General features: G+C 35.0%; 1 protein-coding gene and 1 long non-coding RNA gene across 2 annotated transcripts; one reads left to right on the top strand and one right to left on the bottom strand.

Moving 5' to 3' along the window:
* The first annotated feature begins 17,848 nt into the window (after positions 1-17,848).
* LOC127849795 (uncharacterized) lies at positions 17,849-18,349 on the top strand. Its single transcript, XM_052382547.1, has one exon. The coding sequence runs from the start codon at positions 17,849-17,851 to the stop codon at positions 18,347-18,349; it is 501 nt and encodes a 166-aa protein (XP_052238507.1).
* Positions 18,350-23,779: 5,430 nt separating this feature from the next.
* Positions 23,780-55,611, bottom strand: LOC127850792 (uncharacterized). The gene is made up of 4 exons (XR_008035453.1): positions 55,444-55,611; positions 51,077-51,268; positions 27,547-27,581; positions 23,780-25,256 (listed from the first exon to the last, which is right to left on the bottom strand). It is a non-coding gene; the product is annotated as an uncharacterized LOC127850792 (long non-coding RNA).
* Positions 55,612-55,874: the final 263 nt, after the last annotated feature.

The following is a 55,874-nucleotide window of genomic DNA, read 5'->3' as shown; positions in this document are numbered from 1 at the left end:
ATATAACTAGGGTTAAGACAATAATTATAATGATATTATGAGCAAAGTTTTGGCAACATAAGGATACTGTTTTTCATTAACTGAAAGGATACGTGAAAGGATAATTCTGCACTCTGGCTGTCGGATCCCACAGCTACCGGTCGCCTGTCACCCTTACGAACACTTATTTTGGGTTTTAACCGTATTTGAACTATTGTGACTACAAGTCACAAATAGACTGACCAAGTGTAACTACAAGACACAACTTGAAGGTTAAAATTTCAGTGTGACTATAAGACACAATTAGAGGGGCTAAGCGTGACTAAAAGACCGCTGGATGATGTCATTCAATAATTGAGCAAAGAAGCCCTAATGATTTTGGTTACCGGTCACTTGTACAATAAATATCTTTTTCGAGCAAAGAAGCCCGCAAAATTCTTTAAATTCTTAGTCCTCTGAGTCATGGCTGTTGGACAAATAAGCCCATACAACTGAGCCTCGATTTTTTTTTTGAAATCTCAGGTATTCAAATTAAAATAGGTTGTAAAAGTCTCTGAAGAGAAATGTTTTCAACTTCCTTTTAAAATTGTCTATTGAGACAGAAGTCCGAATGCTTGATGGTAGGTCATTGCACAGTTTTGGACCAACAACTCCGAAACTTTTTCCATGAAAGTTTTTCTCTTTGTGCGTTTCACATCATAACATCCGTCATACGAGACGGTAGATCGTAGGTAACGTGCTGGTACTTTTTCTTATAAAAGTTCTGTAAGGTATTTTGGCGCGTGACCAACAGAACAATTATACATGAAGTTCAGTAATTTGAATGGTATCCTAGCCTTTACTGGTAGCCAGTGTAGTTCATACTAGGCATCTTTTGAAATGTCATATTTCATTTCGGCCGAGTACCAATTTGGCACACATGTTTTGGATACGTTGCATTTTGTTTATTTCGCATTGAGCTGTTCCATACAAGATGAGATTACAATAATTCAGATGGGATATTACCAAAGACAAAACGAGTATTTCTGTTGCTTCTTTTGTTAAGTATTTCCTTATGTTTTTGATTTTAAGGTAGTTGTACATGGCTCTACGGCACTTAATTTTGATGTGTTCTTTAAAATTTAGTGTTTCGTCTGAATATGCACCCAAATACCGTATGCATTTTTCTGCTTTAACAGTGTCACCAGCAATATCTGTTTCTTTAGATTGACATTTATTTAATTGGGGTCTACTACCGAACATGATAAATTCCGTTTTTGATGCGTACGTCAGGTAGAGCCATGGACCAAGACAACTACCCTAGGGGGACACTACACTCCAAAGAACGTGCGACAGCGTCTTGGACGAAGATACGAGTCTATCCAGTTTAGTGCCGTGCCACATGCTCCGTATTGTTTTTGCAACACGTCTAGTAGAATGTCATGATCGACTGTATCGAAGGCAGCACTAAAATCAATGGCGATAAGTGCTGTAACCTCTTGTTCCTCCATACCTTCGAGTATATCATTGACTATTCTAAGTAAAGCAGATTCACAAGAATGGAATTGTCTGTAGGCTGGATGATTTGTTGGAAGGAGATTGTTTTCATTTACGTGTATATTGAGTCTAAACAGAGCAGCCTTTTCAATCACTTTCGATAGAAATGATAAGTTGCTCACTGGTCTATAGTTGGAATAACTCAGGTCTAGTCCAATTTTCTCAAGAAGTGGTCTTACTATTGCCTGTTTAAATTTTGAAGGAAAAACGCCTTGACTCAGAGAGAGATTAACCAATTTTGTCCACGAACGGTAGTAACTCGTTTGAAAATGATTTTAGTACTCTTGTTGGCAATGCATCTAGTTCGCATGATTTTGTTTGAAGATGATTGATGATCTTTTTCACTTCATCTTGGGTTAGCTCCTCGAACATACCGAAACAAGGTACTTCCCTGTGATCGGGTGTGAATTTTTCGAAACTTGCAAGGGCATCTCGAATTTTGTTAATTTTATCCAGGAAGTGATCGGCAAAATTTTCAGCTATCGCGGTGTCGCTTTCACCTTCCGGCATACGGTTATCAGTATTCTTACCTATTAATTCTGATACAAACTTGTAGAGTTTTTTAGAATCTCCGTGAAAATCAATTACTTTTTGACTAAGCGATCGTTGCTTCTCTGCATTCAACTCGAAAGTGTATTTATTTCTGGCATTTTTGAAAAGTTCATATTGGTCTGGTTGTTTGTATTTTCTCCACATGCGTTCCAGTTTGTGTGTTTTTCGTTTTAGTTCAAGAATGTTTTCATTAAACTATTGTTTTGGATGCACGACAATATTTTTTTTCTCAATGTATGGAGCGTGTTTATCAACAATTATACAGATTTCATCTTCAAATTGCTCTACATAATTGACATTTCATTGAGGTCGTTAGTAAATGCTGAGTGGTCTATGTTTTTAAAATTTCGAAATTTTATTGTTTGACTCTTGATATTTTCTTTTTGTACTTTGGTTACGACTTTAACTACACAATGGTCCGAAAAGAAAGGGCCTGATTCACACGAATTGATTTCAATACCATTTGTAGCCTCAGAGATTACTAGGTCGAGTGTATTTCCCTCTGTGTGTGTGCTGAAATTAACATGATGTTCCAAACCCTACAAGAGAATTCTTAAATTCAGTCACAACACTATTAGTTTTGTTGACATGCAAGGTGAAATCTCCAAGAATCATAAGATTTTAATAGTTGGGAATAATTTTCTCCATGAAATCGAAAAATTCTGTTAAAAATTGATGTTCAGTCCCTAATGATTGTGGTCTGTAAACGCCAATAACATTAATTGTAATGTTTTTGAGAATCAGTTGCCATATACCATGTTTCAATGTCCGGGTTATACTACTCGACACTTTTCGTACAGTAACCCCAGTCCGACAAGTTAAAGCCACTCCGCCGCCTGTTTTATTTGAACGATTTACAGTACTCATTGTGTAACCATTTTGATTTAAGTCTGATGTATCTATTTGGTGTTGCTTTTCATCTGAGAACCAGGTTTCTGTGAATACGGCAAAGTCGATTTTTTTTTCTTCTCTCAGAGATTGACCAATCAAAACATCTTTGTTTCTTACAACATAATGACAGTTCAATGTAAGGCAAGATATTTTTTCGTTTAGACCATTCACTGTTTTTATCATTATTTTAATCAAGTATGTGAAAACGCAGGACATTTTTACTGTACAGGTCTAAGTGGATGTGAAAGTTGTAACAATTTAGTGATCTTTTAACACGTGATAGTTGTGACAATTTTAATAATTTTTTAATTCGTGAACTTAATCAACAGTCGGTCTTCTCTACGGTCTCAAAACCAGGGATTCACCTGTGGAGTACTCAAGCTAAGTACAACCTATCATACTTTCATAGACGTAGAATAGTTTCTAATATCAACATTTGTTGTTGCTGGCTGGTGACATTGAGAGCAACCCTGGTCCGCGTTCAGGATGTGGTATGTGCAGCAAGTTTGTCAGAAGTCAGGATAAGGCGGTGCAATGTGACGATTGTGATCACTGGAATCACATAGACTGTGTCAATATTGACGTTGATCACTATAAACGATTAAAAGATGATGCTCCACGACAAAATCAAACTGGTTTTATTATAGGACATTGCAAATTTTAATCTAGACTTGCAGGCAAAATTATGCAACTCAAACCAAATTTTCCAGTCTGTCGGTGTAAATTCAGCATATACAAGCTTTAGCAAAACATTTATTGAGGTCGCAGACAAATATGCTCCTTTAAAGCGCAAACAGTCTTTAGATCAGCCAGTCCCATACATAAATAAAACTCTGAAACAAGCAATCTATAAGAAACGCATGTTACAAAATACATATAATAAGAATAAAACTTTGAAAAAAATGGGAAAATTTTCGCAAACAAAGGAATTTGGTTATAAGCTTAAAAAGAAAATCAGCAAATAAATATTTTATAGAAAGATGTGTTGGAGGATGTAAAAGTAAATCTTTTCGGCCTACAGTTAAAGCATTTTTAACAAACAAAGGAACAATTGTAAAAAAGGATACTATATTATGTGAAAAGGATAATCTTATAAGTGATCAGTCCGAGGTTTGTGATATTTTCAATGACTTTTTTGTACATGTCGCAAAGGACATGGGGCAGGTTCTATTTCAATTAACGAAAACCATCCTAGTTTGAACTCCATACGTAAGAATTTAAAGTATGACAAAAAGCTAAACTTTACACCTGTAGATCAGTCCTTCATTTGTAAACAAATTGATAAATTATCATCCAAAAAGGCAACAGGTCATGACGGAATATCTGCTATGCTCTTTAAATTGTCTTAACCCTCAGAAATAGAACATATCACAGATATGGTAACTTTTAGTTTTCAGTCGTCAACTTTCCCTGATAGCTTAAAAATAGCCCAGGTAGTCCCGGTCCACAAGAAAAACAGTACTCTTGATAAGGGTAATTATAGACCCGTTAATATATTGCCAATTGTGTCAAAAAATTTTGAAAGATCAATTAATACTCAGCTTACTGACTTCTTCAATAATCACTTGAATACTTTTATATCAGCCTTTAGGCCAGGTTACGGCTGTCAAAGCACTCTTCTTAAGATAACTGAGGACTGGCAAAAAATCTCTAGACGAAAATAAATATGTGGCAGCTATTCTTATGGATTTATCGAAAGCGTTCGACTGCCTCCCCCATGACCTTCTTATCATGAAACTTGGATGTTATGGGGTCTCAGACCAAGCCCTAGATCTACTCTCTAATTACTTGTCAAATAGAAAACAGTGTGTCAAACTTGGATCCAACATGAGTTCTTTCAAAGATATTTATAAAGGGGTGCTCCATTTTAGGCCCGGTTATGTTCAACATTTTTGTTAATGATATTTTTGATTATGTACATAAATGTGACCTTTATAACTATGCAGACGACAACACTTTATCCTGCAGTGATGCAAATATATATAATGTTATTGAATCTTTGGAGTCTGATAGTCAATCGCTTATAAACTGGTTCTCGGACAATCACATGCAAGCCAATCCTGACACATTTCAGGCAATTGCCATTGGTAAAAAGACAAAAGATCAAAATATTAAATTTAATTTGCAATGGCAGTACAATCCCATGTGATGAATCTGTGAAACTTTTGGGGGTCACTTTTGACTTTAAACTTAAATTTGATAAACACATATCCAGTATCTGTAAGAAGGCATCAAGGCAGCTTAACGTACTTAAAAGAATAGGAAAAAATCTATGTAAACTAGGAAAATTAAATATATATTACTCTTTCATTCTTTCAAATTTCAACTACTGCTCACTTACTTGGCATTTCTGCGGGGAAGTATTTACTAACAAACTTGAGAAAATTCAGGAAAGTGCATTAAGGTTTATATATGATGACTACAATTCAGATTATGAAACTCTCTTAACTAAATCTAAACTACCTTATTTAAAACTAAGAAGAATTAGAACAATGACAGCTAGAAATTCATAAAATTATTCATAAACAAGGACCATCTTGTTTACATGACTTAGTTACTCTTAAATCCCATTCTTTCAATTTAAGGTATAAAAATGTAGCTACCATCATCATCTGAGAGAGGAGGTTAACTACGACCGCTTTAAAAGTCTGATTGGGTAATGGGACGGGGAGAGTTGCTCATGTACTTTTTGCCAATAAATCTCTGTTGTCTCATTCTAGTCCTGAACTTCTTGTGATGCATGTCGTGCATGTATATTGTATTTATTATGTATTTATTTTGCATTCACTCCTGCAGTTGCTAGTCATAGCATGAGTTATGTCATTAGTTCAAAATCCTTTTGTTTTTGCATGGCATTATTCCTTTTTTCGTATAATTTGCTATATGTGTCAAACTATGTTGCCTCTTTGTGACATGTAAGATGTGATGTTGTTTCTTTAAGGTGTGAAATCTGCTTTTGTTTTGCATGATATTATCCTTATTGCGTATAATTTGCTGTATGTTTTCAAACTATGTTGCCTCTTTGGGACATGTATGATGTGATGTTGTTCTTTATGGTGTGAAGGCTGCTGATCAGTTCCCTTCAAATCTGATTTGAGGTGATTAGTTCTTTAAACTTATTTTAAGTGTCGCACTTTTTTGTTCTTTTTTTCTATGTCAGTTTTTTACCCTCTCTCCTTTTATGGCAGTTTTTAGACCCTGGGTCAAGGGTCAAGATCAGCAGCTTTAACACAGCTTTTAAATAAACTATTTTTTACCCCCTTTAAGGATTTTTAGAATATTCTTTTATGTATGTTTCTCACTGTGATTCTACAACGTGTTTTTATAAATTAACTTATAATTTGCATGTCCATGTAATTTCTTAACTTTGTGTTGTTATGTTTGTAATCTGTCGGTCAAAAGCTAATCATAGCTTATGTTATAATGTTTGTATATAATACCGACAATAAATAAATATTGATTTTTTTTTATTTATAAACTTTTGCAAAACTCAGATGAAAATGGTTCTATCCAAATTGTGTTTCACCGTGCGGTATTTGCACAAAAGTCGTCACAAAGACAGATCGAGCTATTGAAGGTGACTCGTGCACGCTTTGGATACATACCTTTTGCGCAGTAGTATCGCCCAAGGAATATATAATCGTGCAAGCCACAGACTGCTCTTGGTCGTGCCCAAAGTGTGACTCAGATAACATTTCATCATCTTTTTCTAGTGTATTGTCAGATTATGAAACCAGAAACCAATTTGAAGTTCTATCTGATACTTATTAAAGTATTAAAAAGCAATTACGTTCAATAAATAGGCGTAAACTCGTTATTATGTCAATAAATATCAACAGTGTTAGGGGTAAAAAACTGGAACTACAAACCTTCTTAGCAACGGAAAATCCGAATGTGGTCGCAATACAGGAAACCAAGTTGGATAATAGTACTAAATCAAATGAAATTATACCAGACAGTTTAGAATATGACATATATAGAAAGGACAGAAATTTAAACGGTGGTGGTACGATGTTACTCATCAAATCTAATTTACTTTTTTCTCCGTTAAACTCAGTTGAAAATGAATCAGAATCAGTATGGGCCAAATTATCTTTAAAGGGGAAAGATCACTTCTTCGGCAGTTTGTATAGGCAGCCGGATGCCCTAGTAGATCATCTTGTCTTATTTAAAGATCAGTTATGTAAAATTAAATCTTATGTGAAAGAAAATGTCACACCATGTATACATGTATTGGGTGATTTTAACTTCAGAAAAATAAACTGGCAAAATAAACTAAATAAATGTACGTCATCATGCTTATCGGACTGTGAAGGCCAATCCCTTATTGATATCCTAGACGAACATAGTGCTGAACAACTCGTTAATTTTCTCACGAGGGACGAAAACATTCTGGATTTGTTAATTACAACACTACCCGGTCAATTTGAAAATATCTACTCGCCAGACAAGTTTAGTGATCATGATGTTATCGCTGGTACGTTAAAGTGTGACATCCCGCACAAGAAACAACCAAAACGTTCTTATTTCCAATATTCCAAAGGAGATTATGACGCACTGAGAAAGGAAACTTCGACTTTGCTCAGGACAAATATTTTAACGGTTATCAAAACTCCAGAACAGTGGAAGAAAATTGGCAATTAATCAAGAAATTCTTATTAAAATGTATAGACACTCATGTTCCAAGTAAAATATCTAAAAGTGTACAATCTTTACCTTGGATTACCCGAGAAATCAAAACATTAGTAAAACGTAGAAATAAAACTCACGCAAATTAAAAAAAAAACTGAAAATATCAGACTGAAGAATAAGTGGAAATTCTTAAGAAAACAAGTTAAAACTGAAGTTCAAGATGCTCATGACAATAATGTGAATAATTTAATTGGTGAAATTAAAAAAAGACTCTAAGCATATTTGGAAATACATAAACTGTCAAAAATCCGACAAACAGGGTATATCCCCGTTAAGAACAAAATGTGGCTCTACTGTAGAATCAGATTTAGATAAAGCTAAAGTCTGAAATGAACAATTCACCAGTGTCTTTACGCACACCGAATATACATCAGTTCCTTATGAAACACCTTTATATGAAAAAATGGACTTAATAAATATTACTGAAATGGGAGTAGAAAATTGCTTCAAGGCTTAAATACAACCAAGGCCTTGGGTCCTGAAAGTATATATCCAAAAGTATTAAAAGAACTTGCAACTAGTATATCAAGCGTCTTAGCGCATCTCTTTCAACAATCAGTAGACATTGGTACTATTCCGGAGGATTGGAAATCAGCAAATATTTGTCCGTTTTACAAGAAAGATGACAGATCAAAACCTAGTAATTATAGACTTGTGTCGTTGACTTGCATATGTTGCAAACTTCTAGAGCACATCATCTGTTCCAACTTAATGCAACATTTTGATAACAACTCTATTCTGAACAAAAATCAACATGCTTTTCGTAAAAATCACAGTTGTGAAACCCAACTTGTAACCGTCATTAATGACTGGGCAACATCTATAGATAAATCCAAACAAGTGGACATTTTTATACTAGACTTCGAAAAGGCGTTCGACACCATGCCTCATGAATTATTAAAAACTAAATTACACAAATATGAAGTTCCCGTAAACATTCTACAGTGGATAGACTCATTTTTAGTAAACCGTAAGCAATGCGTTGTAGTTAATCGCGCCAGATCAGAATCCTCAATTGTTAAATCCGGAGTACCGCAGGGAACTGTGTTAGGCCCTTTCCTATTTTGGTGCATATTAATGACATCTCTATGGACATAACTTCGAATATTAGACTTTTTGCCGACGATTGTGTTTGCTATAGGGAAATTAATAATTTTGAAGACTGCTTAGATCTACAATCGGACATTAATAAACTTGGTAATTGGGCCACTTCTTGGGGTATGAGATTCCAACCCAGTAAATGCAACATGATGACTCTTTCACGTAAAAAGAAGACAATTAATTTTGACTACATATTGAAAAATACTCGTCTAGACTTCTTATCTTGTATTAAATATCTTGGAGTGAATATCACATGTGAACTGAATTGGAGCAAACATATAAATGAAGTCTGCAACAAATCGTACAGAACGTTAGGTCTTCTCAAAAGACATTTATCCATGTGTCCTCAAGACGTAAAACTTCAGGCATACAAAGGCTTAATCCGCCTAGTACTAGAATATGCCAGCGCGGCTTGGGATCCGCATCAAATTTATTTACAAGAAAAACTTGAAAGCGTACAAAAGCGTTCAGCTAGATTCATCACTTCTAATTATCGGGACTATGAACCAGGATCCAAGACTAAAATTTTTAAAGAATTAGAACTCACACCTTTGAAAGAAAGAATAAAACAAAATAGACTAATATAACTATGTAAAGGACTTCATGTGCAAATTTACCATTGGATCAACTCCATCGACCTATTCGTTTTACCAAAAACATGCATAATGAACATTTTAACAGAATTTCGACAAGGACAAACGTACTAAAGTTCAGTTTCATCCATAACACAATATGTGACTGGAACTCTCTTCCTCCGGACTTGATTCGCAAATATCCATCAGCTACTAATGATCCTGTTTCTATGTTAATAAACCAAATTAGAGGGGGGCTCGAAAACTAAGTATGTTTTCACAGCTACTTGACGCACGCGCGGTGAGTAAACGTTTTTCAATGTTTCACCATAACACATCAAGATCAAGATCAAGTGTATTGCATTTCTTGGGGTATGAGAGGTTGTTTAAGTTGGCATCTGAAATGTTTTGTGTGCTGTGTCCTTTCAAAGATGTTACAGTATGAATTTGTGATGGTAAACGTTGTAGATTATTTAAATTTACTCCACTATTTGTGTCCCATACACGTAACTCTTGATCCCTACCGCCTCGGGTACCTCTATACTTCAAAAGAATGTATTATTTTAAAATGGTTACCGTTCCTTTGTTTGGTATTGTATGATTTCTCGATACTGCAGAAAAATCCAATAATTGGTCCCTATTATATCTAATCAGACACATTGTGATTGCAAGTATGTTAATCCGTTTAGAAAGTGATCACCACGGGTAAAATATTAATCCGTTGAGAAAGTGTTCTCCACAGGAAAAATATTTATCTGTTGATAAAATATTCCCAAAATATTTACACAGATCAAATTGTTTCTACTAATATTCTACTTTTAACATATCTTTTTCAAAAGATAAATTAAGTATTGCATCCGTCAAACATTAATGAATATCACTGACAAAAATCACATTTTTCTTGTCACTGGTATTTTCAAAATAAGTAGTAGTAATAGAAGAAGTAGTAGTAGTAGTAGTAGTAGTAGAAGTAGTAGTAGTAGTAGTAGTAGTAGTAGTAGTAGTAGTAGTAGAAGTAGTAGTAGTAGTAGAAGTAGTAGTAGTACTAGTAATAGTAGTAGTAGTAGTAGTATTAGTAGTTGTAGTAGTAGTAGTAGTAGTAGTAGTAGTAGTAGTAGTAGTAGTAGTAGTAGTAGTAGTAGTAGTAGTCGTAGTAGTAGTAGAAGTAGTAGTAGTAGTAGTAGTAGTAGTCGTAGTAGTTGTAGTAGTAGTAGTAGTAGTAGTAGTAGTAGTAGTAGTAGTAGTAGTAGTAGAAGTAGTAGAAGTAGTAGTAGTAGTAGTAGTAGTAGTAGTCGTAGTAGTAGTAGTAGTAGTAGTAGTCGTAGTAGTAGTAGTAGTCGTAGTAGTAGTAGTAGTCGTAGTAGTAGTAGTAGTAGAAGTAGTAGTAGTAATAGTCGTAGTAGTAGTAGTAGTAGTAGTAGTAGTAGTAGTAGTAGTAGTAGTAGTAGTAGTAGTAGTAGTAGTAGTAGTAGTAGCAGTAGCAGTAGTAGTAAAAGTAGTTTTAGAAGTAGTAGTAGTAGTAGTGGTAGTAGAAGTGGTAGTGGTAGTGGCAGTGGCAGTGGCGGTGGCGGTGGCGGTGGCGTTGGCGGTGGCGGCGGCAGCGGCAGCAGCAGCAGTAGCGGCAGTAGCAGCAGTAGCAGCAGTCGCCGCAGTAGTAGTAGTAGTAGTAGTAGTTGTAGTAGTAGTAGTAGAAGGTGGTAGTAGTAGAATTAGTAGTAGTAGTAGTAGAAAAATATTTTGTCGACATGATGTAAGTCGACAAATCAACATAATTTTTGGCGCCATGCTCTTATGGAAATGACTTGCCATAATAGTTTGAGTCGACACGATGAGTTTTTTTTTTACGCCATGACACCTTTTTAATATCATACCATATACGCTTACATATCATACAGTAAACAACAAAGAAATAGTTAAATATACATGACGGCTATAATAATATATCGTCATGCCGGATTAGTTTATATCGACTTACTGTGAAATAACATGGTAAGTCGTCATAATTTTGTAGGTTTTTCTATCTTAATTTTACTCGCCATATTGATTAGCCTGTGCGGACTGCACACTCTAATCTGGCACGACTCTTTACGCACATGCATTATGCCCAGTTTTCTCGAACGCGATTCAAATAATCTTGGTTTGAAATCTTTGTTATTACGGATTCACGTCATAAAATGTGTAAATCGCAAGTAAATGCAATAATGGAAGCTAGCACTCGTTTCAAATTTTAAAATATGTGTATACAAGTTATTTGCATTGTTTAACTCCGCCAATGCCGGTCCCAAGCCCGGATGAAAAAGGAGGAGGGATGTGCGTAGGGCCAGCACCCCGACCATGGAAAACAAACTACGCTACAGAAACCCGAACCACAGCAACACAACATGAGGATTTACGGTATCGACCCGGGGGAGAGCGTATGAAATAGAAATCTGCGGAAAAAAAACTCTCCTCCAAGAACGTCTCACGGATAGGATTTTGGAAAGTCCGAAAATTATATGAATCAGCACGGCAGCTCGATTGGTCAGAGAAATGGAGAAGTTCCGCCTAGACATCATGGGCTTAAGTGAAGTTAGATGGACAACAGCTGGAAAAGTCATGCTAGCCACTGGCCACACCCTCCTGTCCTCTGGACCACATAAATGAAGAAGACATTCACCACAACGCGGTTGGACTGCTTCTTACAAAAACTGCTCACAAGAGCCTTCTTGAATGGGAACCAATCAATGACAGGATCTTGAGAGCCAGGTTCAACTCTAAGTTCCAGGAAGTGACCATCATTCAGTGCTACGCCCCTCCAGAGCGTCCTAGATAAAGTTCCAAATCGCGACATCACTATAGTCATGGGAGACATGAACGCCAAGGTAGGTTTTAACAACACAGGAAACAGGGTGCCTGAACCACGTGACTTTTTCGGCTATGTGTGGGACAATCGGATGTAAACAAAACGTCGCTTCAGGTAACGTTTTTAATAATTTCTTCATTATTTCAAAACCATTTTCAAAAAAACAAAGACGAGTGCCCGGTCATTGTAAAAAGACACAACTTTGGTAAGTTTGCGCTAAATTTTTCCAAAAAGTGCAACCGCGTGCTTGAAAACACACGAAGTGAAATGCTATGTGTGGTATATTTTTTATTCGATCTACAATAACGTTGATTACAATGTTGTCGAGGGTTTAAAAAATAGGGCGGACATTGTAATTCTTCATAGAGAAGCTACATACATTGTATGTTTGCGCAAATACATCTGATTCGGAGTATGTGTATGAAAATGTAATGATGCTATGTGTGATACAATTTTTTGTAAATGCTATGTGTGGTATACAAACTAACTTAGAGAATCGAAAGATTGACATTAACGTCAATAATATTTAAAGTCTGTCTGAATAACAAAAGTTGGTCAATATACATTGTTGGTAGTGTTTTGCGCGCCTTAAATATGATAATCCTACGTGTATGTTACTCAAAATTACCATGATTGTCGATAACTTATATTCATATTTTGTTTTTACTTTTAGAATGCCATTTGTTTGCGAACAGTGTGGCAGAGAGGTCAAAACACGGTCGGGGATCTCATAACACAAAGCCACCCACGCACGGACAGGAAAATAGTTCCGTTGGGCAAACTTTTTCTTGTTTGTTTCTATAAAATTGATTGTTACAAAATGTTAAATTTTCAGTGAATTGATACTGCCAACTAATGCACTTGTTTAATACACAAAATCGTAAGGATTTGTGCAAGATGTCATGTGAATATTATTGCAACAAAACTACAAAAAGTGTTAGTTGTGTGTTTTTTAGCAGGAATGTGTAGGCATTTTTGACTGTAACGATAGTTTTTAAATAAGCATAAAGAGATCATACAGCATTTTGAAACAAATAGACACTAGGATCAATAACATTTTTTTCTGGAAAATCATGTATTTGTATCTAAATCCTATTGAGCTATCTGATATATCACGCATGCTATTTTTTTTTTAAGTTTAACAGTTTATTTCATTTGTATTTTGTTCTTTTCATGGAGATTAAAGTGTTTTTGAAGCACCTTCAAGAGACGTACTGATATCTTGATCAATGAAAAGTTGTCATATACAAACATGTATAGTAAATGTTCCAAAGTTTAAATGACTGTTTGTTTTATAACAGATGGTGCACGTATTGCAGGGAAAGAAAACAATCACAGTAAACATTACATAACAATTTGACATTTCAACAAATTGAACAACATTATATGATTTAATGTTAATTACTTGGTGCAGTGGTAACAAGATCTTGCAGCGCCCTTTCATGACCGGGGCGAATGAATATTTTCATTAAAGGGGCCTTTTCACAGATTTTGGCATTTTTTTAACTTATTCATTAAATGCTATATATTGATAAATGTAAACATTGGATCATAAAAGCTCCAGTAAAAAATCAAGAAAAAAATTAAAAAAGGGAAAAGAACATTGCCCGGAGCAGGTTTCGAACCAGTGACCCCTGGAGTCCTGCCAGAGTCCTGAAGTAAAAACGCTTTAGCCTACTGAGCTATTCCGCCGAGTACACATTCGTGACGTATTTTATACCTTATATAAGCAATCTTCGTAGTTTCACAAAATTTAACGACAAAAACAGAACTCTCCAAATTATTCAATCGTTTCGCGTTGCAACGCTTTATAATTTTTAGGTTTTAAAATCGTCAAAAGATGCATATAATGGCTATATTAGAGCATGGTTAATGTTCAGTATTACTGTTTCCTCACAAATATCATAACTAAAACGTATGTTTGTTGGTATAATAACCCCCACAAGTCAAGACGTTTTTGCGATGATCATTTGTTATGACTTAATTGGAGCATTCATATGTTTGAATAGCAAGATTTGCAAATTCATAAATTGACTGATTACAATTTCTTTGTGAATACTAATGTACTTCTTTATGTATTTGGTGCTTTAATTTCTATTGTTACATGTGCATGCTAGTTATAAAGTAATGTTATTATTAATGACGTGTATGTTTTGATATACTGAAGATATTCATAAGGAGATAATATTGGAATAGACCACAAACAAGCATTATTGGATTCGAATATGTTCATATGGAGATGATATTGGAATAGACCACAAACACGCATCATTGGATTTAAATTGTTATTTGTTATGAAACAATTGTTTTATTAACACACATAATCAGATTTTATATTCATCTAATCAATTTTAGTAATAACATAGATACAAAACCCATAAATATACACACATATCAATATACACACTTGGTTTTGCTTGTGCAAAAATACATGTTAAATGGTATGTTTGCATAGTTAGTTGAATTAGCTTTCCATAAACATCACAGAATGAAGCGGGGTCCCTGTCTCTGTCACTGTGGTTTTGATAATTAACTTGTCACATATCACTTTCCGTGTGGTTTGATGGTGTTCATGTAGTTCTTACACAGCTTCGAACCTTAAAAGCGATACAGATCTTTCGACTAATCCTTTTCAAGTCTGAAAAACAGTAGAAGTAATACCCATTTTAAAGCATGTGCTCTTATTTACTTTGTCATTCATTAAAAAATGGACCAAATTAAATAATCAGGAAGAAATATCAATCATTATATTTATTTAAAGACAATAAGTAAAACAAAGAGATATTATATTTCAATATAACATGTATGCTTTTATAAGAATTATGTTCAGTTAAATATAAACTGTTTAATCATTACACGATTACTTCAGTATTCAATAATGTAACATTTGGTTAATTTGATATATTTTCAGGACAGACTAAAGTTTATGTTCTAGATTCTTACAAAACTGTGTTCAGATTAAATGCAGAACTGACGGGCAAATTCTTGTATACCACACATAGCATTTAAAAAATGTGTCCCACACATAGCAGTATAACATTTATATAAACACACTCCGAATTAGATGTATTTGCGCAAACATACAATGTAAGTAGCTTATCTATGAAGAATAACAATTTCCGCCCTATTTTTTTAAACCCTCGACAATATTATAATCAATGTTTTTGTTGATTGAACAAAACATATACCACACATAGCATTTCACTTCATGTGTTTTCAAACACGCGGTTGCACTTTTTGGAAAAAATACTTAATTAATTTTGCGCAAACGTAATAAAGTTGTGTCTTTTTACAATGACCGGGCACTCGTCTTTGTTTTTTTGAAAATGGTTTTGAAATAATGAAGAAATTATCAAAAACGTTACCTGAAGCGACGTTTTGTTTACATCCGATTGTCCCACACATAGCCGAAAAAGTCACGTGGTTCAGGCACCTTGGGAAAGGAGCACATCATGGGAAAGGAGGGAGTTGGAGATATCAATGAGAACGGAGAGTTAAGCTTCAGTATATAAGAATAAAGGTGAATACAAAATGAAAGAAAGAATAGTTTACTCCACCTTGGCTTGAACCACTGACCATTTGGAATAAAAAGCTATTGCTTCACCAATCACCCATCCTAGCTCTTACATTAATTAATGCATTTTATAACGTATATCAGCATTTCACATATTTTGACAATATATCACAAAAACAACTGAACCACTACAAAATATTTAATTGTTTTAGGTTTATAATGCTTTATAATTGTGTAAATGTCTAATGATGTTTACTAGTAAACAAACATCTTTTTTTTCACTATGAATCTTTGTGATTAGTGTTTTTTTGTTCACTGATGTACATGTGCAGTGTTCTTGATTTTTTTTGATTTGACTTGGACAAAAATTTGTAAAATTTTAATTAAAGAATCAATGAATAAGTCCCTTTAATAAAACAAAAATATGCCATCAGAAGCATACATGATATGACCCGTAAATAATCTTTAAAAGAAAACTAAATGGGGTTCTATTGTTCTTCATTTGTTCTTTATTAAGGCCCCTTTAAGAAGTTGAAAATATATGTAAAATTTAAAATTTCACCAAACTGAAGACGCCTCAGGTCAAGCCCGAGTTCTCCATCTGTTTGAGAAACATATTCGAAACTCTGGCGGATGCAGATGCTGACTCGCTGGAGAAGAAATGGGAACAGTTAAAGAACACCTTCACATCTGTCTGTGAAGAAAGGATCGGCTTCCGAACTCGAACCCACAAGACTTGGATCTCTGACAGTACTATCAGTACGATTGAAACGAAACGAACAACCCGGTAAAGGCTTCTCCAAGCCAAAACCAGAGAACAGACACACAGAGTCCAGAGCGAATATCGAACCTTACAAAACGAGGTTAAAAAGAGCTGCAGACAAGACAAACGGACACTGATTGACCACATAGCAGTTGAAGCAGAAAAAGCTGCACAACAAAATCACATGGCTACCCTATACCAGATAACTCGCCAGCTAGCAGGACGCCAAAGCAACTCAAACACACCAGTGAAAGACCGAAATGGAAACATCCTGTCCAAGCCAGAAGACCAGCTGAAAATGTGGAAGGAGCACTTTGAGGAACTCCTGAACGGGACACCAGTTACGCACCTCCCCCCCCCACCATTGAAGAGGGTCTTAACCTGGCAATTAACACAGGACCAATAACCAAACAGGAAATCACACAAGCAATCAAAAAGATAAAGAACAGGAAAGCCCCAGGGCCTGACAAAATCCCACCAGAAGCGATGAAGGCATCAACAGACGTAACTTTTGACATCATGTTTGACCTCATCCAACAGATCTGGGACACAGAAGAAGTTCCTGTTGAGTGGCAGACAGAGAGCTTCCAAAGAAAGGCAATCTGAGTGACTGCCACAATTGGCGAGGTATCCAGCTGCTATCCATGCCCAGCAAGGTACTATCGAGAATCATTCTAGAGAGAATAAAAGCCGAAGTCAACAATCTTCTAAGAGAAGAGCAAGCAGGCTTCAGAGCAGGAAGATCATGTGAAGACCAGATTGCAACGCTCCGAATCATCATCGAGCAATCCATTGAATGGAACTGTCCGCTGTATGTCAACTTCATCGATTTCAAGATGGCATTCGACACAGTGGACAGAGACACGATCTGGAAAATACTGATGCACTACGGCTTTCCAAACAAGATGGTGAACATAATTCGGAGCCTGTACAACAACAACCTCATCCAAGTCATCAACGACATGGACCTCTCTGAGCCTTTCAAAGTACGCACTGGGGTCAGACAGGGCTGCCTTCTCTCTCCTATGATTTTCTCGATAGTCATTGACTGGGTAATGAAAACAACACTGGATACACCAAGAGGAATACAGCGGATCCGTCAGAGCAAGCTGGAAGACCTTGATTACGCCGATGACATCGGGCTCCTGTCCCACACTTGCGCCCACATGCAGCAGAAAACAGAGAAACTGCAGGAAATAGCCCGATCAACAGGGCTAGAGGTCAACATCAGCAAAACAAAATGCCTCAGGATCAATCCAGTCAGCAGACAAGGCATCCACATAGAAAGGCAAGCTATTGAAGAAGTTGCCCACTTCACATAACTGGGCAGCATTGTCAGCAAGACAGGAGGTACAGAAGAGGACATCAAGACCAGAATAGGGAATGCACGCCACGCATTTGTGACAATGAGACCAGTGTGGAACAATCAAAACATCCACTGGAAAACAAAGATCAGGCTCTTTAATACCAATGTCAAGACAGTCCTCCTTTATGGCGCTGAAATCTGGAAAAGGACTAGACGCCTGGACCAGAGTCTTCAAGTATTTATCAACAAATGTCTTAGGCAGGTCCTAAGGATAAGATGGTCAGAGAAGATTTCAAACCAGGACCTATGGGCAAGAACAGGGCAGCAACCGGTTACGAACTCCATACTACAGAAGAAGTGGAGATGGATCGTACACACGCTGCGAAGAACCCAGCCTAACATAGCAAGGCAAGCCCTGGATTGGAACCCTCAAGGACAAAGAAGAAAAGGTAGGCCTACAAACTCCTGGCGCAGAACACTGGACACTGAGCTTCGCAAGATAAGGATGTCATGGGGAGAAGCAAAAGCCATGGCCATGGACCGAACCAGATGGAGAGCTGTGGTAAAGGCCCTATGCTCCGACCGGGGCGAAGAGGACTAACTAACTAACTATTTTCATTGTTTTCCAGTGATATTCTGAGATTAAAAATTGTTTTGTTTAAATTATGCTTTAATTGTTCGTAGTTTCCTTTCGCAGAAGCGTGTAGTTGATGAGCAACGCTCTGTTAAAAGGGGGTTAAATGCATGTGCGTAAAGTGTCGTCCCAGATTAGCCTGTGCACTCCGCACACGCTAATCAGGGACGACACTTTTCGCCTAAATTGGATATTTGCTAGATATAATAAAAGCGGAAAGTGTCATCCCTGATTAGCCTGTGCGAACTGAACAGGCCAACCCGCACGACACTTTACGCATATGCATTAACCCCTCTTTTCACAGAGCATGACTTCTATCCTAACACTGACAACAATGATTGTGTTGTATGACACGTTTTAATGTTATCTTTTAAATCAAATCTGTATTTCGTCAATGCGTTGATTTGAACATAGTTAATAATACCTAATTTATGAACATGGAATATCCAAATTTGGTTTATATATGAAGTATGTGCACCCGTAAGATTAAATATTTAAAATTGACAACATGGTATTGAAAATGAAATCGAGAAAATCCACTTGTGATTTATGTAAGGGCACACCTTTCAAGTTAAGAAATGTAGCATGTATCAATAATTGATGTCTCAATTCGTCCGTGTAATATTAATATGTAACGCACTGTTAAACTTTTTAATTAGCAGAACGTGTGGCTGTACTAAATAATGGCTGAATAAATAATGACTGAAGTGAAGCCTATTCGAATTCTACGGTTAGGGAAGCATAGCGTTGCAGTACGACTCTTCCAAGTCTTACCTAGTTGTATATAATTATAAATGAACAAAATGTTTGGTTTGTAATGCAATTCGGTGCATATTTCTTGCGAATCATTAACATTGTTTGCCGTAAGCGGCAGCCTATCAACTTTCAGCATCGAAGTATATTTTGAGCGTGATGTGTCGGTAACACACGCAAACAGTTCAAAGAATCTGCTTGATTGATTCTTGCTTGGTATTGCTTTTTATAGTAGTTTAAATTGCTTGTATTGGTCTTAATGTTACACATAATAATATAATTCATACTATATATATTAAAGAAAATTTATATCAAACGTAGGATTTTGACAGTTGGTTGGCATTAATAAAGCCGGTGTAAACTGCGTCATACGTAGAAATATTGATGAGTGTAACGAATGTACTTTATACAAATCGGTCCGAATACCAGCTTGTAGTAAATTTTCTTTAAATGTATTCGACATTATTAGTTGATTTCCTTGGCAGAACATCCGCATAAAAAAATACACACTCCAAATAAAATTATTCTAACATAATTAGCTATATATTTACTTATAAATCATATAATGGTGCGATAGGCATATTTAATAACACGTAAATACCTCACCAATAAATGTTAAACATTTCTGTTAAAATTAATCTATTTTTCTAATTAAGTCTGACACGTAAGAAGCGCATTCGGCTTTCCGATTCACTGGTTGTGTTGCGCTCGGTTGGCTGTCCGGTTAGAGAAATTGTTGGTAAACGCTAGGGCTGCAACGGGTACCCGAAATATCCGATGATATCGGATCCAACTTCAGATTCATCCACCCTTGGAAATTTCGGTACCGAATATTTATTTTCATAGTTGTATGTAACCTAGCTCTGTTTTCATGAATATTGTTTTTATACAGACTGGTTTTGTTTAAAAGATAAAAGATACGTACAATAGTCGATATTTATTGACGTGTGACAGTCAAATAGCAGATCATTCGAGATCCTTCGGCTTTTATTGTATAAGAGTGTCATTGGACATTCCGTAATGAGCCCCGAAAGCAAAACTAATTTGAAATCATGGAAGATTTACACATTACAAATGCAATTCCTAATGCCAATAAGTATGTTTTCAATCCTTATTGTCTTTCTTAGTTGTATTAAAAACAATGGTAGTGGATCCAGTGTGGCTAGGATGTTATTCAGGTAAATTTTGCAAAATTTTGCGACCTGTCAAATTGTGTTCCTGCATCTAATTCTGGCTACCATAACTTTGAATGTCGCTTTTATGATTTTTGACTGGCGCGACTTTAAAGTTATGGGCCAACCCCATTAGGAAAGTCAATCAGAAATTCCCGAAAAGTTGACAGTTAACGAAGACCGGCCCAAAACAGCTTTTAAAAGCAGTTATTGGCCCAAATTAACCACTTGATCGGAAAGATTGACATTATCAACATTAAACTGATATATTCTTTCAAAAAATACTTAAACATTTAAAATTTATCTTTTCTGCTCTAACATATCGAAAAAAAAACAGCAATGCGACAGACATTTTCGAAATGCGAATCTCCCGAGATTTCACGGTCATATGACGTTACTTCTGTTTTTAGTAACATACCATGTGCTCAAGTGTTATCAAATTCAGAATGACATTTCCCGGTATTATACTTTATTCTTGCTTGTTTTGTAAACAAATTGTAGTGTTACTACAAACTCAAAGTGAAAATTATTTAAAATTATTAAATTTACTTTGAAATCAGTCTTTTAATCCACCAGACGTAAGTTGTTAGTCACAAATAATAGTTTTCAGAAAACGAAAGTAATGTTTACAATTTCAGCAAAAATGTCAAAGTCGATCTGAAAGTATCCAAATGAAAACTCGTCACGTGACAAAGCGACAATGGCGTCAAAATTGTGAATTTCATGCTGATGTGAGTTATTTTCATATATTGTAAGATGCATTTGAAACATTTGAATCTTAAAATATGTCCCGATGCAGTAATTTATATACATTTACCAATATATGTAAAAATGTATCAAAGAAAATGAACTGTCTTTGATTTATAGCGTGACATAAATATGTTACGGCTCTGGTTGACTTTCGACATGGGATGTTTAGCTATCCTGCATCATATAATGTCTTGAAAGCATCTTTCGTCATATACTAAGTTTAAATGTTATCTTGTGATGCAAGGAATCTCAGTGCCGAGTGAGAGAATCTTCTCCACAGCAGGATACCTCGTCACAAACGCGCTTTTAACATTCGCGACTAGGACTTAATCCCCTCTCCCGTAAGCATGTGAGCTTGAATGGTGGAAACCTTACCGGACAGGTGGGGTATCCGCGTTGATCGCCCTCCCCATTACAACACAAGACCACACCTCAATTAAAAGTATATTTTAGCCAAAAACTATCAAATGGAAATTGCAGCTATATCTCAATCCCCCCCCCCCCCACGCACACACACTTCCGTGAGTCAGATTGTTAATTTGGTAGGAGTGCTGGAACACAGTGCTGCGGGTCTTCAGCTGGACCTAATGCATGTGCGTAAAGTGTCGTCCTAGATTAGCCGTTGCAGTCCGCACAGGCTAATCAGGGACGACATTTTCCGCCTTAACTTGATTTTTAGTAAGGAGGGACTTTCTTGAAACTAAAAAAACCATGAAAGCGGGAAGTGTCGTCCAATCAGGGACGCAACTTGACGCACATGCATTATGCCCAGTTTTCTCAGAACGCGGCTCATATGACTAGGTTGTCGGTCACCTTTTAGTACAGGTACCATGGTTTGTCCACAGCAAAAGACAACACCAGAAGTTAATATTTTCTCTTTAACATTAAAAAATGTTTGCAGTTATAATTCAAAAATCTTCCCGAATATCGAGAGTCTAGTGACTTAGGTAGAAGGGAAGGGACACATTACGGGTCCTCCTAAAATGCAACCTTAGACTCGCAAATACCTCATAAACCGTTCAGATTATATCACAAGAAGACAAATGTAACTTTCTTAAAATTTGTAAGAATATGTTTGGAGACTTTGGATACCGAAGTTAGATTCAAGGCTCGAACATTGCTCCCCAGTCCGCAGAGTTACTAGGCTGAGGCTTTACTTTCGTGGTCCTGAGATTAAGTATACGGTTGAATGGAGCCACGGATAGACGTGTGAGCGAATGTTAAAATATTCACATAAGGCTTTGGTATGATGAAAGTCGTAACGTCATGGAAGCCAAAAATCTTATCGAGGGTGGCACATAGGTTGGGATGAAAGTAGTTTTTGAGACTTATCACGTATAAGCTGATGCTAGGAGCTTACATATGAGACGATATGGCTTTATTGAGAACAGGAACCACCTTAAGGCATAGGTTGAATGTACTAGAGCCGGGACCTTTCTTCAGGTCCTTGAATATATTGATTAATTTATACCACTGCTCGTTGCTATGTACATATTCTATGCGATTTTATTTGTTTGAGTTTATATAAAGCAGAGGTAAGGTAGCAGTAGAAAAAATAAATTGTATAGTTATTTTATTTTCGCATTATAAAGTCGGCCTTGCTCTAAACACGTATTCCCCAATAAGTACTTTATGTAATCGCGGTACATTCACCTAAGCGCCAATATATGAAGGTTTAATTTTACAAGCATCGTCCATTCTCTAAATTAAGTTACTGTTTAGCCTAAGCGTATTGACTTTGGAATCATGCAGACATGGTGGTAACCGTAAATGTACATTGATTGAAATCTATTGACAAAAAACGACATGTAAATCAATATATCATTGCTTCAACTGCTATTTAAATGCATGGCATTGACAACATTAAATTCTTATACATCAACTGTTTGAAATTGGACAGTCTTTGTGTAGTAAACATTGTTTTACTACAAAGCTTTTGTAAGTGGAGCTCAATGTGATATGTAATAACCCCTACGTCTCCGATTGATATTATAAAAACATACGTATTGTAATTTATTGAGCAAGTCATTGTAAACTGCTACCATAGTTCTTTGTTTGCGCATAAAGTTGTTAAAGATGTACGAAGCTATCCGAGTATAACAACCGTTGTTTGAAGATGTTTTGTAGGTGTTTCAAAGTTCTCCTCATGTTTGTTTTCAATGTTTTATGTGTTAAACATTTATTTAATTACTTTTAAAACTGATGCTATATATACATTGTACAAACACGTTTACTGAATTGTTTGAAGTGACTCATCTGCACCACTATATGAGTCGCGTTCTGAGAAAATTGGGCATAATGCTTGTTCGTAAAGTGTCGTCCCAGATTAGCCTGTGCAATCCGCACAGGCTAATCAGCGACGACGCTTTCCGCTTTAATGACATTTTTCGTTTAAATTAATGTCTTATCTTAGCAAAAATCTAATTAAGGCGGAAAGTGTCTCCCCTGATTAACCTGTGCGGACTGCACAGGCTAATCTGGGACGACAGTTTACGCAAATGCATTATGCCCAGTTTTCTCAGAACGCGACTCATGTGTTGTTAATCAATAATAGCCTACTCATATTTTTATAAACGCACAATTTCGTTACCTAATAAGCGGGCATTTCGACTGGATTCAAATATTGCGATTGCTGAAAAAATCTAAGAAATACTAGCATACATATACAAATATAGCAGTAAGCCGTAGATTTACGCTTATTTAACACGGTGAAAAAAACAACAAGCGACACATATTTATTAACATATAATAGCATTTGTAACAATACAGAGTAATAAAGTATACATAATATAACAATGATTCATACATTCTCGAAAATACATTGAGTACATAATATATCACGGAAGCTTACAGATACAACGCCAAGGGACCAACCGTTGGTTTTTAATTAATAAAATGTTAACAACATGAAACCAAATCTCTCTTCAGTACTGAAACAAACGCGAAATTCACATCATTTCACTATGTCAAACGGCATGGATCATACAAACCGTACGGTTAAATTTTTGTGTTTTATTTATTCCTCTTATATCGTCACGCTTTACTGAAAGTTATTAATTACAAGTAGAGTAATCATTGAAAACAATGACACCATGACCAAGACCCTGATAGCCTACCTTACACATCGCTATTCTTCATATTAACAAAAGCAACCATTAACAAACATTATCACAAACTGCAAACGAAGAAAACAAAACATTACATTCAGGCTTGAATAAGCATTTTAAACGGATACATAATAAAGCAATTTAAAACACTAATGAATTAAAATTCGGTTACATATTTTTTTTTATCAAAAATAGCATTCAAAATAAAATAAATAAAAATACATTTAAATAACTATATAGATGATAACGTAACTTAAATTACATAAAACAAAATTTTAAGAGACGTGATTCGGGTTTTATTATTAACTTTCTATGAAATGCACCGTGTTTTAAACCGATTTTAAAGTACGCCTTATGGTTCATATGTTTATCATTAAATAACATGTGCTGCATATTCATATAAATTGTTATTATAAACTTAACTACTGCCCTAATATCAAAAACGACATACTCTGTTATTTAATAATCTATATCCGGATTTACAATGAAGTTACAAATTACTTTGTCTGCTTTTGGAGGTATTTAAAAAGCGAGGCCAAAATAAGCGTCTATACATATCCGGTTACTAAGTGATTCATTATGTAAACGGACGATGTTTTAAACGTGTACACGTGGTTGATATAACATGAAATGAAATTGATATTTGTAATAAAAAACAACAGAAAGACCACTCGTACGTTCCACGAATTGATATACAAAAGGCTGGTCTTAACCATTACATCCATGATACTCAAGTCACAATAACAAAATTGTCTTTTATGTTGTATTAAAATTCCAACGTTCATTTACAGTAAATAACTTGAATTACATAAGACGGCAACAGTAAGTGTATCAAGTGTATTCACTCAAATAATGAAAAGTCACTCAGTACTCCCTAAACCCATATAAGAAAGGACAGAGTATAGGATAAGATCTATATCACATATTTTGCGTCACACCAACTTTGTTCTGACTATGATGTCACTTCCGTCTTTGCCTGTCCGTCTGGCCGCCACAGAAGCACTTCCAGACGACACAACATAGAATAATGAACGCTATAAAGCCTCCGACCCCGGCCGTCAGTCCGATAAACATCGGAGTCTTTATGAACGGCTGAAAACACGTTATCAATGACTATAGCCAAGCAGCAACACTATATGTACATTAATCCATTTATTCCTAGTGGACTCTCCCATTCTTCTAACTTGGATCAATTAATTTCCAAAATTTAGAGATGTATAGTATTTTTTCTATATTTAGAATATTTCTTACAGAAATTCCTTTAAGCAAACAACGCAGACCCTGATGAGACGCCGCATCATGCGGCGTTTCGTCTGGGTCTACGCTATTTGCCAAGGCCTTTTTTCTAAACGCTAGGCATAAATGGGTTAATGATTGTATTATGTATTATATAATACAGTACGGACACATCCGCACCTTCTTGAAAAAACATTGCAAACGTAAAAAAATACATTGATGGTTGTTTAGGTGCTTAGAATTGGCATATGCTACGTCGTGATCTGTTCAGAATATAAATCTATTACATGCGTCTACCATTTCATATAGATGAAGTAAACTTCTATACTAATTCTGTGCGTTGCTACTTCAAAGAGTTAACAATAAATTTTTAATTATTGATAAGCACTGTAACACGTTTTTCTTGTTCATTTATTATACTCCCCCAAACAAAGTTTGGGGGAGCATATTGTCGCCGCTTCGTCCGTCCGTTCGTGCGTCCGTGTGTCCGTCCGTCCGTGCACATTTTTTGTCCGGGCTATTTCTCAGCAATTAATGACCGGAATTCAATGAAACTGTATGGGAAGCTTCACTACCAAGAGGAGATGTGCATATTATCAGCCGGTTCTTGTCGAATGATTTTTTCACAGAGTTATGGCCCTTTGAAATTTTCCATAAACTGTACATATACTGCAATTCTTGTCCGTGCTATTTCTCAGCAACTAATGACCGGAATTCAATGAAACTTTATGGGAAGCTTCACTACCAAGAGGAGATGTGCATATTATTAGCGGGTTCTTGTCGGATGATTTTTCACAGAGTTATGGCCCTTTCAAAATTTCTATAAAAAAAGTATTGTCCCCCCAACAATTGTGCCCTCAAGACGTTTCCTTTTATCTGAATATATAGTGCAATATTGGGACAAAAAAAAACTTTGGGGAGCATCACCTGTCTCCGACGGTTTCTTGTTTATATAATTAATGAAACGGATCGTAAACGATGGTTGACAAATATATGATATGAGGCCTCTAACGTCAAGATGTTACTCTCGATCAGATTAGAACTAAACCCTTGAAAAATTATACAGACTTATAAAAAGCTGACTTTTTAATTTATTTTTTATTTTCACTAGTAATAGGTGAACATAAATATATAATAAGAGTCCTTACACCTCCTAAATGAACTCGTATCTTGAATATTAACAACAATATGTTTTATAAGGATATATGTATAGCTAAATTTAAATCGGAGTCTCGATTTTTTAAGAACATTAATGTTCTCAAAGATTTTCTAGTCATATATTGAAAGCAACACAAAAATTCATTAGAGTCGCATGTAGCATATATATTTATATGTATCGCGTCATGTGAAACCCTGACTTAATGACATTTACAACGTCATCAATAAAATTGCGAAATGACGTAATGTGTTTTTGTGGGCAAGCACATGTTTTGCGCGCAAAGTTGTTTGCATGTTGTTTAATTCAAAATGGATTTTCGGTGATATGGACCAAGAGCTAGATGTAAGTATATTTGCTATTTTCAGCTTAATCAATTGCTTATTATGACACTGTCTGTATTTATCGCCTGCCTTATTATAATTAACATAACTTATAACAACCCTATCGGCCTATGCTTTGTCTGAGACAGCATTGACCTTGTTGAATAGGTTCAATTTTAATTTTCAAAAAAAATACTAGTTTGGTGTTGTATTATAAAAAAAACTGTTACTGATAAAAGCAGGTTTTATGTTTTAAAGTGATACGACTTGTTTAATTTATGATGGCTTAGTTAACTTGCTTTTATGTTCAGCAATTTTGTTTTGTCTTTCACCGCTGCAAAGTGTATGCCAGGGGCGTAGCGATACGAACAAATAAAAACAAACTGTACGGCTTTAAAACACACCTTGCTTAAACAAATTGCATGTTGTTACCAATACATGTTATGTTTACTCCTTAGCGGTTGGTGGGATATATAATATAAAAATAGCAATATTCTTTTTTAAATGTAGATTCGCACATGCTTGCAATCAATTTTGAAATATATGTGAGAAGGTTTGTAAACACGTACCATTTCGGTTGTTGAATTAACTTATATTTCATTTGGTAACATTCAGATTTGTTATGCATGCATTTTTATGAGATATGATGAGGCATGCATGTACCTACCGTGGCGGTTGTTGAATCGCTCGACGTCTCAGCATCTGAAATATGAACGCAAACATTAGTTGTTTGCAAAGACAATCCCAGAAGTCGATAACTCCAGGATTACCGCCCCTGATTACTCGCATGAGCCGACATTACGGTACTGAATAACGATACGGGGACCTATATATTTGTATAGGTACCTGAACAAAAAAGGAAGTGAAGCGATTATATTTTATATATTTGATATCTGAAGATTTAAATAGTTTCTCTTATCGATTTGGTCATCACATATTAGTTATTATGTTTTAAATAATATGTTTATCAGTTATTTGGTGATTAATAGAAACAAGGTTCATCTGCATTTTTAAGTCATAAAACTCAGCATGTTATTTGAAGGTGACGCATGGTATCTCATCTTGATAACGGCATCTACACGTGTGAAGAATGTGATGTCGCAGACATACCATTTAACACTTTTAATGCACCCTTGGGACATCGTCTCCCACTGAGAGAATGCTTTCGCGCCTTGATCGCAGATATTTTTTCAAGACCATTATCTTGCTTAAATTAGGAACAGAACAGAACATAATTTCATTACACATAAACTTTACAGTTTCTAGTGTTATACAAAAAAATAATACAATTTACATGAATATAGTAAGTGGATTTAGCAGAAATGTTATATAATAGTTATGGGTGAACTTTACAGATAGTTGAACAAAACTCGTTTTAAATCACATGTTAACAGTGTATATTGCTACATATGAATGCTTTTTACAACTTTTGTAATCATTAAGGTAAAACATTAATTGTAATTTGAAGAAGCATAGAATATTACAGTGCGCATCCAAACCACATACAATTTAAGTAGCAACGGCACAATTATAGTTGAACTTGTATCATAACACATCGGCATAGTCTATAATCGGTAAAATATAAAAATAATTTTAATTTCGAAATATAACAATAATTATACTTTCGAAGGAGCACACATTATACATTCGAAATTAATTATGAATGCAACATCTATATCATCATATACTAAAAACAATACATGTTCAAATATAGCAGATCACATGATGTCATATTGTATTCAATATACATTTTAACATTTTCAACTATAAAACAAATACATTGTATAAATTATACATTATTATTGGTATAACGATTGCGAATCTTGAGTGCTTCTGAAATGAATTTTCCTAACTTAAGCATTTCATTTTTATTTTCTGTAGTTAATAATATTGTGAGTTTGAACATACTAGGTCTGACTCTATAAAAGGTTTAATGTAGTTTTCTCTAAGTTGGGCAAATTTAGAAAATTTTAACAAAAAGTGGTATTCATCTTCTATTTCATTACTGTCACATTTTTGGCAGAGTCGCAAGTTTCGTTCTAATCTATCATATCTTCCAGTCTGTATTCTCAGGTTATGAGCACAGATGCGTATTTGCGTATTCGCTGTTCTTAAATTTCTTGAAACAATCGTCTCTAAATATGGTTCAAACGAAAATGTTGTTTTAATTGCTTTGTATACAATTAGTACCCTATTATCATTAATATCTCGATTCCTCTCTTGTAAGTATTCGTCGATAACTCTTTGTTTAAACAAAGACAAAAAATTAATCTCGTTGATTTGTGAGTTATTAGACCAAACATAATTAAATCCGTTCTTAGATAGTAAGTCCCTAACCTTCCCAGACCAGTTCAATGTATTATCATTTACGGAAATTAGACCATCTTCCAATATCGTAATATAATTTTTTCGCTTCTTGTTATTTTAAACCAATATTTTACGATACATAGATATCTGTTAATATACAACGGGTATCTACCAAACGGCTACACTTGAGGTTGATTTTCTGACACCAAGAACAGCTTTGCAGAATTTAAGGTGCAATTTTTCCAACTCGCTACACTTTGAGAAACCCCATATTTCACACGAGTATGTGATAATTGAAGATACAAAAGCATCAAATAACTGCAAAGCTACCTTTGGTTTACAATTATAAGTTTTCAGGTTGGATAACAATACGTTGAGTGCTTTTAAGCCCTTACCACGCAAAGTATTAGTATTGAGATTAAAGTTCCCTGTATAATTAAGGGTTACACCCAGATAAATAAAATCGTTAACAATGTCTGTGTTTTCGTTACCATATACCCACCGCTCATTACGTGTGATAGCTCCGCGTTTGCGGAACACAATAATTTTGGTTTTTGGAATGTTAACTTGAAAACTCCAGGTGTTACAATATTCATATAAACGGTCGATAGACTGTTGTAGGTCTTCCGGCGTTTCACCTATGACAACCATATCGTCTGCAAACAGAAGTAGAATTTAACATATGTCTAGTATATTTATTCCAGCATTATGTCTATTTTGTAAAAACATTTCAAGATCGTCCACGAAAAGAGAAAAAAGGATCGGCGATGTTATCTCCCCCTGTCTTAGTCCGATTGCTCCGAATATGTGTTACAATGTCTAACACATGCTTTGACCGACTAGTACATACTGCGTATTATGCGCAACATTTTGCCGTCCGAATTGGACTTGTATAACTTTAACCACAGTGCATTTAAATATATAGAATCAAAACAACGTTTCATATCTATGAAACAACAATGCAATCGTTTATTCATATTAACCTATTTTTGAATAATTGAATGGAGTATGAAAACCGCATCTATTGTTGACCTGCCATTTCTAAACCCAAACTGCGCGTCAGATATAACATCGTTTATTTCGCACCATGTTGTTATTCGCTGGTTGAGTACACATGTAAACAGCTTTGCGAAGTTACTTAATAAGGTGATGCCTCTATAATTACTAGGGTCGGATTTATCACCCTTCTTATGTATAGGGATTATAATCCATTCAGTCCAAGATATCGGGAATATGCCCGTATTTAAAATCATGTTATAATTCGTTGTAATGTAACCCGCCAAAATATCACATGCTTCTAAAATTGACAGTCCGAAATTAATGAAGAAAAATATCTCTTACTTTGTTCGAGTGTTGAGTGTTTATTTAAAATCTTAAATTTAAAGTGGAAATTTAATAAAGAAATTAATACCTTTATGGAATGAATCAAAGAAAATATAAAATGCTAGAAATCAGCAAAGTAAGTATTGAGAATAACACAAAAAGTGTTTGCTTGTTTGTTGTTGTTTTTTTGTTGTTGTTTTTTTGGGGGGAGGGGTAGACTTTGACTTTACCAGTAAATGTAATTTTTATTATAAAATAAAACTTAAGTTAAATGTAAACGCAGATATGCACTTTTCAATAAAAACAAACTCAGCCATGCTGACATATTTCACATTTTCGCTTATCACAGATCTATTGAGAAACATCTGTATTTATCGATCTTGCGCCAAGGAATATCTCCTGTACTCGTTCATCTAAAATCACAAAATTTACATAATTCATGTCGGGTTAGACATTTTTGTTTTAGCTTAAAAGCGAATTTTAAACAAAGATATTAATAAAAACGCTTACGTTTTATACTAAACCAGATGCTTTTTGACGATGCTGGAACAGCATCGTCCAAGGTTTGATAACTATCTAAAAAAAAATCACAATGGCGACCTATGTAAAAGACCGATTGAGATAACTCGATTTTTTAGGTTACTTCCCTTTTGCATTCGCCGCTGCGTAGGAGATTGCTCGTCATTGATAACATTCTCCTTGCAGAGTTATCGTTCGTGTTTCAACATTCAACAATGGCCGCCCCCATGAGAGTCTCCATTCAAAACTTTCTTACTGCATAAATGGGCTTGTTTCGCTATTTAGAAGCTGTCATTTAGGATATATGAATTATTTATTCACTAAATCTCCGCTTATGACAACAATAGTTGGAATTCGAAGGATATATACTCGATGTGAATGAAGGACTTTCTGGATCGTAACAGCTTGACACGGCAAAACTGGCATACTGGTATTTTTAGTTATCAATATAAGTCACATTGTGCGTTATAAGTTGTATTCGAGCATTTTGCGACTTATTGAATGACTATAATACCCGATATCAACATTTCATCGGGGATTTGCAGATAACCAAGATGTCCTGAAATTCATCATTGATTTCAAACTCTTTACTGATTTGTATACTCTTTCTTAGTGTTACTACTTTTTATCATTTTAAAGTTAAATGAACTGTGTCACAGTAAAAGAGGCATTAAGGCGATTGTGGCCAGTTTGGATCTAGATCAGCCTGCAGTCGCTTGAATGTTGTTTGCTTAAAAGCGTTTTTCTGACAATAACAAATAATTTAATTGGATACTGATTTGACTGCGCTTTTCCTGTGACCTGGCTCAAATAATAGAATTGTCATTAATCAAATTATTATTTCGAACATTAATCAATTGTTTTTCTTGTCCCTCGGGATCAATGACTCCAGCACTTTCCTGTTGAGAATTGAATACTGCTACAGGCGATGCTAGGGGGCGTGAGAGATGTTGCACCTTCCACTATCGCTCGATTGTTCATTGTCAGCTCGGGTACTACGTACATGTACCCCGGGTACTCTTAAGTATACTTACATGTATCCCGGGTACGGTAAATATACTAAAATGTACCCGGGAAATTTAACCCTTAATCAGTCGTTGTCGACTATTTTTTTGTAATAATTATATATACACATCAGGGCTTAACACTAACTTTTTTTCAACTAGCCCGTTCGGGCTAGTAAATGCAGAACCTACTAGGCCTGACCAATCTTTCATTTGCCCTGACCCAAGTATTATAAAAACCTTTATATTTATCATTCAACTTGTATTTTCTTGTGCTTGGAGATGCGCAATTATGATTTAATCATTCTTATTAGCTTGCCTTACTAATGCTTTTGAATTCAATATTCATCTATTGAAGACAACTATTTGTAATCTCCACGCCATTTCTGGAAAAATTTTCTTGTTTTTTTATTTCCTCATACTTTCTCTTACTTTCCTCCTTCCCTTTTCTTTTCGTATCCGAGGAACCCCCATGCCCATCCGTAATGCCAAACTTAAACAACGACCTGAACGTTAAAACCTTTTTACATAGATGCCGGGTTACCGTCTTACAAAAAATGGTAAGTGAATCTTAGCAAAATAACGTGTTACGGTAGTTGTAACAATTGTACAGGGTTAACTCTCTACTAAAAGCCGGGATCGACCATTAATATTAGTTTTGCTAATTGAATTGCGTAAAAAATATTGTCAAAACACTTCTAATCTAAATAAAGTCTCTATCTTTCTCTAAATAGATTTATTAATCGTCTAAAGGATGGAATAACTTTTCCATAATGACAACAAATTAAAATTATTTAAAATTGATAAATAGCTATTAATTTTATAGTTACTTTGTGTTAATGTCGAGTTTTATACCTCCATCATTCCGGACGATCCTGGGCTATCCCGGCTTTTAGTTTCCAACGTATTTTCATTGAGAAAACATGTCACTTCGAGGAAACCAATCAAAAACCGTGTCTAGCGGCATTCCATTTAAAAATAGGTACTGACGTGTTTAACAAGGAAAACCGCCGGGGATTTTCTGAATTGTCGGCCTCTTTTTGATTGCAATCAGGGGGTTCCGAATCTATTTCGAGATACGATCCGTTTGTTGTCTCCGAACTCACTCTGGGATTTAATTGTCATCTGATCGTACTGTATTAAGATTTTTGCATCTTTGAAAAGCTTATTTAAAACGCAGTTTATTGATATAGAACATATAATCCCGCCCAAAATACACACGACCGGTCGGGCATGTTCTTGGGACATTGGCTAGCCCGGACCAAGGTACAGGCAGTAAATGTCGTTCGGACGTGCATTAGTGTTAAGCCCTGCACATTTATGTCAATTTTCTGTAGAATGGCCTCTATATCATCGGAACACATACTCAAAAAGCATGTTGATGCAGTGTTTTTTGGAGAGAAGTGTGTTTAAGATAATCGGTTGCGCGTTTTACGACATCGGATTTTGGGCGCGAATACAACTCGGGTACAGTCTAATATGGACCGAGTACAATTACGTTTATTTACCGTACCTTGGGTACATGTAAGTATACTTAGAGTACCCAGGGTACATGTAAGTATACTTAAGAGTACCCGGGGTACATGTAAGTAGTACCAGAGCCGACAATGACCAATCGAGCTCCATTATCCCTCATTAAACCGACTCAAAAAACCGAGTCGGCAATATTTGACTTAATTTTTGGTTTGGTTGCTCTCGAGGGATCGAAAATTTCAGAATCTTCCTAAAAGCCCTACGGGTTTGATCCCCAGAAGCTACATTGAAAACTAGCATACTTTGTTATCTAAAAGGCTGCTAAACCTGATATACAATGATAATGTGAATTTTCTCTCACATGATGTTCATCAGTCATATTATATAAAAACTTACAGCAGTAGTAAACAACTGGACAATAATTAATGAACGCATCTTTCATTTGTCTTTGACACTTTGGTTTTGACATGGCCTAGATTTAAATATGTGACTGGACTTTACCATACTCTTGTAACAGAGCTAACGTTTAAATGTACCATTGAAGATCACCTAAATCCAGATTTGCTATTATAGACGTGTGGAAAGTTTTAAGGGTGTGACAAGTAAGCAAAAATTGGTCATTACTTAGAGGCCACAACTGATCTATGACTGTATTAAAACAAGAAAAATCAGTGCCTGATTTAGGTTTTCTTAGTTAGTTCAATAAAAAACTAATTTCATAAGCCTGGTAACAGTTTAACGGAAATGCTACCAATGTGTCACACCAGGGCCTTGAATTTGAAATCTAGGACATGCATGGTCATTTCTTCATGAAATCAGGACACAAAATTGTATTTTAAGTCCTTAATTGACCTGGCTATAGCTCTCAGATTATTATAAGCTCAATCAGTATATTAATATCATTATTTATGCTTTGTGTTTTGTAAACATATACACAATCATGCAGTTACATGATAGCAATAAATAATATCAAAGCTACCCATACTATAAAGGTCATTGACAAAGCCTATGGTCAAAATGTGAACACATTGAGTGTAATCGCCCTCTCGTGCCAGCAAAAACAACACGTTGACAGGTTGTCATTTTTGACAGTTCTACTTTCACTTTCATTTTGTGATATCAAACTATTAACAATTATGTGGCTGAGAAAAATATCGCCATTGCTTTTTATGCCCCCGGTAGGGTGGCCTATATCAGTTGAACTGTCAGTCAGTCAGTCAGTCAGTCAGTCAGTGTGTCAGTCTGTCCGTCCGTCCGAAAACTTTAATGGCCATAACTTTTTTAATATTGAACATAGCAACTTGATATTTGGCATACATGTGCATCTCATGGAGCTGCACATTTTCAGTTGTGAAAGGTGAAGGTGAAGGTCATCCTTCAAGGTCAAATGTCAAATATAAAGCGTCTGTCTGTCCGAAAACTTTAACATTGGCCATAACTTTTTCAATATTGGCGTGCATGCGTATCTCATAGAGCTGCACATATTGATTGGTAAAAGGTCAAGGTCATCCTTCAAGGTCAAGGTCAAAGGTCAAATTTTGCAATATTGAAGATAGCAACTCCATATTCGGCATGCAAGTGTATGTCATGGAGCTGCACATTTTGAGTGGTGAAAGGTCAAGGTCATCCTTCAAGGTGAAAGGTAAAATATATGGCTTAAAAGCTGCGCAGCAGGGGGCATTGTGTTTCACAAACACAGCTCTTGTTTAATATATTTTCTGCACATTTATTAAAAAACTTACATCAATACACGATTTTCTTCGTTAATTCAATCATTCCTGACAGATTTGTGTACATATTTCGCTTACATTTTGACGTCCGTAGGTAGGACCGCATTACCGCTTCCGAAATGTGTATTCATACTATTGCCTTCGAGGAACTTATCTGATGTTTGACGGAAAGGGCCGAAAATGTGCGAGTGTGGGTCAAGTTCCCCATAGGTACTACTTTCCCGTTCCCCCAATTTTTTTTCCGTATCTAAAATATTTCGTACCCACTTTTTTTTCGTACCCAACTTTTTTTTCATCCCCAATTTTTTGTTCGTACCCAAATTTTTTTCGGTCCCAATTTTTTTGTTCCCAAATATATTTGTTTTCATGCCCAAATTTTTTTCGCAAAATTTTTGTAGCAAATTGTTTTTTCGTACCAACATACACAATTGTGGTGATTGTGGTGATGTAGATAAACTTAACGTGATGCTTTTATATCCATCCTCTCAAAAGCATCGTCACACCAGTACTGTCAGTACTTTGATTAACAAAAAAAAGTTTGCCTCTACTTGATTTCTTACTAAGTTCGCTTATAAATAGCTCCGGACCAATTTAAGTAAAAATCACAAACATAATTCCGGATATAGATTGTTGCATTACCTTTAAAAATGAGACTTAAGAGAGACTTAAATAAGAAATATTCATAACGAAATAAATAGTAAGAAAAACAAAGATATGTCCTATTCAATCAAAAAGTGTGCATCGGTCTTGAATGCTATAAATTTTCAGGAATTCGAAGCTTTTATACAAAACGAATGGAGCAAATGCAAACATCTGATTTTCAATAAAATTGTGTACATCGGACAAAGTTTCGCTTAATGATATCCCCGAAACGATTAACGCTAAAAATCACAAAGTTTACTTCAGACATCAGATGCTGATATAACCTTTAGAATTATAGTCAAATTATTACATTAAAAAAAAACATAATTGTGTTTTAAGCAAAGACATAACTGAACCCCCAGCTGTTTCGGCCTTAAACATTACATGATGTCACTGAATATTGTTGTAGAGACACATGTGTTAGAAATCTAACTTTTTTTGTAAAGATGTGAACTATAATTCTGTTATGTGTCCAATCTTTGTTTATTGTGATATCGTTGAACGCTGTAGTTTACCGGATTCTTCAGTGCCGTAATGGCAGCGGGTCACTTAATAGCCAATATGGCGGCGGTCAATTTATCGATTCTGGCATTGTCTATATGAAAGAATGTGCGTGCATTAGGTATATAGTAGTCGCTTTATCAAATGCTAAAGCGTAGAGCGTTTATGCTGCCATGAGTTTTGTTTCTTTTAAATAGTGTTTTAATCCCATTTTGGTTTCATTAGTTTATCATTATAAAATATATATTGTGTTCTGAAATCTATAAAAAGTGTTTTGTTAATGAAATTAGATATGCAAGCCTGTTCATGCTGATTCTTCAAACTTGTCAATAAATCTCGTTTTAAACGGTAATTTAACCACTGTCATATTCTACATAGTGTTAAATCAGTCCTAAATGCTAATATTGACGGGTTTTAAAAATGGAAAATATATTTAAAGGAAATAAACTGCCAGCTTTGTTTGGAGTTCATACTATTTTCTCCATACATATTTCCGGAGACGTTTTATGTTGTCCCTCGTACAGAAAAATCGTTAAACTCCGGAATTAAACGTTTGCAATAGGATAGCACAAGCATATCACATTCTTCTTTTAACATGAATTCAAATATTTAATCAAGTTTTGTTCCTTCTATAAACTTCAATTCTCTTAACCATGATCCAGCACTGTAAATGAAGTCCTGTCAGTTATATGAACTGTTCGCGTGGTTATTGCATAGCATTATTGTCAAGCTACGTTTCTTCCTGTGAAGAACAATGCAAATATTATGTTACAGAATTTACAATGGCATTGCAAATGATTGCACACATCGAGTATGTGGCCTCAACAGATGCATGGTGTTACTTAACATGACAACAGAGCAGAGACAGCATAGGAAAGAAAGATTAGTCAACGGATAGTTTTTGACATAAATTGATACAATTAAAAATCAAGTTCAATGTATCCCATCGTTCTTGCAAATATGGCGAGCGTAGTTTTAGTAATAATATATATATATATATATATATATATATATATATATATATATATATATATATATATATATATATATATATATATATATATATAGCATGAACTGTTAAGTAGTAAGAGCATATTGTGTTTTTGTTCCCGCAAAAGCATATGTATTGAGTTAAATGTGGTGTTTCTGTATATGATTATAGAGTGCATCTTTTTCATAATACAAATACGGTGATTTTGGTCAAAACATTAAAATCATATAATAATTCGCCGCTCTTATGATATAATTGAATACGACTCGTTGATGTTACTAATTTACGGAGGACCCTGTTGATATATGTTATATTTGAAACTTTGCCAATACAACTGTAAACAATAATTTAAATCTTTAAAATGCATATTACAATTATTGCTAAGATGGATATTAGTATTTCATTTACCTTAACGTGTATGTGTGTTGCTGGTGAAATATGCGAACATACTATTGACGAACTTTATATTCGCAAAATTACGTTTAAAATACACATCGAATGATCAAGTGATTAATTCCTTTATTATTTTCTCGTAAATAGCCCTTTTGCTTTAACTTGAAGTCTGTAAACTCGTTATACACTGGATAAATTGTCCAATGTATCAAATACCATTCTGAAGAACATGTGCTTATTATATTTAGTAACACAAACACATATACTAGAAATTATGAAAACGTATGCGGCATCACAGTATTATTACCATTAAATTCAAAAGTCTTACACTCTTGTTGATAAGTATTAAACTTGTTATTGACAAACTCCCCGTGCAAAATGAAAATGTCTTCAGTTTATTGAACATCATATGTAGAAATATGAAACCATGTATTATATATTGCATATTATCTGATTTTCTCATGCTGTCTATTTTGCAACACTGAAATATTATTCACTAATGATATACATTACTTTCAAAATATCTTATCATCGCTGGATGTGAACTTTTGAAATGCATTGCGAAAATTGCGTGCAATTAGATAACATAATAACATGAAACTGTTAAAACTTATATTCGTCCATTTCAGGACAGGATGCCAATGTATGTGATTACTCGGCATTGCTGTGGAATCTAAGTTAATGCTAAACAAATAATATGAGTCGTGTTCTGTTAAAACTGGGCATAATGCATGTGCGTAAAGTGTCGTTCCAGATTAGCCTGTGCGGAGCCTGTGCAGTCCGCACAGGCTAATCAGGGACGACACTTTCCGCCTAAATTGGATTTTTGCTAAGAAGATACTTCATTTAAACGAAAAATGTCATAAAAGTGGAAAGTGTCGTCCCTGATTAGCCTGTGTGGACTGCACAGGCTAATCTGGGACGACGCTTTACGCACAAGCATTATGCCCAGTTTTCTCAGTTTAAGGCCAATATGTTCCCAGGAGACGCGGATGAAAGAGACGCATTGATTCAGACTCCCAGTGTTAATCTAACTGTTACATCTCAAGCCTGTAGACACGACTTATGTATAATTAATAATGTTTGCGAAGACAAAAACAAGTCGAGTCCAGGAAAATAAGTTATAAAGATAAAGGCGTTGATTGCCACTTACAGCTAAGCATTGTAATATTTGATTAATATGTTATTCAAGAACTCGCGAAATGTCTTGTATTGAGGTCATTTTTATTTATTGAAATTGAGTACCCCGGGTAGAGTACCAACGGGGTTCACAGAGATTTACACGCGGGCTGGGCAGAATGTAAACACACCGTTAAGAATGTTATTGTTGCAATTATCTCAAGTTATTTAAATACATTTTTTGAAAAATCTTAAGCGCACATAAGACTGCTTTTTTCTTGCGGATTGTGCCGATATCTTAAGGTGAAGAACAAATCATTGAATACGTTTGAAATCGATGCCAATGATCAATTGTACAGATGTAATCATTTATTTACCATAATTTTGTACAACATTTTTTATTTTACAGTAACAAATAAAGATGTAGTTGAATGACAGCTATTATTTTCAGTTATTTACTGTTAGTCTCGCATGGAGTCTGTCAACAGGATGATGATACGTGTTATCTAAGTCTTTTTGTTTGACAGACAAATATATAAATACATATGCAACACATCCTAAGTCATACGTTATCTATATAATTATACACATTGACATACAAATAAATACATATGCAACACATATTAAGTCATAAGCTCTCTATATAATTATAGACAGTGATGTACAAAGACTAAGCAATAAGCATAGAAGGTGAAACTTTTTTCTATCTTTGTCATACGAGAAAGAAAAACTTACACATAGTACACATAATTTAAAGCTAATGCTTAACCCATTTATGCCTAGCGTCTAAAAAATATGCCTTGGCAAACAGCGTAGACCCAGATGAGACGCCGCATGATCGAGATCTCGAAATTCTCTTCTCATTTGTTTAAAGGCTCAATAAAGATGAAGATCCGTAATTATTTACCGATTTTTAAATATTTTTTTTGTAAAGGTTATCAAAAACAATATATATATGCTATTGGACATAAAAATAAAAAATAAGCAAAACAACTTGTTTTGAGCTCAAAATAATGTATCCTCCAAGTCAATTGTGTTTACAAACAACCAGTTTATTTACATCGCTGTTTACTCGGAAAACAGAAAGTGAAAGTGACTCATGTCACCAAAAATATAACGATGATTTTTAACGTTTTCCGGTATCACCCACAAAGTAGGTCTCTTCTAAATGGTTAAAACGTTTGTAGTGATCTAATAAGTTACTTTCTGCTGGTTAAAAGTTGTTAAAAATAGAATCAAAATTGAATTTTCTTTCGGCTATTTTTAGCATATGTCACCGCTCTGAGGCTACACATCACGTTAGTTGCAAAAATGTAAACATTTCTTCCAATTATGAAACGAGTTTATCTTCCATAATTCTTGACAACGTTGTACCTAAGCTGTTTTATTAGCAGTTTTCATGCAAGAGTAACTGAAATCCGGTAAAAATCAGACCAGCTGATATGCATAATAATTGGATTTGTCACCTTTATAGAGCCTTTAATGCACCCTTCCTTTATTTACTGCACCGCTCTTTTTTTAATTGCACTCCTCTTTTCTTTAGTTTTGCACTCCTCTTTTTTTCTATCTCGTGGCCATGACATAGCTAACTCGTGGCCACGAGTTACTAAGTCGTGACCACGAGATAGAAAAAAGAGGAGTGCAATTAAAAAAAAAGAAGAGTGAATGTCACCTCTATGCCACCGTACAATAGCCCTTTGGGTAAAGGTTTGTGTTTAATACTCGTTTTCTAGCAGTAATTGTGTTAACCCTTTGCATGCTGGGAAATTTGTCGTCTGCTAAAATGTCGTCTGCTAAATTTCTTAAATTAGCATTTTCTTCGATTTTTTTTCAAAGAATACTATCAGAATAGCAAACAGTTTTGATCCTGATGAGGCGCCACGTTCTGTGGCGTCTCATCTGGATCCAAACTGTTTGCAAAGGCCTTCAAAATTCGGTTCCCGCACTGAAAGGGTTAAGCTCGCATTTTATCAAAGGCACTTGAGATATACGTGTGCATAATAGATATATATAGTATCACCCAATACATTTTTAGGAATTATGAAAATGTATGCGGTATCAGATTTGTAATAACATTAAATGCAACAGTCATGCACTCTGTTCGAAATGTATAAATGTGTTCTTTGCAGGGCCACTGTTAAAAGACGCATCGATATAAAACCATTATTTTATATTTCGGACCGCTGTTTTACTAACGTTTCTCTATTTTCCCAAACAAGAAATCTAATAACTATGGTCATAAATAATAATTAAATAATTTTCTTAACATCATTTCACTTGCAACTACGTTTTGTACCGTTGTATGTGAGGCTTTTGTAATGTAATGCGTAAACCGGTGCAATGAAATAAAAGTTGCACGACACAGTGAATAACTAATCTTCAACCTTTACAAGACTGGATTTCAAGCTTTTCGATGATTCGACATGGCTGTGGACATTAAGTCTATGATAAACGCATATTATATATCCCAGGAGACATGGATGAAAGAGACGCGTTGAATCGCACGATCATTCTATGTATTACACTAGAAACTTGTAGACACGAGTTATGTATAATTAATATTTTTTGCGATTACAAATCAATCGTCTCTAGGAAAATATGTCGTAAATTGTAAAACGCCGATAATCCCTTACAGATAAGCGTTGTAATATTGGATTAATATTTGAGCCGCGTTCTGAGAAAATTGGGCTTAATGCATGTGCGTAAAATGTCATGCCAGATGAGCCTGTGCAGTTCGCACATAAAGGATCTTGCATGAGTAGTCGCTTTATATTGAACTTATTAAACGAGTCATCTAAATGAAGATAAAAACGAGGCTTGGCGAGTTTTTAATCTTTATTTAGATGACAAGTTTAATAAATTCAATATAAAATGACCACGAATATTATATTCTATTTATAATATGACCAACACATGTTCTCTTTATTTTATGCTCTTTTCACCGTGTATTCACATTGTAAAAGAGTTTAACTGAAGAAATTCACTGGAATAATGACGTTATTTCGTCACAAAAATGACGTCATTTCACAGTTATATAACTAGTGTAATAACAGCCGTGTAATAAACAAAAATGAGCATAACATTATTTCACTCCTGGAGCGAAGGTCATGTTATAAAGGCTAATCAGGAACGACACTTTCCGCCTAAACTTGATTTTCGGTAAGGAGGGATTTCCTTGAAACTAAAAAAATACCATAAAAGCGGAAAGTGCAGTCGAACACACGCATTTACGCTTGCAAAACAACAGAAAACATCTAGTTCAGAGATGCTTGGATTGTTAGACAAAATTGTTCCAGTATTGCATAGTCAAGTACATTGCAAAAACAGTTATTCCTTCTTTACTGTTTTACATGTGATGTTTGTGTTGCATTTGTATAGGATCTGGCACGAGTTGTCATATCACACCATATTTTATTAAAAGAGTTCAGGAATTTTGTTTGTAAGTGAACATTTGGCGAGCTTACTCACGAATTTCCTGGACGAGTTTAATAAAATATGGTATGAAAAGACGAGTGTCAGATCTTTGTACCGCATGCTTTTAAATGAGCAAATTAAATAAATATGTACGTAAACATAATGATAAATCTTGAATGTTGTTTACATTTCGTGACGTCATTTGACGTTGCAACATCATTTCAGCAAAATAACAAAATGCGATTGGTTAATCGAACGAAAATAAGCCAATAGAAACGCTTGAAAGTATATTACACATATGTACGATACAGAGGATATTTGTTGGATTCGATGGAATACTAATTTTATTTCACGAACATGATCATATAAAATAATATTTGCACGAGTGGCGCAGCCACGAGTGAAAATTTGTTTTTTTAATGATCACGAGTGTATTAAAATCGATATTCCATCGAATCCAACAAATTTTCTTTTTATTTCATGCTTTTTTTACCGTTAATTTACATTGTAAACGAGTTAAACTGGATAATTTCGCTTGATTTATGACGTCATTTCGTATAAAAATGACGTCATTTCAAAGTAAAACAGTGAAAAGTATCTATTTGTCATTATTATACCTCACTTTTATTTGCAATGCTAAACTCCCATAGGCCATCGTGACATAGAAATACTGTCAGACCCAGCGGGAATAAATTTACTGTCCAAAATATACTGTATCCCGCTGCCATAGCAATCAAGTGCCACCAGCGGGAAAAAATTTACTGACAAAAAAATACTGTATCCCGCTGCCTTAGCAATCACGTGCGGAATGTTCGAAAATTATACTGTCCCATTCGCGCATGCGCAGTACGCAGTTTTGCGTGTCCGTTGTATTTGGGTAATTAAAATATCGATTTCAGCTGAAACTGTGCTCTAGAATAGATAAATGCCATTATTTAAGCTTTGACAGGAGTCAAAAAGAAAATCAATTTAGTATAAACGACACGCTTACCTCAAAGGCAACTTTAATCCAATGCTAATAACAATAAAGTTACAACGATATACACTTCCAGTGTCTGTTCTTAAGGTGTTATGCATGACAAACACACAATCCGAAATACGTTTTGGATTCGTTCGATGCTTTAAACAAATATTTTACTGTAATAAAAAAAACACACCACGTCTATATTTTGTCCCAAAATGTTTCGTCACCGAAATGACGTCACACAAGTACGTCATAAATTGCGTAATAAAGTGATGAAAATAAAATACGGAAAGCTGGTTCTGTAATAGATCTATATTTTTAAAGAAATAATTGACAACTAAGAAAATTGATGGGATAAATTTATTACTAGGTCGGTGCCGAATAAAGCGAAGTTCATTTTGCTCTGCCCGTAAATCTGAACCACTCAACATATTAATGGTTGTTCATTGCTGAAACAAAATTCAATTATTGAATATTTAAATTGTTCATGGTTCATATAAATTGTTCATGTTTTAATAGTTTATTCGGTATAATAAAATAAATATTACATATCTGACAGGGTGACAGTAAATTTGTCTACTTTCGGAAAAATACTGTCAACCTTGGCTTCGCCTCGGTTGACAGTATTTCCTCAAGTTGACAAATTTACTGTCACCCTACCCTGTCAGCCATGTAATATTTATATACTGTTATTTTTCACTGTTTAAAACAATGAAATACCAGTTTTATTTCACAGCTATTTCTCTATAAACCGGCGGAAAGCATTAAAAAATATATGTAATGGTTATATTACAGGGTATGGCATATGATAAAAGTAATTATTTTATGCTTTCCGGTAGTTTATAGAGAAATATCAGTGAAATAAAACTGGTATTTCACTGTTTTTAAACAGTGAAAGATAACAGAAAAAAATGAATATTTTTCACTGTTTTACTGTGAAATGACGTCATTTTTTCGACGAAATGACATCAATTAATCAATCAATCAATTATCCAATTAAACTCTTTTACATTGTAAATTAATGGTTAACAAAGCAATACAATAAAAATAAAATAAAACGATTAACTTGAACCGTAAAATATCTACTTCTTAAAAGTACACTCCTGCGCCACGAGTGAAAATGTGTATTTTTTATTATCACGAGTGAAATAAAATCGATATTCTATCGAACCCAACAAATATCCTCTATATGTTTAATGTTCTCTAAACTCCGAGTACTTTTAAGAAGTAGATATTTTACGGTTCAAGTTAATCTTTTATATAAACAGCTAATAATTATAAAAGTGTAAACTATATGTCACATCAAAAATGACAGACGCCATATTTATTTACCATTTCTTACACAAAATATTACTTTCTACAATTTAGCAAATTGCTAAGACAAGTGTTATTTCTTCCATATGTGTATGGTTAATCTGACATGGTACCATGTTAGAAGGGGAATAACGCGTTTCGTGTACGTCTGTTATAGGACATTGGTTACGAGAAAAATGACCCGTTTTATGTAAAGAGGTATGCACATTCTTACATGATTTGTTAATTCAAACAATATTGTATTAACTAGCTCCGGCATAATATTATTTAGGAGGCCCTTGGTAAGCGTACTGACGACCCTCGTCAAGTGTATTGTACAATACAAAAAAATTTATATGGAATGACGTTTGAGCGAGCGGCAGATTGTGAACAACTCAGTAAAGATTTCCTTAATCGCTGTGCCACATTCATGTAAGTAAATCCGTATGAGTGTTTCTTTATGTAACGAACATCCAAATGTAGAAATCATTCACACTCAATGATGTCAAGTGTTGCAGACCATGTAGATGATTAAATGAGTCGTGTTCTGAGAAAACTGGGCATAATGCTTGTGCGAAAAATGTTGTCCCAGATTAGCCTGTGCAATGCGCACAGGCTAATTAGGGACGACACTTTCCGCTTTTATGACATTTTTCTTTTAAATGAAGTATGTTCTTAGCAAAAATCCAATTTAGGCGGAAAGTGTCGTCCCTGATTAGCCTGTGCGGACTACACAGGCTAATCTGGGACGACACTTCACGCACATGCATTATGCCCAGTTTTCTCAGAACGCGACTCAAATAAAGACAAACTTCAGCTGCAACAGCATGACAGAAATCCTACTTTAGCTCACGGGCATTTACTGATATTAAGTGACTAATTGACGTGACCATCTGAATGCCATGTGCCTCTTACTCTTCTTTTATTCAAAGTTATGTTCACATGAATGGAACCTCTCCGGCTTGCGTTGAAAGAACAAGATGTATTAAACGACACCAGGGTAATGGTATGTGACCGCGTTACCATGTAAACATGCATTATTCGCTGGCACCATCATATATGCCAGTATAGGTCAAATCTAAACATGAATTGTCCATTCACTCTTTTAATGGCCGTGATTATCAGCACACGGCATTCACTTTGGAATCCGGGAGCAATTTATGTTGCACAAAAGATTATTGATTTAGCTCCACTCAAACAACAACGCGGTCCGTGTTGTTCATCATGCTATGAATGCTTATCACGTTCAATGATCTGTATAATTCAACACCGTTTGCTGCTTTCTATGTTCGTCCGCAGTACAATTTCGAGAATTACCGGTAGATGATATTTGGATCTACTTTTTCAGCGATCTATAAAAACAAATGTTATTCCTTACGAATAAACAACAAGAAGACATCAAATGAGTTTTGTCCCCTTTACTTCACAAATGTTTATATTCGGGGTATATATATTATATATATATGACTGTTGTCTAGCATTGGTTATGCGATCACAAGAACCTCTTATGTAGTTTCAATGCTTATTTTTCACTTTCAAGAACATTTTCATTGCAACAATAGATTACACAAAGACAGTAAAAAGGCGTTTATTTATTTAAGGTTGTAAAATTCGTTCTGGTTACAAACAATACACAGTTAAACCAAATTTGAAAGGAAGCTATAATTTACTTTAAATGCGCATCGCGAGGATTTGTAAAAATAAATAAAACTACATTGACATGCTTTAGTTTTCTTTATGAACAAGATCGTCAGCGCACACGTCTTTTGTTTGCCGTTGATTAATTATTGATTGCTTCGGTCGCCATTGGCTTTTTGCTACCCACAATACCCACAATTTGCCAGTGTTTCATTAGCAAAGTCTGACTCGTCGGGACATGGATCTTGACCTTTCTCGTCAAGTATGTGCAGGCATCAATAGACATGCGTTACGATATGGCGATGCAATATGTTCTTTCTTATATCTATTGCACAGCGACCTTTATTCAATCCATTTGTGTCTTGTTCTGAGAAAATTGGGCTTAATGCATGTGCGTAAAGTGTCGTCCCAGATTAGCCTGTGCAGTCCGCACAGGCTAATCAGGGACGACACTTTCCGCTTTTATGGTATTTGAATTTCAAGGAAGTCCCTCCTTGCCGAAAATCAAGTTTAGGCGGAAAGTGTCGTCCCTGATTAGCCTGTGCGGACTGCACAGGCTAATCTGGGACGACACTTTACGCACATGCATTATGCCCAGTTTTCTCAGAACAAGACCCATTTTATTTGTCTTCATTGTTCGATGTGAGTCTCACTCAAACTGTGCTTCAAGGGACTTTATCACAGATTTGGGCATCTTTTTAAGTTTGTAATTATATACTTTAAATTGTTGCATGCCAGCGTCAGAATTAAAGACATCCAGTATAAAAAATGATATTGGATAAAGAATAAAACGCACATGATCTGTTAACACGGACTTTTTTATTAAAAGTCAAACGCCTAAACAATAAGGCCACCTGAGCTCTTATTTCATACTTTATATAAGCAATCCTCGTTATGTCACAAAATATAAAGAAAGCAACAGAACTTTCAACATTATTAATCCCTTTGATTAATGTGCGTTAAGTGTCGTACCAGATTAGGATGTAGATTCCGGACAAATTAACCCATTTATGTTTAATGGACTCTCCCATCCTTCTAAATTGGATCAATTTATTTAAAAAATTAGGGATGTCTAGTATATTTATTTCTAAATTTAGAATATTTCTTACAGAAATTCCTTTAAGCAAACAGCGCAGACCCTGATGAGACGCCGCATCTTGCGGCGTCTCATCTGGGTCTACGCTGTTTGCCAAGGCATTTTTTTTCTAGACGCTAGGCATAAATGGGTTAATCATGGACATCGGAAAGTGTTGTATCTGATAAGCCTGTGCGGATTGCACATTCTAATCTGGGACAACACACATTATATACAAGGAGAGGCGTATGTTCTGAGTATGAAAAAGGATATAAAAGGTCTGGCCCTATTAGGTTGTAGACCGAACAAAATACACGATTTTTACGGGTAATACTTTGTTCAAACGAATTTGGCTTGAATTTTACAATATAATCAATTACAATTAGATCGAACATCGCTGCCTCTACAGTCTTTCACATCAAACTTAAATTGTGTGATATCAACTGCAATATATTCTATACACATATTACGCACGAAAACATATATATATAATATTATAACCCTCTGTCACTCTGTCATGCCTGTCTTGATACCTTTACAGAATGTTACTTCTCCGTGTATTGACGAAGTTCAATAGAACCTAGAACTTATGTTCAGCAAAATATGACTGGGTTTTGCGCGCAACAAATATGTGGCTCGGTTCCAGGTCAAGTTATTAAAATTTAAGGGTAAAAATTATCTGGCTCGATGGTCATAATTGACTTTGCTTACATAAACATTCCCGATGGATTGCAATCTAATTATACACATGTATATCGTCATACGCTATTGAAGTCAATATTTTTCTTATGGATATATTCAACGGCATAGTTTTAGTTGAATGTCAGTTGCCTTAATAGACATTCTCATTTCATCGATTCCATCAATTATCAGATTGATTGATGTACCTGAAAACTATAGTATATAATATTTTGTCAGCAAATGCATTAAGGACAACACCGAAGCACAGCGAACAATTATGTGTCTAGCAACCATTGTCTACATGTATATAAAACGCGGTCAATTAAATTATGTTTTAATTTGTTGATGTCTTTAAGTAATAATATGCATTGTCTACTGTTTTTTATATTGTTTTTATGAAAAACACAGGTTCACATTAATTTTATAAGCCGAATTATAAATAAAAGGCAAATTTCGAAACAGATCTATTGAGTTTAAGAAGGGGTTAACAATAATGAAATCTAGGACACATATAACTCCTGATACTTTCTTGTTTTGAGCCTATTTCCTATACAATGCAGTACAATATATACAACGATAATGATGGTAATCGTATTTTTGTATCACTATTTATATTTGTAGGCCTTTAGCTAACGATACATATATCTTAAGGTCAACATTTACAGAACTGTGCGACGAGGGCATCAAGCCTTGCAAAAAATCCTATCATTAAGCAAGTGTCGTGTTTACACAAGTTGTTCATAGGGATCACACAAACTTAGAATTGTATACTGTATTGTAAGTTATGTGTCAACATGCACGTTGTGGAGTAAGGTTGTGTATTAGGGGTATTCCACTACGACCCTATTCCCCACGATTTGTCCCGATTTCCAATATTTTGAGGTCTGGGACATTCGTAACTCAATCGGCGAAGGTCCTAACGCATTCGTGGCTAGTCGCGGCGAGTCGTGAGCTCCCAAAAGATTGCGGCCAGTTTTTTAACGTGTTTAAAATTTCACCAATACCTCCAAGACTGAATTTAATCGCAGTTGACTCGTAACAGTGTCGTAGTGCGTTCTTGGGAGTCGTAATGGAATCTTAGGTAATTTGTGACTTAATCGGGGAATCGGTGATAACGTGATCTGTCAACGAATCATTTACGACTTTGTCAAGACTCTAAAGAGTTCACCCCGATTGAGTTGCGAGCCCGCTAAGATTCTCGCGATTAAGTTACGAAACAGTTACGATTTTGTAAAGAATGATAAAGAAATAATATTTTTCCATCATTTTTGTTGTCGAATAAGCCACAATAAGTAGTATAGATGCGTAGGAATTAAATCACGAATGCGGAGCACGAGTGATTTGATAACACGAATCTATACTCCTTAGTGTGGGTTATTCGACAACAAGCCATCATAGAAAAATATTATTTCTATTTTTACACGATTCTGATTGATTTGCTTCAAGCTTTTGGACGTGAACTATGTTTTTCAATACTTCGCCCTTCTTAGTACAAAGTTCACTATTTAGTGACTTCATTGAATTGTACAAACATATGACGTCATTTTCATTCATTAATATTTTGCAAATGACGTCACTTTCATTGAGAACAACACTCATAGAAACTAAATGACGTGTTATGTGTTAATTCTTCTGAAAAGCTGACATGCTATAAATTTTTTCTTAATTACGTTTCTTAACAATCAAATTCTTAGCAGGCGTGGTCATGCCACTTATCACCAAATATACAATTTGTTGTTTCATTACATTTATATACGTGCTACATTTTTTACATTTTTTAAGAGCGGTATTTCAGCACGTGCATTTAACTGCAATATTTTCTTTATTTATTTGGATTTATTTTCTAAACATTAAGCTCCACCCATGATTTATTGCAGAATAACCCACACTTTATTTCCTTCTTTGTCTATAGAAAACAAGTCGCGTGCCGTGTTAGAATCAATATCAATAGGTATTGGCGCCGAATTCATGGGTGCGTTCGGTGAGGTCCTAGCTTAGTCGTGACCGATCTGCATCGTTCGTAGTACAGTCGCAGTAGATTCTTACACATCGTAGTGAAGTCGCGACCCTATTCGCAAAGCTTCAACCGAACCCCGCGATTCGTCGTAACTCACTCGTACCACTGTCGTAACTGAATCGCAGACTGTCACGAGTCTTCCCGATTCAATAAATGTGAGAAATCGCAGCGAATCGTGGGCTTTTTTTCGTAGTGGAATAGGGCCAAAACAGATTGCTAAATAATCGCACTTTGTATTTAATATCGCAACGCATAAAAAAGCACTGTTCTATTAAAAATATTCACATAGAATATTTACATCTATGTTTCGTTATGTGTTGTACGTTTTAATATGAATTGACTTTGGTTATTTCTTTTTTTTGTGTGTTGTAGTTTGTTTGCGAGAGTTTATTGTGAATAATAATTTATGGAAATGTCTTCTGAAACGTATCTTAGCCCATTTTGCCTTGCGTCTAAAAAAGGCAATGCGTATGAAACGGCGTCTCATCAGGGTCTGCGCTGTTTGCTTGAAGGAATTTCTGTAAGAAATATTCTAAATATAGAAATAAGTATACTAGAAATCCCAAATTTTGGAAATAAATTGATCCAATTTCGAAGGATGGGAAAGTCCACTTAGCATAAATGGGTTAAAGTCAAATAATTACTAAATAATGCAGTTCTAGCTGTATTAAATAAATATCGCAGTGCATGATATAAATCACTCATCAATTGAAAACTCAATACTGTCATGGACATGGAATGTGTGATCATTAAAATTATAAACCCTGAGTGCGGAAGTTTTCACAGCATGGCGCGACCCGGTTTACACGATTCATCATTCAACTTCAGTCGTTGCTATACAATCATGCGGCGATGCATTCAAATGTGAAATTCAAGTCGCCTTCATCGATGTTTAATGGAAAATCAATAAGAAATCAAGACGCCGTCTCTAGTACGATATTCTCGTATATCGTTAAGATACAACACTATTATGTCCGTACAATAACCTCAATACGCCGCTATTTGAATCTTATCAATTATTGCAGTATAGACGATAACCTCACTACAGCATTAAAATAAGTGTATATAGATTGGTGAAATTAACTTAAAATTGAATAATAAAAAATGGGTTACCTGCAACGTGAAGGATACACAACATTACGGAAAGTACTATCCACTTATTTAGTGACCTCATGGCAGTAGGTACATGAGGCCAATCCATCGCCAGTGGAATAACACTATTGTATTTCTTTGAAGCATGAAATTTCTTCATCTTTATCGTATGAAGGGCGATTCTTAGAGGTGATCGTAGAATTCCTTCTATCTCTGAAAGTAAAGCAATATCGTTATCGAATGTGATATTCCATTTTATGTACACATAGAAGAAGAATAAAAAATATTATTGTTTGCACTGCGCATTGTGCCAACTTTAAATTACGCAGCAACGTTGAGCAACATATATAAAAAGGTTACAATACACTAAGGATGAGATATTAATAGATTGGTACAATCAGCTGGTTACTGCTTTACAAATAACTGAAAAATTAAATAATTACTACAGATATGCGTTGAACCTACCGATGACTTTCCATTAACTCATATATACCGTACTCAATAAAATGCTTAACTTCTTCAATTAGAGGGAACGTTTTGCTAGATTTATGTTTCATTCTGAATCACAACTTAATTACAATTGACGCTCTAATCCATTCTCGAAATTTTTAATTCCTTAAACGATCATGGGAAGTCAACTTCCTGTCTCTTTAATTACATTAATTAATATATTTGAACTTGAAATAATGAAATAATGGTCGAATTATAAAATCGTGTATATGTCTTTTTGTAGATTACAGCAGACTAAGCCGTGCTAAAATTCATGAATTAAAACACGGACTCTAGATGAGATATAGCTCCGTGATTGAAAAAAACATTTTCGTGGGGACATACTCCTTCAGTAACTTCCCAACCCGAGGCCACATGTGTACGGATATTTCTACAAACTTACCAACCCGAGGCCACATGTGTACGGATATTTCTACGCACGTGTGTACCTGTTACAAAGTGGTGCTGTTGCGTTTAATTAATACCATTCACAATATAACATTTTTTTACTATATTGTTTCATATAGAACCCATACATTTGAACGTTGTTAGGTTTTACTATTTTTGTGTTCGTAATAATCCATCGCCTTTTTATATTCATTTCGGTAAATATCCGCCAGATAAGGGCGAAGAGAATAAAGACACTGAAATAACAAAGCATTAACATGACACTCTGATGCGAAAACTGATGTTAATTTAACCCATTTATGCCTAGCGGGCTCTCTCAAGTTATTTAGAAAATAAGGGATATCTAGTATATTTATTTCTATATTTAGAATATTTCTTACAGAAATTCCTTTAAGCAAACAGCACAGATCCTGATGAGACGCCGTTTGCCAAGGCCTTTTTTCTAGACGCTAGGCATAAATGGGTAAACTTTTGTACTTTACCTCTAAGAAACCGTTCTTTAAAATGGCTCGAACAGGTTAAAAGGTACGTTTCACTGAATTTCAGAAATAGAGTGTGAACATCTATCAAGATATCTAGTGCATAAACAACATGATATTCAAGCCGTTAAATGTCTGGAAAAATTGGTATCTAGTAAAATATCTGAACAAAATAGGTGCATGCCTCGTCTGTTCGGTAGCCATGTTTCACATGCGTTAAATTCGTTACATTTCTTTAGGATCATCTGGGTACTTGCAATTATAAGGAATAAGGACACTGACCAATTGCCAGCACTATGCAGTATCTATCAAATCAATAACAGGTTTCGTTGTGTAAATATGTTACTGAATGGAAGCTTTAGCCCAAAATATGGAGTTTTGTTTAATCCAAAAACAATCACTGCAAGGTATCAGTTGACCTTTAAAAAACGTAACTAAATGTGCTTTTATAGAACCACCACATTCGCCTGGCTTTAATGTAGCCATATTCGATCCCCCTCCTCCCACCGCCTGTTGTTCGGTTTAAACAAACACCCAGTCCATAAGCAAACAAGTGTTGTATTACTTATCACGTTGACAATTGATAGCCCATTAAAAATCGCGTATGATGTTAAAAGGAAATACAATATCATAATTATTTGAATTTCGAACGATGATTACGACGATAGTAATTTGCTCTTGATGTTGAATTTTCGTTTAATAATGTTTGATGTTTGGTCGTGCATTTCGGCCATTTAAATATTGCTAGATGGTGTGCTGCAAGTAAGTTGTGTACAATGCAAGCGCTGAAACACAAATCTCGGCGTGTGACATGTATTGAATTCATAAAATAATATTGGCACTGTTTCATATTCCACAAAGTTTGAATAAATACCTCCTGACAATGTGTTTTAAGCGAAATTAAACCTTTGAATAAAACACATGCCAGCTTTTTTTCTGTCTCTATTTTCATTAAGCATAGTCGGCTATGCTGATTATCTTATTAAACATTTCGGTAGACGTTCGCGTGACATATACATTTTACCCATGGGAAGAGACAAAAAGATTGCGGAAGTCACGGACAGCAATCGGATAACCAGTGAAACGTAAAAAAGGTATTGACTTGCAGATCGATATGCAATGAAACACCCATGAGCAACATGACGTGTTTTTTAATCATATTAAAAAAGAGTGCATACATATTTTAAACACGAACTATAACACTAATGACTAAGAAAACAATCCAAAAATGTTTGATTATTAATAGATGAAAATTATTCGAAGTCGGTAAAATAAGAAAGCGTGGACAACAATTTTCATCAATTATTGTGAAAGTACGTTATTAGCGAGAAAGCCTATATATGCGTTAATAAATTTAGTTCAACTCTTTCAGTGCTGGAACCGAATTGCGCAGGCCTTTGCAAACAGTTTGCATCCAGATGAGACGCCACAGAACGTGGCGTCTCATCAGGATCCAAACTGTTTGCTATTCTGATAGTACTCTTTGAAAAAAAAGTCGCAGAAAATGCTAATTTTATAAATTCAGCAGACGACATTTTAGCAGACGACAAATTTCCCAGCATGCAAAGGGTTAACAAATATCAAAGCACACGCTATGCAGCATAAGCTTAATAGCTTGTACTACCAGACGGCCCAGGTTTGAATGCGACTGAAGAAAATGTGTTAAATTAAACTTGTTTCTTGCTATTATTATTACTATATTTATAAAAATAAATCAAGAAAACGAAAATCTCTGAACACGTCTTCCTAAGATGATTTGAAATATTTTTACCAAAAGTCACTGTCAATTTATAGCTCTCTAATTGCATTTTATTTGCGAAACATTATTATTGTTTAACATATTCAAAATGTTTAATGGAGGCAGACGATACAGTAGATCAGTGAATTAAATTCAAAATCCCTTTTGTTTCTTTCTGTAGAACTAAAGTTGTTGATATTTGGCATTCAAAAGCATCTATTACAATTTCACGGTGCCTATACCATGTGACCTTCTAAGATTTGTTTTGGGAGAATAAAGCGCGACCCAGTTAACATTTTTAATGATGTCTTTTTTAATATTTCACCATTTTAATGGGATAAAGTGGAGAGCCCGCTCATCCGTGAGAGTTTTCTATATGTATCATGATCTTTTAAAACAAATAAGTATTTTTTCAGTAAAGTGCAACCGCGCGTTTGTAATATGAAGTCCCCACACTGATCCGACATTATTTCTAACCGTTCAAACGCGCGGTTGCACTTTACTGAAGTACTGTTTGGACTTTAGCTCTTGTTAAATGTTTAATATTGCCTCTTTTAATTCTTATACGATTTATTGTTATATGATCATAATCTTGGAATAATAGAGGAAAATGAAGAAATATAATTGCGAAGTGCGTTGACCGGACCTTTAAGGGCATACGTTAGCGATTTTATTTCAAAATCAAACGATAGTTATTCCAAAAAGAAAATGCAGTCATTATGAATATTCATGTTGTATAGATGGTTTGATGATGTTTTGATACACACATTTAAATGCTAGTTTTACCATTTATGTTTATGTGCATGATAATACAATAAAACAGACAACAACAACCACACAATTTAAATGACATCTATCAATTCTTTACAAACGTAAGTTTCTATACGTAAGGTATCTTTAATCAGTATATATCATATGAAATAAAGTTTTGTTTAATGTTCAACAAAAGGTGCAGAAGCCACCACAGACGAAACCAAATATTTAGTTATATTTATTCCGGAATATCTGTCCAATTATGTTCAAGCACTTTACGCTTACTATTCAATTTCGTTTTATTGTCAATTGTCATTCACGGCAAATAAACGTATGTGAATATTATGAAATTGCAGGTTTTTTTTTTAAATTTTAGTTAATATATAAATAAAATAATGACGTTTACTTTTTCAGAGGCATATTTGTACGTAAATTTAAAACGATATACTTAGCATTGTGCTGTACAATTGTGCTGTCTAAAGTAAGGAAAGTAATAATTTAAATATATGGAAACAATTTACCTGCATTTAAGTAATTCCTTGCTAGATGTCGCAGCAATTAACAAAGTTAGCCTTAAATGTGTTCGGGTAAAACAGACGCTGGTCGACTGAGAATTCAGACCCAACATTTATTGGAAACCAATATTTCAACACGGGTATGAATTCGCGAGAGAGGTTGATTAAATCGAGAGCCGTTAGCGTGACTGTGTTGATTGGGTATGAGCTTATAATTCCCGACAATCAGATGTTTATGTCTGTATTTGATTATTATGCTGTTAAGTCAAAAAGTCGCTACAGCAGTGTTGTATTCCAGTTACTTCGTATAAATGGTTCTCATGATATTTTTCATGTAATGGATGGCCAAGGTTGTCAAACATCGCCATGGTCAATCTTAGTTTAAAGTAATGTTTCTTAATAAATGGTTCAAACGTTTATGCTTTTGGTTCAATTTT

Source organism: Dreissena polymorpha, chromosome 11 (assembly GCF_020536995.1).
Source record: "Dreissena polymorpha isolate Duluth1 chromosome 11, UMN_Dpol_1.0, whole genome shotgun sequence".
NCBI classification, from domain to species: domain Eukaryota; kingdom Metazoa; phylum Mollusca; class Bivalvia; order Myida; family Dreissenidae; genus Dreissena; species Dreissena polymorpha.
Note: the sequence above shows the minus strand (reverse complement) of the source record. Positions and strands in the feature narration are given on the sequence as shown.

Coding starts and splice junctions, on each gene's coding strand:
- LOC127849795 (XM_052382547.1), top strand. CDS start 17,849: ATGAGACCAGTGTGGAACAATCAAAACATCCACTGGAAAACAAAGATC.